At 34.9% G+C, this 72,089-nt stretch overlaps 1 protein-coding gene across 1 annotated transcript; it reads left to right on the forward strand.

The window, feature by feature from the left end:
* Positions 1–22,200: 22,200 nt before the first annotated feature.
* PPP1R3A (protein phosphatase 1 regulatory subunit 3A) lies at positions 22,201–59,413 on the forward strand. Its single transcript, XM_060156820.1, has 4 exons — positions 22,201–23,002; positions 53,912–53,970; positions 54,067–54,191; positions 56,108–59,413. Exons 1-4 carry the CDS (start codon positions 22,215–22,217, stop codon positions 58,484–58,486), a joined length of 3,351 nt encoding a protein of 1,116 aa, XP_060012803.1. The 5' UTR covers positions 22,201–22,214; the 3' UTR covers positions 58,487–59,413.
* The last annotated feature ends 12,676 nt before the right edge of the window (positions 59,414–72,089 follow it).

A 72,089-nucleotide genomic window follows, 5' to 3' on the forward strand; every position in this document is an offset into this window, starting at 1 on the left:
TGACCCTGAACAACTGGATAGATGGGACTCTATCTATCTAAAAGGATTAGTCCTGATTTTACTATGAAATACTTGACTTTCATCATTTGGAAAATTATTTTTTAACCCTACTCAGTGATTACAACTCTTCTTCCCTTCTAAAATGTGTGTGCTGCACTGCAAGCTAAGCATTTTCAATAGTATGCTTGTATGTTGCCTGATAATAGGGAGTGTGTCTTTTCCATTTTGGGTAACACCTGGCACAATTCATAGATGTAATAGGTGCCTTATAGTGCCTGTCAACTAATGGAAGTTTTTTTTTTTTCAGATTTATTGAGTTTGATCCATAATTGTCAAGTGTTCTTGTTGCTGTTGCTGCCTATTCTCTGGTGATATAAAAATGTGCCCAGTTTAGACAAAACACATGGTTGTGCATTTTTAAACTGAGCTGATCCTAAAAATATTTTAACAAATATTCCTTTCTTCCTCCTAGATTCGGCACAAAGGTTATCTCTTCTGGGAAGCGTTTTTAAGTCAGAATCAATCATTCACCTCTAGCTACTCAGCAAGAGCATAATAGGATCTATATGTTGAACATTATTTACGTGGCTTACTCTTTTGCCTTTCTGAACTATATTCCACCAAAGAGATCCTTCTGCTTTGATTTGGTTAAGGTTTCTTCCAAAAGGAATGAAAAGATACAGTTTGAGGTAGTAATAAAGGTTCAAGAATAGAATTTGTAGCAAGGCCATAGTCTGGAGCTCAGTGATTGAGAACTGGACTGTCCAAATTTCATTATTTATTATTAGCATAGACTTAGGAACTTCGTCCATAGATATTTACATAAGCATTCTAGACAGGAAGAGGATGGAAAAGAAGCCTGTCCCTTTCAAATCTTGGAGAAATGTGTCAAGGAAAGAGAGATGTGGGAGAATATGATGAACAGATCTATCCTTTCTATGAATGAATATCACTGGAAGCAGAGTGAGGCCTCGCCCCCATCCCCGTTTGGGACTTTGGGTGGAGGCCCCCCTCATACTTTTCTTTGTACCATCCTGTCGGGGACTCAGCCATAACAGAATTATTTTAAAGGCACAACTTGATATTTTATTTTTCCAATTCACTTTTACTCTTTCCTGTGTAGCACAGGCCCTTGGATGGCTAAGAGAAGTGTACTTCTGTGAGTGGACCACCTAGGCTTGTATTGAATGCGACATTCAGCTTACTGTTTATATCAGCAATATGGGCAAAACTGAGGCTGAACCCACTAAGGGAGCAATCTGTACATTGTAGATGCCAAAAGAATGGTTCACAATTTTCTTGCTCACATTTTAGCACTGGAGGCCCATAGAGCATCCATAAACTGGGCACTCAAGGAACCCCACCAGGAGGCTGGAAGAGCCAGACTACTTCACCAAAAGAACTTCCCACCCCTGCCACCCTTACGCCACACCCAGATGCCCTGTTGGAGATGAACCTGAGAGGCAGAACAAAGAGTAATAAGTCCGAGAGACTGATAACAGTTTCTTGGAGATCCTGAATAGTACCCCACTGTATTACTTCAATTGTTGGATTAAGTTTTAGACTGGATTAGACAATTAGTTAACACTTCTCTCAATAAACCAGAGGGGGGGCCTCTTGAAGAAGACCATATCAGCTATAGACAAAAGTAAAAAACTGCATGCTCTCTAGGGATTAAATTTTGTAACCCATCTTCATATTTTTATTAGAAAAAAATTAAATTTATTCTTTCCAGATATTTGATTTATACATCTATTCTTTTCATATTCTTTTATAGAAAATGATACATGTATCTGTTTTTGCACTAGTCTTCAAAGCTGCCCTAAAGAATACCACAGACTGGGTGCCTTCAACAACAGAAATTTGCTTTTGCACAGTTCTGGAGCCTGGAAATCCAAAATCAAGGTGTTAGCAGAATTGGTTTCTGGTGAGACCTCTCTCCTTGGTTCCTTCTCACTGTATTCTCAGATGACCTTTTCTCCATGCATGGACCCTCCTGGTGTCTCTTCCTTTTCTAATAAGGACACCAGTTGTATTGGATGAGGGCCCCACCCTTATGATCTCATTTAACCTTAATTACCTCCTTAAAGACCCTATCTCCAATACAATCACACTGAAGAATAGGGCTTCAGCATAGGAGTTTGGCAGGGGGTGGGGGGGAACACATTCAGTCCATAGCAGTCTCCATTACTATATTAGTTATCTGAAGACAGGAACCTTATCATTATATCCCTAATCCCTAGCTGACACATTTTAAGTGCTTAATAAATAATGAATAGACACAAAGGAAAGTAATACATGCAAAATGCAGTATAATGTGGTGATTAAGGACACAGACTTTTGAGGCTTTTCTTCAAGTTCCAGCTATACCTCTTATACAAACCCAGTTTTTAAATCTGTAAAATAGGCATATATAATGCCTCTCTTTTTTAATTGTTAGAAGATTAAAGGAGTGTGTCTGGTAAATTACAAATGCTCAATAAATGTTAGTTGTGATTGTTATCATTTAACTGTGCTTCATTTGATCAGCCTATTTTCATTTGCATGTCAGCTAAAACCAACATTGTTCTTGTCTGAAAAGCAGGATCAGAGCACCCTAGGTTGTAATCAAGGGCTGCAGACAGGAGAGTAGAGTGAGCATGTCACAGAGCCATCATCCTGGGCAGTCATTCTCCAGGGATTGTTTCTGTCTGCTTGGGGGCGATACTTCAGCTCTTGTGATGGGTAATATTCTTAGTGTTTTCAGGCAAAGTTAGGCTGCATTAATTTTAGAACTGACCCACTTACATATTTTTAAACTTTGGGCTACGGCAGCTGAACAGCTAAGTTGGACAATTTACAAACTGTATTATGGCTTATATGGGGCAGGCCACTCTCAAAATAGGACCAAGAGGCTCGGGAGTCCAAGTGAGTGTGGTCCTTGACCAATTCAAAATATCAATTAAATACTTAACCCTTAGTTGTCTGCTGGAAATCTAACACTTTGGAGGAGGAAGTAAACATGCTATAGGCTGTTTGAGGAATAAAAAACAAAAAAAAATCAAATCTAGAATGTCACAGAATTGTTATCAAATAAATATAAATTTGGGCAAGTTTCAATTACACTGAACTATATTCACTTGCCAAATTTTGATTTTAAAATTTGAATTAACGTTGTAAACCTGCAGGCTCTTCAAGTGTTCAGGGAATGATATAAGACTGATTGTCAATGTGAAAATAGTACTATTTCTTCAAAGAGCTGAGACTTATATAGAAAGTTTTATCCATTTTTCTTAGAAAATATATTACAAAACACATAACCATACAAACTTTACATGTCTAATATCACAAAGGACTACTATATTTAGAAGGAAATTTAAAGATATTAGAATTTTATCTCATCAATCAAACTAAAGAATAAATTTACCTCATATGCTAGGATTTATTTAATGGCAAATAGTTTCTTCCTGTCAAAATTCTATTAGGATCTGATTTTCTAAGGCTATTAAAAATAATAGGTAAATCAATAATAATTTAGTGAACAACTTCTTTCCACTTCAACATTCTTCACATAAAATGAATAAGAACATTCCATTTGACCACTTATTGAAAGAGGGATAAAATCATAATCTATTGACATAGAATCAATGTCTCCTGTTTGCCTTGGACTTGCTATTTTACCTAAAGCAAGGAGATATTACCTTGTGAAAATATTTTGGTTTAAGTACATGCATTTTTTAATTAATTGGTAAGCCTTTCTAGTCAACTAAAGAAAGTCATAAAAGGGACACTTTAATGATGCCAACATTTTGCTAATAGTGAATACTGTTGTCAAAATTCCTGAAGTTCTCAGTGTTTATCAATGGCATTGGATTAATATCTGATTATGGATCACATTTTGATAGTATGTTACTAGTAACAGCTGTACATAGTTCTTCTAATACAGGGAAAGAACAAATTGCTTCAAAGACATGTTCATAGTTATTGGAATTTATTGATAGGTATTATCTATATCGTGTGAGAAACACTTCCCAAATACTTACCAATATAGACTAAAACCATTAATCACTAATGACTGATGGAGCAGATTGCCTAAAAGCACTTTTCAGTGACAATACAAAAAGTCTATAATTAATAAATGGAAGTATAAATGCCATTCAAATTTAAAATTATTGACAAAGTAACACAAACCCTTCTGCATGTGGAGGCTGTTTTCATTCTTAATGGAGAAATCATGGGATAATAATTCACTTCTTCATTAAAATATCAGTATACCACAACTTTTATCTCCTTTAGAAAAATAACTTTGAAAACTAAAATCACATCCGTTCTCAACTTTGTGTTTTTATTACTGTTAAAAAGGAAAAGTGCTATATTACTTGGAAGCTTGATGAAAATTTTAATCTATACCAGCTGTAAAGTTGTGGATGATATTTTTATATTTTTTTTTAGGTAAATGAATTAAGTGTATAAAAGACAGAAAGATATCAAAGGACTCTAGAACATCAACATTCAACTCTCCTCTGCCTTGAGCCCTGCCTTGTTTTTAGTCCCAAATCTGTTTTCAGTTCTTTCTTTGCTCTTAGGACATATTTTGAACTCCATATGAAGACCTTACAGGGAGTCCAGGCATGGATCATGACTGCCACATGCTGGGCAAATAGAACCCACTGTAATTATCTCTATTTTATAATGGATGAAACTGAGATGCAGAAAGGTTAAGCCATTTGTGAGAAACCACATATAAGTAAGCATTCTTTGAGATGGAGATAGAAACCTTTAATCAAGAAGAGGTTAAATGTCACGATTCCAAATCTGAAATAGATGGTCTGAAATGGCAGATTCTTAAGAGAGAATAATTAAATAAAGGAGTTGATGCCTCATTGTCTTTAACGATATTCCTTGCTGTTCCCTCAAACCATTGAACAGATAAGAGGTGAGCAATAGGTTTCAAGCTGATCTTTTGTGTCGCTAGATAATTTAGACAAAAGCTCATATACACACTAACAAACGCAGTAAGGTAGATAGCTAGTGGGAAGCAGCTGCATGGCACAGGGATATTGGCTCGGTGCTTTGTGACAGCATGGAGGGGTGGGATGGGGAGGGTGGGAGGGAGGGAGACGCAACAGGGAAGACATATGGGAACATATGTTTATGTATGACTGATTCACTTTGTTATAAAGCAGAAACTAACACACCATTGTAAAGCAATTATACCCCAATAAAGATGTAAAAAAAAAAAAATTAAAAAAAAAAAAAAGCTCATAGGGATGGTGTAGAAAGTAAATTCACCTGCCTGGCCTCCAAACTCCTCAACTTTCAGTAGAGGGTGAATGAGTGACACCTGGACACATAGAGGAGACTAAAATGACTCTAGATTTTTATTTCCTTTTTGGTATTTGCAGTGTTAGGCCACAGACCATGTATGCTGATTGTAGTAACTTGAATCCTGGAAACCGAGATTGCTATGCCACTTCTGAATTTTAGACTGGGCAAATGAACTTTATCCATATTCTATTTTCACTTCACCTATGCTCAGAAGACTTAACCTATAATTATATAAGATGGTTAATCCTTATTCTTTGCTGCAGTAATTATAATTTCTGGTGTTTAAGGATGGAAAAAAATATTGCCTTCCAAGTAAGCTAGGACTTTTTTTTTTACCCCTCATGTCTGGGAAAGTTCTGGATCAGAAACCTTGTAAACCTTCCCACCTCCAATTTAAGTTTTGATTAGTCCCCTGGGGAAAGGAAATGGCCAGACCTAAATTTAAAACTTTTACAATCAAGTGGAAGTAGTGACAGTATGTATTTATCACATCTTCTCTAACGATTCTAATTCCCTAATGTCACTTTTTAATGGATCATTTCCCTCACATCTTTATATTTTATTTAAAACTATACTTGAAAATGATCTAATGTTAGTCTGCTTGTCCATGTATTCATAACTCTGTTTTCTACTCTATTCTTTAAAGTTTCTTTTATCTTTTGCGAAGTCTATATACTACATGATGCAAATTTATCCCATAGGGCTTCTTATATAAATGAGTATGGTAAATAGCTTCATATTACATTAACACATGCTTATTGTTCTTTTAAAAGGATTTCTTCAGAAAGATAAAAAGCACTCTCCTTTAGACTCCAGATAGGCAGTGGAGAAATCGCCCCCAAGTGAGGATAAGCAGAAAAATGATGACATATCAGTGTTGTAGGAATCCTTTATCAATTGAGGAATCATCTTTGTACTTTCTCACTGCACTGGAATTTGATAATTATCCCAGTGTGGTTTACTTCGATTAAGAGGATAGATACCACTTCCATTAAGGGGACTTGATTGATTCTCAGAGTTCCATTTTATAGACCATCCCTGTCTCAAGTATGGATACAATAAAAATATCCAGAAAAGAAGGGTTCAGCTGCTACTGATCTGGAGGACTCCTTCAGGAAAGGCACAGGGACACATTTCAAGCAGTCCTCTTAATTATTAAACAAGATCTGCTTAATGAGTTTGAGGGAAAGACCACTGAATTGTGAGCCAGCTGACGAAGTGCTGGCTTTGCCTATGCTGCTAGCGCACTCATAAAAGGAGGGGGGAAATTCCCTTCTCTCCTATAGACCTGCTTCTTTCCACAATAAAATGAAGCAGAGGATCAAAATGCTCTCTAGAATCCCTTCCAGTTTAAACATGTTCTAGTACACAAACATCTTCTAGTAAGGCTGTGTACTTGGAGCTGTGGGAGACATGATATCATACAAATGCTTTTCCAGCCCTTCAAGAGCTAGCTCTCACTTCATCATATGTGAAAATGATGGAGATGAACTGAAATTTTGAGCCAATCCTATAATACTATGCAAGTAATGGAAAAGAGCTCATAATGTTGTCTGATCTGAACCTAGTGACAACTATGATACTATCTTCATAGTCTGTTTCTTGGATATGCAGATCTCCTAATAAGAATAAAACACCATTCACCACAGCAATCCAGTGTACTTCAACCTGATGCATATTTGATGTAGGCAACTTACCTAAATAACGTGTGGAAAGCTATGCACTAACATTTTAAAAATTAAAAGAAAGTCACAGGCTGATAAACTTTTAAGGAAGTAAAAGCATGAACTCTAATGATTGCATACAAAAATATTTGTCTAATTCACAATGGAGAAGTTATTTAAGTTACATTTTCTGTGATAAATTGTGGTGCCCTTGAAGGCAAGGGCATGTTCTTATTCACCCTTTCATGAGGTTAGAGTATCAATAAATATTTACTGAAGTGAATCTTATAAAATGGAAGTCCTGGGGGTCAATCAATAGTGCCTGTCCCAGCACATACATGTACACACACAATCAACAAATTGGCAAAATTCAATATACAGGTTTAAGCACATTGCAATAAATTTCATGGGGCATAGAGTCAGAATCAGAAAATTAAAAAGGACCTTGGAGATCAACTAATTGTTTTATGATAGTGAAATTTTGTTTTAATGAGAGAACATGATGAGGAATCACATTCTCTTTCTGTGGGAGCTGGGGATGAGAAAGAATTTATATTTATCCTTTCTGAGGGAATTATCAAATTGAAATAAGTTTAAATTCCAGAAGCGTAAAAAGGGTAGTATCAGAGCCTTCCTATCCCCACCTCTTTACACTTTAGGCCTGTAGGAAGTTCTTGTGTTCTGTTAGGCTATTTTGGTGTGGTTTGAGAGTATAGGTGGGTATTTTTCAGATGGGCTGATGGGATTTGGGAGTGGAGATAGGAAGATTGGGACTTAACATCTTCAATGAAACAAGATACAATAATTAGGACTCTTCTTCTATGGTTGTTCAAGTACAAACTAAGCACTACAAGTTACTGTCTTTAAACGAAAGCTACACAGACAGAAACAGAATAAACTGTTATAAAAGTGATAATATGTAATGAATATTGTGCTTTCAAAAATGTAATATTTTTACACGAGTTTAAGGCAATGGACTACATTATTTTTATTTTTATTTATTTATTTTTTGCGCGGGCCTCTCACTGTGTGGCCTCTCCCGTTGTGGAGCACAGGCTCCGGACGCACAGGCTCAGCGGCCATGGCTCACAGGCCCAGCCGCTCCGCGGCGTGTGGGATCTTCCCGGACCGGGGCACAAACCCGTGTCCCCTGCATCGGCAGGCGGACTCTCAACCACTGCGCCACCAGGGAAGCCCAAAATTACCTTATTTTTAATTTCCTGTACATTATTGCTAACTGAACACCGGCTATGTGCTAGGCACTGCGCTTGACCTTTAAAAAAAACACCTCATTTAACATTCATAACAGTATAGTTATCATCTTTGTTTTACATATGTAAAGAAAATGAGAATCTTTAGAAAAGTTAAATACTTGCCCAAGTTCACATGACTGGTAATATATGAACCATAGTTTGAACAGAACTTTCCAGACTCTAATGCTCTTTTCATAATATGTTGCTCTCTCCCCAGTGGATTTCAGCTGAATTGAATTTATTGTAAAGCGGTGAGCAGATAAAAAGTACTAGCTCTGGGACTAATGCCATCCTTTTACTAACTAGCTGTGATGGGGTCAAGATATGCCGTGTACCTGCCCTTTAATATCTACATCTCTAAAAAAGAAGGGTTTTAGCTAAAGTTCTTTATTGCTCTAGAAATATGTTCTATTTAATTTTTTTCAAAGACTTTCTTGCTGGAGACCATCTAAAAAACATGGAAATAGCTTTTAAGTTTTTTCTTTTTATCAGAACAATCTCATAGATCATCATTACTAGTTTACTGGAAGTTTGTACTTGTATGGGTGAGGAAGTTTGGAAATATTGCACCTATAAATCTATAGAGAATATAGATGTTAGAAAACTGTATCCTACCTAGGAATGCTTGTTGTAACAAAGCTGAATGCTATAACTAATACGAAAGCTGGATGCTATAGCAGATGAAAGAAGCTGACAAGAATAATATTATCTTACATTTAGGTTCATAAAATCAATTACACTAATACACATTGAGGGAGAATTGGTATATTTAAAAGACAGAAAAATTAATTTCCCTTTCTGTTACAATGCCATATATCTTGTGGCAGACTAATTATCCTGCCAAGACCAATGAGAAAGAAAGAAAAATGGTTATCAGACATGGATTTTAAAATCGCTGTGAACATAGTGTGAGAAAAATAGGGCAAGATGGAGAATTTCACCAGAGAATTGTATCTTTAAAAATTGAGACATAATTCACATATCTTCAAATTCACTCTTTAAAGTATACAGGTTAGCGAGTTTTTAGTATTTTCACAGATATGTGCAACATCAGTATTATATAATATTTTCATCACTGCAAAAAGAAACCCAGTGCCCATGAACGGTTACTTCCCATTCCCCTTACCCTCAGCCTCTGACAACCACTAATCTACTTTCTCTCTCAACGGATTTGCCTATTCTGGACATTTCATGTAAATGGAATTACACAATATGTGGCCTTTTCTGTCTGCCTTCTTTAACTTAGCATAATGTTTTCAAGGTTCATCCATGTTGTAACATGAACTTCATTATTTTCTATTGCCGAATGGCATTTCATTGTGTATACCACAGTTTCATTGTATATACCACATTTCATTAATACACTGCAGTTTGTTTATCCATTCATCTGCTGATGAATATTTGGGTTTTTTTTCCACTTTGGGGCTATCATTTATGAGTTTTTGTGTACATAGATGTTTTCATTTCTCTTGGGCATATACCTAGGAGTGAAATTGCTGATTCATATGGCAACTCATATTTAACCATGTGAGAAACTGCCAAGCTGTTTTCCAAAATGGCTATAGCATTTTACATTCCCACAAGAAAGGCATGAGACTTCGTATTTCTCCAAAGCCTCAACAACATTTGTTATTGTCTGCTTTCTGATTATAGCCATGCTTGTGGGTATGGAGTGGAATCACATCGTGGTTTTGATCCATATTTCCTTAATTACTAAGGAGGTTAAGCATATTTTCATGTGCTTATTGACCATTCATAAATCTTCTTTGGATAAATACCTATTCAAATCCTTTGCCCATTTTTGAATGCGGTTATTTGTCTTTTTATTGTTGAATTCTAAGGGCTCTTTATGTATTTTACATATGAGATCTTTATCATATATTATTTGCAAATATTTTTCTCTCATTCTGTAGGTAGTCTTTGCATTTTCTTGATAGTGTCTTTTGGACACAAAAGTCTTTAATTTTGATGAAGTCCAGTTTATTTTTTTCTTTTATCATTTGTGCTTTTGGTATCATGTCTAAGAAACTATTGTCTAATCCAAGCTCATAAATATTTATGCCTATGCTTTTGTGTAAAAGTTTTCTAGTCTAAGCTCTTAAAATGTAAGTCTTTTTGAATTAATTTTTGTTTATTGGGAGGTGGGGTCCAACTTAATTCTTCTGCATGTGGATATCTACTTTAACCAAGGTTAAATTTCATACTTGATGGTGAAATATTGTAATCTTTACCATATAGATGAGACTTACACAAGGATGCTAGTTACAGCCACTACTATTGAACATTGTACTAGATTTTTCTTTTTTCCTAGTGCAATAAATCAAGAAAGTAAAGCAACAGATAAAAATGTAAGAAACTAAGAAATAAACTTCCAGTATTCACAGATGATGTGACATTGTACACATAAAACACAAAATAAACTAAATAAACTACTACAATGAATAAATGAATTTAGTGAGGTCACTAGCTACAAGGTCAGCTTACCAAAGTCAATTGCATTTCTATATACCAACAAAAGGGAAAATAGAAAATAGAAATGGAAAAATAGAAAATTAAATACTTAGAATGACATTATATACACTAGCACAGCAAATTAAATACCAAGAAATGAATCTAATGATATATGTGAAAGGACTCCTCACTGAAAACTATCAAGTATTATTAAGAGAAATTTTAAAAGAGCTAAAAACATAGGCCACACAATGTTTACAGTTTGGAAAACTCAGTATTGTAAAAGTGTCATTTCTCTTCAAATTCTCTTCAAGTAACCTATAGGCTCAATGCATTCCAAATAAAATCCTAGCAGACAGAATTTTTTGTAGAAATTAACAAACTGATTTTAAGGTTTAAATGGAGTTACAAAGGGTCAAGAAAATTTTGAAAAAGAACAAGTTTGGATTCACTTTAGAGAATATGAAGACATTATGAAGCTACAATAATTAAAATGTGATATCAGCACAAAAATAGTAAGATAGAACAGTTTTCTTTTTTTTAAAGATTTATTTATTTTTGGCTGCATCAGGTCTTAGCTGCGGCACTCAGGATCTTCGTTGAGGTATACAGGCTCTTCTCTGCGGCATGCGGGCTTCTCTCTAGTTGTGGCGTGTGGGTATTCTCTTTCTAGTTGTGGTGCACAGGCTCCAGGGCACATGGGCTCTGTAGCTGTAGCATGCGGGGTCCAGAGGCAGTGAGCTCTGTAGCTTGTGACACACGGGCTCTAGTTGAGGCACGTGAGCTCAGTAGTTGTGGTGCATGGGCTTAGTTGCCCCACAGCATATGGGATCTTAGTTCTCTGACCAGGGATGGAACCCGCGTCCCCTGCATTGGAAGGTGGATTCCTTACCACTGGACCACCAGGGAAGTCCCTAGAACAATTTTCTAGATTAGAGAGTACAGAACCAGACTCTCACACATATGGTCACTAATTTTATTACAAAAGTGACACCATGGTGTAGGGAGAAAGAACAATCTTTTCAATAAGTTATGCTGCACACACTGGATGTTTTTATGCAACAAAAATAAATCTTGATTCTCCTACCTCATATTGTATCCATAAATCAATTCCAGATGGACTGTAGATTTAAATGTGAAAGGTAAATCATAAAGAATTCACCTCAAGGACTGGCAAATGAATTCTACTTAAAATAAATTCCATGTATCAAAAGACACCACTAGGGCTTCCCTGGTGGCGCAGTGGTTGAGAGTCCGCCTGCCGATGCAGGGGACACGGATTCGTGCCCCGGTCCACGAAGATCCCACATGCCGCGGAGCGGCTGGGCCTGTGAGCCATGGCCGCTGAGCCTGCGCATCCGGAGCCTGTGCTCCGCAGTGGGAGAGGCCACAACAGTGAAAGGCCCACATACCGCAAAAAAACAAAAACAAAAAACAACAACAACAACAAAAGACACCGTTAAGAGTGAAAAGATAGGTCACATAACAGGAGAAATAATACACATATAGACATGCACACATGTATTTATGACAAAAAAACAATATCTATCAATCGATCGATCTATTTATCTGACTTGAACAGTCACTTCACAAAAGAAGACATCCAAATGTTCAAAAAATGAAAAGATGCTTTACTTCATTAGACATCAGGGAACAACAGTAAGATACCATTTTATAACTACCAGGGTGACAAAGAAAACTGTTGACAATGCCAAGGGCTTGCAAGCACTTCAAGTAACTCAAACCCTCATACATTGCTGTTGGGAGTGTATATTTGTCCCACCGCTTTGATAAACTGCTTGGTAGTAGCTATTAAAGGTAAATGTACACATACCTTAAGATCCAGCAAATGCACTCCTGGGTATATACCTAACAGGGGTGCATACACCTGTGCACCAAATGACATATACAAGAATGTTTACAGGATAACTGTCTTTAGTGGTTCATCTATTAACAAACCCATGTCTTTCAACGGTAGAATGAATAATAAGTTATGATCTATTCATAAAATAGAAGAGTATACAACAGAGAGAATGGATGAATCTCAAACATATAATATTAAGCAAAAGACAGTAGGCCAAAGAGTTTGGTTCCAGAAAAATTAAGCTTAAAAACAAGAAAAACTCATCAGTGGTGATTGGAAGTCAAGATAGTGGTTACCTTTAGAGGCAGCTATTGGGAGTAAGTATGAGATGGATTTCTTGCTGCAGTTGGTAATCTATTTTTCAAACTAGTTGGTTAAATGGCTAAGATCACTTTAGGAAAAATTCAGTGGGCTGCACACTAATGATTTGTGAAGTTTTAGAATAAATGTAGTACTTTTAAAAGTTTTGCTTCAGTTGACACAAATTTTTATGAAGACTTTGGTTAAGGCAGTAAGTTCTTATGAAGATATCAAATCCTGCTTCTGAGACAAAAATAAAAATAAAACACAAAAACTAATATAAATTAAACTGTAGCACAAAATAATAGAACTTTTATTAATTTTTTAAAGTAGAATGTGATGCCTCATGAAGCAGTGAGTTTGTTATCACTGGATTTATACAAGGTAAAGATAGAAGCATTCCTATTAAATAATCTTAAAAGGGAGTCTTTAAAGGGTGGACTTTGGATAAAATGATTTCCAAGGATCTTTTCAACTCTAAGACAAAATAATGTCAACCTTACAATGAACAAACACAACCTCCCAAGTGGGTCATACCAAACAATTTGCCAAACACTGTTCATCAGTGAGCAAATCATTTAAACTATCAAGCTGATTCCACTTAAAAGAAAATATATTTCTCACTTCCTTATATGTTTGACAACTTTTAGTTACATAATTTAAAATATATATATTAAACTACTGAGTTAAGCAATACATTAAATTATGCCTAGATTTTTTTAATATTCTTAACAAAAACCTAAAATAATCTAGTGACAGTTGACTGCTCTATTGGTCAAAGATGTTTTGCCATGGGAAAATATATAATGTTGCTAACTATATCTATTCACTGTACCAGGACTGCCTTATGAAAAATTAAGCAAGTTCTATTTATCGCTCACCTAAATAGTCAGATTAGATATGCATAATGTGTATATGTGTTGATATAAACACCATCGTGTATTTTTTACACTACATAGCAAAGAGATATTTATAATGGATACTGATTCAGTTTGGGCTGAACTTTAGGTGCATGAAAGGCAGAGACTGGCACATATTCTACTTTTAATTCATAGGACCAACTCCTCCTGGTTGTCAAACAATTATTTGCAGATATCAATAATCCTTAAATTTTTTGGCTCAGGACCTGGAATAAAAATTGCGTATGGTCAGCACAGTAAAATGTAGACATGAATAAATTTAAAATATAATTTTAGAGACTTTTCAGATCCTTTGTTTTCTACCCACGTATCTGGCAGTGTCCTGTACACATATATCACAGGTCCTGGTCTGGTTAACTAAAATAATGTATAGTTGGCACAAACACTGACAATGTTGCTGGCTTTGTTATAATATTAAACACTATTAGGCATCCTACCCTGCATGGTAAATTCAGTTTGAGATTCTTTAAGTTGTTGTGGAAGCATTAAGTATTTATCATCACCCAAAATTGCGCCAAGCATTGAATAAAGCATTTACCTGTCTTTGAAATTTTGAGAGAAATCCACAGTTAATGCTGAATTTTTGCCTATATTAACCAACTCAAATGGCATAAGACATAAAAATGTACGTCACATATATTACAATACTACCTTGTAAGTAGATTGGAAAAAACTGTAGTTACCTACATGCTTACTTCTGTAGGCTCCCATAGTAAAATCCCAGAAACTCTTAATTTCCTTCCATGCCCTATGTTGTTTCATTCTATCTTAAACAATTTATTGAATTCAATGACTACAAGGAAGGACTAGTATGAAGTGGAGAAGAAGGCAAAAGTCTTCTAGTGGTTTGAACCTATGGCGACACAGTGGAAAGAAAATATATACCTCTAAAATAATGTAGCAGAAAATGAATCTGAAACAACTAATGCAATTCTTTCTTCTGCTTTTATCTGGATGTGCACATAATAAAACGTCACCAACCGCATGCATTGGTATTTACATTCTGTTTACTATGGGAAGTATCCAGCCTGAACAAAGAATAGAGTACTCTGCTTAACAAATTATTTTGGCAGATGGAGAACTGCCACATATTCCACATATGAATAATTATTTTTAATAATTTAGGAGTTACTTCAGGACCTTACATTATAAACATTGATTTTTACTACATTGCAGAAGTACAGAAATAGTAATAAAAGGTATACTTGAATTCCAGGAAGATGATGGCTTATGTTGAAGTCATTCATTCTGCCTGCCACTCATCCACCCATCCATCCAGCTACCCATCTGTCTTTCTATCCATCCATGCATACACCCACTCATCCATTTTACATAATATGGGATATATGGAAATAGAGTGGTACATAAAATGGATAATTTTTCTTATGAAACTGTCATGAATAAAAATGTAAGAAAAATACACAATGACTATACTAGATGATTGAATTTTTAAAAATTTAGTGAGATATAATTGACATATAACATTGTTCAAGTTTAAGGTGTACATGTTGATTTGATAAATTTATATTTTGCAATATGATTACCACCATAGCGTTAGCTAACACTTATATCATGTCACATAATTTAGATGATGAGATTTCAAGTGATCTTTTTCCTTGTAAATTTTAACCACCGTAATTGTATATTTTTTATTGCTTCATAAGCTTTCCATTCATTAACTATTTGATCCTTGTAACAACTCTTGGAGGTAGGAACTATTAGTATTACTTATTGCACAGATGCAGAAATAAAAGCACAGATAGGTAAATAATTACCTAAAGTCACTCAGCTAATATATAGAAGCAGGATTTGAACATATGCAGTGCATCTCCATACACTGTGTTCTCAAATCCCACAGTTGTATTATCTCTCAAGAATGGAGGTATGTTAATGTGATCAACAATATTGCAATATTAGCATCAGCAAGAATAACAATAATGATATGCACAATTTTTATTGTTTATATAGACTTGTCACTGTTGACAACTGCTTATACACAAGTTCTAGTTTAATCTTTACAACAACCCAATGACTTAAGCATTATTGTGCTCCATTCACAGAATGAAAAATGAGGCACAGAGTAGTTGAACATCCTGCCCCAAAGCAAAAAGCTTAATAAGAAAAACAGCAGGCATTTGAACCAGGTTTGTTTGACTCCAAAACTTACTCTTAATCACTTTATTAAACTTCCACCATTAAATATGTTCAATGAAATAAACATTTGTGTCTGAAAAATACGACAAATGTGTCAGAGTGAATCTAGATAAACATTATCTAAAATTTAACTACTAGAATTTATAACTTTAAGTATTAGGTTAATTTTTAAAATAATTTTTTGATAATTCATATTAATATAATTAGGGGGGAAAAACCCTTGAATTTGCTTTTCTTAATTGTGTAAAGCAGCAATTCTAGGCTAGGGCTATCTATATCATACCAAGGGATATTGCGCTCTCAGGTGGACTCCTAAGTATTTCTTAGCTGATTCCCTCACCTACAGGAAAAATGTGGGGTGAAAATTGAGCAGAGCAGGTTTGGTTAACATTCTAACACTAGAGTCTCTGAAAAAATAGTCAATAAAATTAACAAAGTAAATAGCAGCCACAAGAATCAGTATTTTGTAGGATGTGGAGTTTGAACTTCTTTTAAAAAAGGGATAGATCAGTCCTGGCTGCAGATGAAAGAATTTAAAAACCTGTCTACGAGACAAGAGTCCAATTCTAACACAATACACTTCTACCACAATAAAGAGAAGAATATTGTGAGCCAAGTTCCCCAAATTTTCCAATCAATGACTAAGGATGTTAGGGCAAGAAAGTGAGCTATATTATGATGAAGGGGACCTATTGTTGCCTATCTCTCCACCAGATGCTAGGCTATTGAGAAAAGATTGCATATTTTATATTTAACTTTGTAGCCTTAGGTTCTAGCACAGTACGTGGCACAGAGAAGGAAGTCAGTGTATGTTTGTTTCACATACAAATGGCAACTTGCAAAATAAAAGGCTCAAGGGTTTGCAGATTCCCAAGTTTTGAGGAGATCTTAAATAAATATCTGGGTATTTATACAAAGCAGGTAAATAATTTCCAATGTTATACAATTTCCTAGTGATAAACGTGACTCCAGAATTCAGGCCTACTTACTCCTAGTGCAGTGTGCCTAGCTGTACTTTTTAATATCAAAACACATACACTATGAGCATGCTTTTTATGGGTCAATCAGCAATTTACTAAGATATTATCAGATGGTATCTGTCTTTCAGAAGTTTACAATATGATTTCCTTCTAAGGTTAATGCTGAAATCACCCACAACCCAAGGTAAGGATCCAGTTGACCACTTAGATTTCAATTTTCTTATATGTAAAATGAAGGGGGTAGCCCTGATGCTTGCTTGCTAACTGTTCTTAAAACTCTAGATTTCTATAACTACTCTATGCTTACATGCCTTTATTTTGATCAAAGGAGATTAAAGCATATTATACAATACATATAAAATAAGCACTTGGTGCTTGAGTATGTTACTAGTTTTTCTTTTATAAATTAAGCTAAAGAATCTAGATGCTGCCTTTGGTGGCAAAGCCTTCTGTTGTAACATGATCAATTACCTATACTGAATTATTCACCTCTCCACGGAATAAATGACACATCCCTTTAAACATTTACCTGCATATGGCAAAGTTTTCATTTTCTGCTGACTTATCTGGGTATGCTTTATTGGTAGATGTGTACATTTTCAAAGGATTTTTTTCCCAGTGACTGGGATCTGATGAACAAACCTGCGTCTCAAGCTATGTTTGAAGTAGGACCCTTTAACAGTCCTTTAAAATAATAAATATCAATATTAGTTCTAAAGAGATCATATAATTCATTTTTATAACTGAGACCAGTAATTACCAAATAGGAGTATAGCAAAGTCTCTGAGGGAGCAAGAGAAAACAGTGTAAGATATTATATTTACCAGAGGAGCATAGGTTAAAAAAGGCTGAGAGACTCTGCCACAAATAAAAACTATCTGGACACCTCTGGAGATATTTCAACAAATGGAAAAAAGAAAGTTCACAAAAGTTAATTGATTAAAAAAATAAACTAGATCTAGAACAAAACAAATTTTAATGACTATTTTTCAAAGAATGATTAATTTGTTAATTATGAATTGGTGTATAGATGGTATAATGTGGAGAATACAGGACTGAAAGCAGGAGAGAGCTGAGTTCAAGACCCAGCTCTGTTATCAAATGATGGGGTCCTTCATTGCTCTGGATTTCAGTTTCCTTATGTGAAAATAAAGGGACTAGACTAGATGATTGCTAAATGCCTTAAAGTTCTGATACTCTGAAACTCAACTAAATTTTTATGTCATTTTTTTGGTAAAAGTATTTTATAGCCTCTGTATAAAAAAAAGCATGTGGTACTTGAGGTGTCATAGCTACATCTCTTTCTAACTAGAACCTAAGTCCTGGACCCTATGGGGATCATGCCTTGTAACCAGTCTGTATACCAGAATCACTTGCGGGGCATCATCAACCTGGAAGCTCACATTCAGTAGACCTGATAGTGCACCTGAGCCTGTGGAGTCTGAACATCTCACTCAGTGATTTTTACTATGTATCTCTTGTTAAGAATCACTGTTCCAGGTTCTCTTTTGACAAAATTTTCTTGAGTTTAGGTTGCAGACAAAGACATGCTAACAAGGGAAACAAATGCAACGTTATAATTAATCTCAAAAAGATCATTTCTTTCTTAGTCATCCATGGATAAGCTCAATATTTCTTATGTGGCTTCCACTGGATCAGAGCTTAAAGATCTTAGATATTTGAACCTTTTTTGCTAGGATAATAAAAGATCAGGTAATAGAAACTCAGTTGGCATTGAGATGGAATATGTATGAAGAAAGAGCAACACATACATATGCTTAAATATAACGCATAAGCAGATAAAGATAAGTAAATACAAAATCTTAATCTCCAATATCTTTTGTTTGCTCTTCCAAACCCACTCACCACTTTTTTCACCCTTTTCCACCCTGCTCTCTGCTCTGGGAGACTGACCTGAATGAACTGTAATAGAACCCATAGCCTCTGGCCAATGGGTAACCCAGGCAGGATAGTGTAGGAAAGAAGAGTGAATTCAGTGTATTTTTGTCCATGGATCACTCCTGGCAAGGTCATCTTCAGCTGGCTGTGTCCCTTGACCAAAGATCACTGATCCCCTTCAGGCCGGTATATAATTTATATACTCTGTGCTTTCAAGTTTTGATGATTGTCCCCTTTCCTCTTCCCTTGAGGAATGTAACAGCTCTGATGTGACTGGCCCCAGTTTACTGCACTAACCCTTGTGGCTTTTCTGCATTTACACGTTATAAATAGACCCTTGTAAATAAGCCCTCCTGGAATTATCTTATTTTGAGCATGACATCTACTTCCTGTTTACAGGGATCCTTATTGAAAGAGCCTTTTATGTTAAAGGTAACGTTGAGAATGTTTGATTAATACAAAGGAAGTGGAATGTGTGGAAACTTGAGCTGCCGTTTGGTAAATGAACAAATAAATACATTTTTTAAAAAGTCATAACTCTGATAAAACCGGTGTACCTAAGGTATTGAGGAAGAGTGTGGTAAAAGTCACGTTAAAACTGAGTTAGTAGTGAGTATGAGAAAATGAGATGTTGGTTTGATCTATGATATGGAAAAAAAGCAAGGAGATGTGAATTTTAACTGATACAAACACCAAGTCACAAGGCTGAAATTGGCAGAGTTTCTTTACATGCCCCAGAGACACACGATCTGTGCTACTGCATTCATCTGGGGGCAGCTCATTAACAGAATAATATAGGCAAGCTGGAAGGAGTTCACAGAGGAGTAACAAAACGATAAGAAGTGCCAAAGGACTGACATGTGAGAAGAGACTGAAAAGATGAAATCACTCTGCTTTAGCTAAGTGGTGACTAAGGGGGAACATGTCAACCATCTACAATTACGCAAAGGTTATACACTCCAAAAGATAGGCAGTGATTATTACAAATCAAGGGAGTATTGCTCTGTGGGAAGAGAAATTAAGAACAGGAAAGTTAAGCTCAAATACAGGACCATTTTCTAATGTAGAGCTATTTTATGTCTTGTAAAGCTAAATGTTATATACTATAGCCTTTAAAAAAAGACAAAAATGATGCAAGTTATAAACCATTACTTAATATTGTATAGGTAGATTCTCTATGTCTGTCCATCTATCTATCTATCTATCTGATCTACCGGTATATCTTAAAATCAACCTTTCACAAACATACATAGAAATAAAAATAATGATTGCTTCTATTACTATAAGTTTTGTGCTAAACATTTTAGCAAGCATCTCATTTAATTGTTAACATTGCATTTTAGCAATCAGGGAAACTTAGGGTAAGAAAATTTGAGCAACATTTGAAGGTCACCCAGCTAGTAAATGTCACAGCCAGTGTACAAACCCAGGGGTCTTTATCTCCATGTCTCTGCTTATAATCCCTGGATGTACTACTTTAGTACATTATTCTATCTGCAAATTTTCATTATTCTATTGTTTATATGACTGTATGGATTATTTACAAATTCTATGGAGTACTTTGTTATGAATTTCCTTGACTAGCTAATGACATATTTTAGGTACCTTGGAATATGGCTACTCATGGCTCATGGGCATTACATTTGCAAGGGACAGTCATTTCCACAGCCATTTTCCATTCTTGAACAATCCATGTGGTCATCACCCATTCTAGCTATGTGGTAAAGCCTAAATAATTTTAGTCCCTTATCCTAGACACTATTTATTTTTAATTTCAAAAATAATTTCTTGATCCACTACTGTATGCAATTCAAACTATTCAGTAAGTTATAATGTATTTATAAAGCAGTAATTTTAAAGAAATTATGCTATTGAGTTCTCTTTTTTAAAAAAAAAATCAACTCACACTTATTAATTTGAGTTGAAGATATATTGAAAGAAAACCTTTCTCATGGCTAATATTTCAAACAGTACGGAGACCATAAACTGAAATGAATGAGTCCTTTTCCCTTAGAACCTTCAACCTCTGTGGTTAGAGATAACCACTGCTAATAGTTTGTTTTGTGTCTTTCCAGAAATTTTCTATGCACATATTTGTTCACACTTTCCTTTCTTCACTTAGCCATTTATTTTGGTTGCCTTTCCATATCAACACATAAAGTGGTACCTTATCCTTTGTAATGACTATAAAACATTCTACTCAATGGGTGTAACATTATTTGTTCATTTCCCTGTTGATGGATAATTTAGATAGTTTCTAGAATTTTAAAAATAATCCAGTCCTATTATGAACATATATCTACATTTATCTTTGCATACTTATCCCTACTGATAGGGCAAATTCATAGCTGGAGCATTTTCTGGGTCAAAGCATATGTATGTTTAAATCTTTTAAGGTTTTTCCCAATTGCCAATTCCGAAGTGGGTTTTACATTAATACAAAAAAATATGAGAGTCTAAACAGGCTGCTCACACTTTAAAACTCACATAGAACCCCAACATGTCATGGTATTAACTTCTGCTCTGTGGGCATAAAATGGCAATTTGCCAAAGAAGAACATTTTATTCTACATAAATATTTTACTCCTGGGCCGGGTTTACCATTGCCCACTTATATTTTCAAGTTAATTAAACATTACTTGTTTGTATTTTTCCATGGCTTAATTGAAAGAAACAATAATGTTTAAAATAACAGATTTGACTAATTATTTGTTCTAGGCCTTGGCTTACACTATTTCTTCCACCTGGAAAATCTACCTCATTCCAACCCTGGATGTATATATTCTACCTACCCTTCACGGTTTATTTCAAATGATACCTTCTCCACCTAAATCATGTTTATTTCCTCAGAACTCGCAGCACCTCTATTTAACCCTTTAGAGTTCACATTATATATAAGTCCATGATAAACGGTAGCTATCATTATTATTAGACACTGGATCTTTCCAGTTCTATAAATGTTCTCATTCTCTCCTGTCTTCCCTTGCCTGCTCCAATGGATGGATTTAGCTCAAACTACATATTTAGTATTGTGATATTAATTTTATTGTCTTTTAAAATAAATGGTTCAAGTTTTCATTTTTAATACCAACTGGTTAAAATAATATTTTTATTCTAAAGTTTCAGATTGTTGAACACAGCAGAAAATGATTTAAGATGTCTCTTTGGAACTCATAAACATATGCAACTTTAAAAACTGAGAGTTAAACCTGAAACATGCTGGTGAGAGTAACATGGATGCTATCATATTAAAGGCCTTTGGAGGCAAGCGAGCATAGTTTACACGCCATCAGACCTATTTATAGAGCTGACTCCTTTCTGCAATGTCAACTGTAACCTTATACTTATTTTAAGCCTCAGTGTCTCAAGTATCAGCCTCTACTAGTCGTACAGTTCTCCCTTATTTGATATCAGAGAGCCCAATGGAGCCTTCTGAAGAACCTAGTCAGATTAGCAAAGATAACTTTTTAGAAGTTCCTAATGTACCTGATTCTCTTTCTGAAGATGAAGAAGTTAAAGCTACCTTCAGACCTGGTTTCTCCCCTCAACCTAGCAGACGAGGTTCTGATTCATCTGAAGACAGTTACCTGGACAATCCACCTTCAGGTGCAAGAAGAGTTTCATTTGCTGACAACTTTGGGTTCAATCTTGTGTCTGTTAAAGAATTTGATTCCTGGGAATTTCCGAGTGGTTCAACTGATTTTGACTTAATGAAGGACATTTTCCACACAGAAGAATATGTTTTATCTCCACTATTTGACTTGCCTTCTTCAAAAGAAGACCTTATGCAACAACTTCAAGTACAGAAAGCAATACTGGAATCAACTGAGTATCTTCATGGATCTACAAGTATGAAGGGCATTATTCGAGTTTTGAATATCTCTTTTGAGAAGTTAGTATATGTGAGAATGTCCTTAGATGACTGGCAGACATATTATGACATATTAGCAGAATATGTCCCAAATTCATGTGATGGTGAAACTGACCAATTCTCCTTTAAAATTTTATTGGTTCCTCCTTATCAAAAAGATGGCAGTAAAGTTGAGTTTTGTATACGTTATGAAACTTCTGTTGGTACATTTTGGTCAAATAATAATGGCACAAATTATATACTGGTTTGTCAAAAGAAAGAACAAGAGCTGGAGCCTGGAAAACTACAGGAAGAAGTTCCTAACAGACAAATAAAAGGCTGCTTAAAGGTAAAATCAAGGTGAGGATATATCTTACATTCCTTACTTTTTTATAATCTTAAGGTTATTTAAGGTCATTCTTTATTTCACTGGTTGTAAGAAATAGCCATTCTGTTTAAAAATATATTTTTGTTATGTATAAAACAATGGTGCTAGGCTTTAATAAGGTCAGTGCTATTCAAATAAAAGCACTGTGTTATCTATCCTCCAAATGTAAGGAAAATATGGGTATAATGTAACAGATGGCAGGGGGACTGCAATGTGTATGTTGCCTACCTAGCAAGTTATAAATTGCTTAAATTCAAACCACAGAATCTAGATTCTTAACATATAAAACTATTTATTTTGTCATTTAATGTATATTTATTTTCAGTGGTTTTTAAATACTTTTGCCGTACTTCAAAACATTTCTGATTAACATAAAACTGTATTTCAGTATGTATCTAGTGCTCAGAAATTCACAGACTTCCCCCCAAAGCTGTAACGAACTTTTTAACGACTGATTGAGTCATACAGGGATGTTTGGAGTGATACATATTAAGTTAAATCGGAAGAGCTATGACTTTAATGATAAGCTAAGAGAAAGACAGAAGTATATGAGTGATGGATGAATTACACATAAAAGTTTATAATTATAACCAAATGTAACATTATAGAACACAAAGTAGTATAATTTAGTAAAAGTAAATGGAGCAGAATAAAAAAAGGACCCAAATAGAAATAAGGATATTAGCTTTATAGATTAGAGATTTGGGATATGACCCCTCATTAGTAACCTTGCTCTCTTGTTAATGTAAAAAATAAAGAAAACTGAGTCTTCAATTCTATCTCTTGTAGAGTTGGCTAATTTCCATGACAGTAGGCGAGTAGATAAAATATCCAAGAGGAGACGGATGTCTCCTGTTCCTCCGAATCCACATGCTCTACCAGCCACAGGCAAATGTTTGATTATCCTCTGGATGGTCCACCATAACTGTCACTGGACCCAAGGATTCTAGTAACTGCACCAGAAATCGTGTAAGATGATGAAAAGGGAACTGTATTAAGAATCAAGACACCCAGATTCTAAGTGGAATTAAATAAAAACATAAAGAATTACATTGGGAAGGTTCTAACCTCTTATGCTTTAATGCCTTGATCTCTTATACAGCAATAAATAATAACTACTAAATGTGTTATTCTAATGCATTAATGAACTAAATATAATTTAGGTGAAGCAATTCAATCATATAAAATATTTCTGTTTTCATTATCCTTTAAAGTCATTTGAAAGATTGGTTTATCTGACTTTGTGAGATATGCTACATTTCTTAGTCCAAACAAAAGTTTCTCAGGTTTTAACTGATGCTATTGAGAGATAATATAATCATAATCTCTATGTGCTAAAGTAATAGTTTATTAGTTTATGAAATTATTCAGCAACATGTTAGCTATATAGATAAAATAAGTTCAACACTATTTAATAAACTATTTATATACATAAACATACACATATTAAATACTTTACAAATAAGATCATCATCTGTGAATATCTAATATACCTGCTGCAAGTTGCCCTATATATTAGAGAAAAGTGAAACTTAAAAAAGGCATAGCCTTATTGTCAAAGACCTCATAAAAGAAGCAGCGTTTAACTCTGGATTTTTCTGCAAGTTAAGAAATGCAGCTTTAAAATTACAAGCATTACATGCTGAACTATGGTAAAGATAGAGGATTCCTTTGATAGAGCAAACTTGACTTGATAGCAAGAACAAAAAAGGATAACTGCTAGGCCTAATCTATCCCAGTCATGATATTATTGAAACTTCTCCTAGTCTAAGATATGTATAACTGGATATATATCAATACCCACATTTGTATTCAGAACAGTAACCATTGGATTCATGGCGGACACCATTCAAGTTTTAATATTGCTTTGGGGAAAAACTTGAGAAGAGCTAAACCACAAAATGGTCTAAAGGCCTGTAAAGTTTCCTAATGAGTTATAAAAATGGAAAAAATCTCTCTCCTTCAAAACCACAAATACATTTTCTGCACTTCTATAACTTAAAAATGACCAACATAATTCAAACCACATTTTGAAAACAAGCATTTGCCTCTGGAGGAGGCCTTTTGTGCTGAATTTCAGTCCAACGTGAATTTTTACATCTGATTTATATACCACTCAAAATGGAGTGTATAAAGGAAATCCTGACAGATCCTTAGAACAGCATGTGCCTTAATAGAATATTTATACAGCTTTTCCATGATATAATTTATATGCAATGGGGTTTCAAATATTCCTAAAACTCACACAAGAGAGCATTATCAAATTTCTAAATGAATATTGCAGTTGGATTTCATTGTGAAGAAGTTGGTTAGGGAAAAACAGCACACCTTATTAGTGTTCTTTTACAAAATGTGTACTTGGCTAAAGCAAAAATGGACTAATACTTATTTGATCAAAAAAGTTATAGCTTCTAAAATATCTTCCTCCCATCAAAAGTTACAGAATCTAAATGGGTCTGTTTTGAGCATTTCCACACTTCCTATGTAACTTAATTTGGAGGTCACTTCTTTGAGAAGGTAAATGCAGAAGAGAAATGTATGTGAATTTTTACTTCACACGTGCAAGTAGATTAATAGTAGTGTGTAACAAAAGTCAGAGTTAAACCGAAAATAAGTCTGTCTTAATGTAGAGAGTAACAACTAACTTGAATTCCTCTTGATACCAAAGTTAATTTGCTATCAGGGTCTCAGAGATTGTATCTTCTAGAAGTGTCAATAATCCCTTCTAATAAGTACAGAATGAACTGTGGGAACACACTGAGTGAGGTAGGATTTCTGTTATGTTTTCTCTACGGAGATTTTTTTCAGGTCAGAGTTTGCAAACCTCCACATCGATGTGGTTGTCTCTTTTGATTCTTATTAATCTATCCACTTTGGACAGAAAGAAATATCTAGAGGGAGAGGGAAACAGTTTGTAACGCATAGGCATATGACTGAGAGTGACCCAAAGGTATTTAATTGCACTGAAAGGCATGCATCATGAAATACTTGGTAAGTGTCACCACATATGTGGCACTGGTGTATGTGTTAGCAAACAAACTAAGCAGATTTCTGATCTACATCTCAGGGCCATTATTTCAAAATAAACGACCAGGGGCTTCCCTGGTGGCGCGGTGGTTGGGAGTCCGCCTGCCGATGCAGGGGACACGGGTTCGTGCCCCGGTCCGGGGGGAATCCCACATGCCGCGGAGCGGCTGGGCCCGTGAGCCATGGCCGCTGAGCCTGCGCGTCTGGAGCCTGTGCTCCGCGAGGGGAGAGGCCACAGCAGTGAGAGGCCTGCGTACCGGAAAAAAAAAAAAAAAAGACCAAAAGAATTAAATGACATTGATATAAATAATATTAAATGTACATAGATAAATAAACTAAAAATAGCATGCATAAGTAGTATAACTTCAAAGTTAAAATTTGGGGCTTCAGAATTAAACATGTCTGGGTTTGAGTCCAAGATGCACCACATGCTAGCTGTGTGACTTTATGCAAGTTAAACTTGGTACCCCTTCTGTTAATTGTGAATAACAATAGTACTATCTCATAGACATTGTTAGAGATTTCCATAAAATAATACATATAAAGTTTTGGCATAGTGTCTGGAACATAGTAAGTTATCAGTAAATAATAAATCCTGCAAAAAGACAAGGCTAACTCTAGCTTTAGGTGGATCTGAAAAACCCTAGAAAAGCCCAAACTGCCCAAAAGTTCCTTTTCTCTTTCCTCTCATGGGTTCTAAATTTTTACCTTTAGAGAGCCATTTCTTTGTCTTTTGCAGGCTTTTAATCAACAAGGGAAACTCACTGAATTCTAAATTTTCTTGAGATGTAGTCACCTGATATCTAGAACATCTTAAAGTTGGAAGAGATCTTAATGACTATTAAAATTTCCATGTTTAATAGATGAAAAAATGGAGGACCAGATCAAAAGGGTTAAAAAAGGCATTGATTATGGCATTGAACAGACACACATATTAATCCCAGGTAATATACATTTAACTATGTGGCCATGGACATATTACTTTACGTCTCACAGCCTCAGTTTATTCATCTGTAAATAGGGGTAATAGTGCCTGCCTAATGTTGTGATGATTAAGCTAAAATAAAATGAGATTATATTTTAAAAACTTCTAGTAAAGTGTTGGGCACATATAAAGTAGTCATTAAAACCCAAATATAATTGCCATCATTATTACCAAATTGTGTTCACCTAACTAATTTCTTGGTTCTTGGACTTGTGTTTTTTCTCCTGACATCATAGTCTTCCTTGTTCAGGTTTCAAAATTCATTCCACAGGTGTTTATTAAGGGCCTGTGTGTCAGGTACTGTGTTGTTAGGCATATGGCTGGAAACATGACCCCGTGAAGACCAGAGGCCCCAAGGGAACAGGCCTCACAGGGGCAGAGAGCAGTTGGGGTGAGGGGGGAAGAACACCAAAACAAAGCTCAGATTCTCTGGGTATACCAGGGAAGCCATGGATGAAAAAGAACTATTTACATTACATTTCAGGTGTTCTTGGATCTGTGATCTATAACTGATCTTGTGTTCTGGACAGCGGACTGACCTTTTCAGCATCTCTTTTTTCCTCCCAACAGCTGCTAAATGTTCCTAACCATTGGGTACACAGACTGACTTCATATGGTTTTGTATTTTGTTAAGTGAAACCAATTTATTATTTTAAGTAATGAAATGGCATGATATAGGTGTTGGATGGTATTTATAACTTGGCCAAGTGAATGCAAATAAATGCCCGAAAGATTTCAATGCCAAAGGAAAAAAACTGACCAGTCTTCAATTTTTGTCCTTGAGGAACAGAACCAGGTACATTCAAGAATGGGAAAGAGAGAGATACTTTCTAAAGCATGACTTTAAGATTAGAGAGAGTTTATCTTTCAGGGTGGGAAAATCATTAAAATGAAGCCAAGAAAAGCACTGGAAAATGGTGCCTAAGAGATGGTCCTGTTGCATGTTCCAGTCAGAGCTTTAGGATTGTGAGACTTCCTTAATTTTCACTTACAGTATAACCTGGGGTCCTGGAAGTAGTGCAAAGTGTCAATAGCCCCATGAGGCCTTTAGGACTTAATGTATTCCATAACTAACCTGTTCTGAGCGCACGCTAATTGTGGAAGCCGGGTCTGTTTAAGGGAGGGACCTCTGGCAGAGCCATATGGAAACCCAGAACACAGCTGCACAGGACCCATCAGGAGGACTGTTTGGAAGCTGCCAGATGGTTGACAGCAAGGAACCAGCTAGTTTAGAGTTTCCTTGGAGATCTACCAGGGCTTTGTGGCTTCCTGGTCTTGTGGGAAATCCATACCCCTATAAGCCTAGACTTTCCCTAGAGTAGTTCTGAATCTTTTCTGAGAGAAGAGGAAGAAGAGGGTCTCACCACTCAGGGTTTCTCTCAAGCCCTAGCGGAAGGGAATCACTACGGATGCCAGGCCTCACATGGATCCTCTGGGATCTCTACGAGCCTAACTTCCCACCTGAAGCCCATCTGCAGCCTGTAAAAATGGAGCAGGGACCAAGAACTCTGAGCCAATAACGCTCCAGGCAAAAGATGACTGTGAAGTGGGACACTTCAGTTTTTCACCTTCTTCCAATTCTGCTCACTGTGACTCTTGTCCTTGTTCCAAGGTTTTACCCCAGCACCCCAACAGGAATAGTATAAGAGAAGTTACCTCAGGGGCAGTCACCTGAAGTAGGCCTGATTGTCTACTGCATTGTCAGACTTAAAAGATCATACATATATAAGTGTGTGTGTGTGTGTGTGTGTTTATATATGTAAGCACATATTTATATAATACACACACACACATAGAAATTCCTTTCCTTAAATGCAGACCTCTAGGCTGGCAGGGACTATCACTATCTTACACCCAATTAAAGTCAGCTGCACAAATGGGCTTTGAGTTTGGATTGAGACAGTGGAAATGGATAATTTTAGAGCAGGGAGCACTATGGTGTACAAGGCAGATTTGAATACAGAGTTTTGGTAGGAGATCCACAGAAGCAGGAGGACCCTGGGGGTCTGGAGTGTGTGTGTGTATTTGGGAGGGAAGGAGGATTCCAAAAACAAGGCATATTGGAAACAGCATGGGCTTTAAAGTAGGGCAGATTTGGGCTTTCATTCTAACTAATTAGTAGCTGTATGAACTTGGATAAATTACGCTTTGTATCGATTTTATTCAGGTATAAAATAGGGATAATAATCTCCACTTGGAAGAGTTGCTATGACAAATACATTAGCTAACATATATAAACATCTATCCCAGTTGCTGACACTTAGTAGATACTCAAAATGGCATTGGTGATAAATTCCATATTTTAAAATCTTGTACATGGCTAGTCTTATGCCCAAGATTAATGGAGAGATGATTTTTCCCCTCAGTATCATTCCTGCTGCCTGGATCCAGGTTAGTACAAGTACATAGTTTCAAAATTATGGGTTCAATAAGCTTTTGGGCACTAACCAGGGAAGCTAATATTTTATGGCATTGCTACTATGGGGAAAAATGATTCCTAAATTCCAGCAACTTCTGGGTTACAAAAAAATTTTGGAACATCGACTGGATTTTTTAGGTATTTTTTTAATGAAGTACAACATGTTTTTTCTTCAGGTAGTTTTTCTTAAGATGGTTCTTTTGGAGTAAAAAACTGAGTTAGCTATACACAGTTTCACCTTATCATCCCTGTATACATATGAATAGAAATTGAATTTTTTTATTATATCTCTATTGGAGTATAATTGCTGTACAATGTTGTGTTAGTTGCTGCTGTATAACAAAGTAAATCAGCTATAAGTATACATATATCCCCATATCCCCTCCGTCTGGAGCCTCCCTCCCACCCTCCATACCCCACCCCTCTAGGTCGTCACAAAGCATTGAGCTGATCTCCCTGTGCTATGCAGCAACTTCCCACTAGCCATCCATTTTACATTTGGTAGTGCATATATGTCAATGCTACACTCTTACTTCGTCTCAGCTTCCCCTTCCCCTTCTGTGTCCTCAAGTCCGTTCTCTACGTTTGTGTCTTTATTCCTGCCCTGCCCCTAGGTTCATCAGTACTGATTTTTTAGATTCCATATATGTGTGTTAGCATATGGTATTTGTTTTTCTCTTTCTGACTTACTTCACTCTGTATGACAGACTCTAGGTCCATCTACCTCATTACAAATAACTCAGTTAATGAAACTGGATTTGATATAATTATTTCCTCTAAGAAGATCTATTATACACCATTGAATTTTGGTCATTTCTCTGCTTTTGAAGCATTTTCTGTACCCCACCACCACTATATAAAAAGAAAAAGCTCCTCAGGGCATAACTCTCAAATCTCTTCTGGTTTTTATTCTGCTTCCCTAATAGCTTTACTTGGGTAACTGGCATGGTAGTGTTATTATCTATTATATAAATAATAACTGGTTTTTAACCTCAGTTTATAACCTCAGTCATACTATCCTGCTGTTCAGAGATTTTATGACAAATAGAAATAGATTGCTAAATTGGACAGTTATACAGCATTGTTTAGTGACAGAGACCAATTGTACATTAAACAAACCTGCTTTAGGAAATTTTACTGTTCCCTCCCCCTCTAGTTATTCTGAAAATGGTCTGTCTGTGCTGTACATCAGTGTTATTCAAGTCACAACTACAAATGGGATTCTAATATCATAAGACAATGATTGTCCTGGGTGTGGTTGTAGATTTGAATTTCATTCACCCCTTTTGAAGTTTGCAGTAGTAAAAAAGATCAAAATATCCCCCAAATTTAAATCTGTAAAGCATGCCAAATTGTAGATGCTTTTCCTAATTATGTGAAACAGATTTTACACCCATTTAACACTGATGGTACTCTGCTTGTTTTACAGAATTAAACCATGATACAAAGCTAACCTATTGACTCTAAAGCTGTGATAAAAACCCTAAGCTGATTTTCATTCTTAAAAATTACTGTGGATGTATTCACACAATTACAAATTACATAGAACTGCTCAGGTAACTTTCAGCTTCATAAGCCACATATGATATAAAGCTGAGTATTTTCACATTTTACTAATATCTCCTTCTGAGGATTAATGTTTATAAATAATTTTATAATAATATATTGTTACAACTTAAATCTCTTGAGTATTTGCCAATGGAAAAATCTCACCGAATTTTAAAATCACATTCAGGCACAAGCAGAAGAAAATATGATCTTCACATATAATCTTGAGTAAGTGTATAAGACTACTGTGCTTAGTGTAAATAAAGTTATAATCATTTTTTTCCAATGCTAATACAGCACTTGATTTCTGAAGAGTCTTCCTTGAATTGTATTGTAGAAGAGACCATCTAATTCTATCCTTTGCTTTCAGGCAGAATTATTCTGAAAACTACCAAGCCAAATGCTTATAATATTCTCTTTTTAAACATCTCCTGGGAAGACTGTGTTCTTTAGTAAAGTATTCGATCAGGAAATTCTATGTTTTTCATGTAGCCATTCATGTTGTTATATACCTTTAATCTTGTCATTTGTTTACTTCGATTCTCAACTGAATTAAATGTTGGAGTTCCTATACTTATACTTTAAAATTAAAGTATTTAATTTCTATTTTCCATGTCAAATAAGCTCAACAACATTAGATTTCCCCCCTGAGTTCCTAATGATCAAACTAATAAACTAGTTTGTAGTATTTCAATGCAAAAGTCAGAGAAGAAAAAAATCATCACCAACCAGTGAATGATAGCACTGTTACAAGGACTGTTCACTGCCGCAACCAAGGTATCAGGGCAGCTGGATAGGTTAATAGGCTAGCTAAGAAGCTTTCCCAGTCCTGCCCTCTTTAGCTCTGAATCCTGAGTATTGGACTCCTGTGAGAGTCAGAGAAGGGAAAGAGGCTTTATTTCACTAAATCACAAAATTAAAAGTACTTCAGAAGATCATGTCATTTATTTCTCAATCCTACCTAAAAAGATAGCTGCATTAGAATTGTTGAAACTCTCTTAGACAAATAATGAATAATTTTGAATAATGGCTACACCCTTTTTTAGAAAGCTCATTTTTAATACAATTTCATTCAATAATATAATTTTGTAAGTACATTGAAAAGAAATTTTGAATAGATTTGTAAAAACCAAATGTAACACTGACCAGCTGAAATTTAAACTGTTGTAAGTGTACCTTAAGATTAATACTGTGCTCACAAGCAGAAGTCATTTGAATATATGTTAAAATTATTGATTCTGTGTGTATGTGTCTATGTGTGTGTACAATTTTAACTAAAAGGCATTGTTTGAAGCAATGAATATGTACAGAGGACTGGTACAGTCAATCGAGCTGATAATTTATTTAGTAAATTGAACATAGGGAGCAGTATAAGTAATATTGCCCACCTCCATTCAAGTTATCCTTGATGCACTGCTTTTTTGTGTGGAAAGCACACATGCATATGTATATATGAGCTTTTCACTTTTCACAAAGATAGTTCATAATTTTCTAGTATTTTATATTGTTTGTATTAGTAATACCTCATTCAAAGTTACCTTTGGCAAACCAAGTTAAGCTTTAGACAATGGCAGTTATGTGAACATTCAAGGCACTTGTTTACAAATCTCATAAAACTCGTGTAGTTCACCAGGGCTACTCCTACTGTCGATTTATCCATGTTATGGAACTTGCTTTTGCCCTTTCATAGCTTCACTATACTGCCTTAAAATTACCAGCGTTTCTGGCAATATTTTCCCATGGAGTAGCTACTCCTATGATGCAAAATAAAACAACTTTCCTTAAATGAAAGGGTTGCTGTTTGCCATGTTTGCATCTGATGCAATTTATAAGCAAATAAATTAACATTCAGTGAAACTTACTGTTTATCAGATATTTTTATTTGGAAGAAGAGAACTTTTGTCATATGTCCCTCTATATCTGTTTAGCCAGAATTCTTCCAATGGTGGCCTTTCAAATGGTGGCCTTTTCCTGCACTTTTAAAAACTTTTATGTGTGTGCCATCCTCTCAAATGGATTGCAAGATCCTTGAGGTCAGCAGTGGTATATTAGTTTAAGCATTATTCCCCACTGTGACTAACAAAGGGTTTTGTGTGGAAAAGCTCTGAAAAAATATTGATTAAACCTGATAACCATAGAGCCTGGTAAAATCCTAAGGTATTCATTCTGAATACTTAAAGAATGAATTATGCTTTTTATAATTTTAATGATGAGTGCTTTTATTGTTTTCACAATCTTTAAAAATCAGGGTCCTATGGGTCATCTCCATCTGGATATCCACGTGGCAAATTAATTCCCTTACGTCCCAAACCAAAGTTACATTTCCCTTTCAATCCTAATCCTTCTTCCTCTATCCTGTACTTTGTTTAAAGTCATAATCATCATTCCAGTCATGCAAATAAGAAACGTCAACATAAGAACTGATTTCTCTTTTGCCAACTCCTATTAATTCTACACTCATATTCGATTCCATTGCCACATAAGTAATGATTGTTCATTTGAATAAAAATAAACATTGTTTCTGGGGCTTCCCTGCTGGCGCAGTGGTTAAGAATCCACCTGCCAATGCAGGGGACATGGGTTCGAGCCCTGGTCCAGGAAGATCCCACATGCCACAGAGCAACTGAGCCCTTGTGCCACAACTACTGAGCCTGCGTTCCAGAGCCCTCGAGCCACAACTACTGAGCCCGCATGCCACAACTACTGAAGCCCGCGTGCCTAGAGCCCATGTCCTGCAACAAGAGAAGCCACCACAATAAGAAGTCCATGCACCTCAACGAAGAGTAGCCCCCGCTCGCTGCAACTAGAGAAAGCCCGCACGTAGCAAGAAAGATCCAATGCAGCCAAAAATAAATAAATTAATTTAAAAAACACATTATTTTAAAAATAAAGAAAAGAGTATACAAAAAACATACACATTATAAAAACAACAGCTAAGAGGGAAATTTATTTCTTCAGTAACCACATATTTGTTGTCTAAATTGACTAAAAATTAAATATAGAATTGAACATATTAACCATATTAACATCTTGTAGTAGTCTAAATTTACTTGCAGTTACCAGGGTATCAAAGAAAGATCAAATTGAGAAATAAGTTAATATAGTTGACACTTTATTTAGTCTTTCCTTCTTTCCTGTCTTCTAATGAGCTGATTCATTGAGTCAGTACAATGTTACTATTCTGTAATATCAAGTAATGTTAACATCCCAAATAAAAGAAATACTCATTGGTCAGCTTTTGGCTTCCTTCATATCACAATCCAGACTAGTGGGACAAGAGAAAAATCCAACAGGCTGAATAATAAAAGACCGAAGGCAGATATTGAATGTCCACTGATCAGAACTGAGTCATTCATTCTTTCTCTTTGCCAGGGCCAGGACCAGGGCCAGTACTCATGTTAGTTCTGCTGCCGCTGCTTGTGGCACTCACTGATTCTGACACCTGTGGATTCTGGGTCTGGCTGTTGTTCTGTCTGCTTTTCTTTACCTTAATGACTTCCTTTGACTGGGCCTTTTGCCTCTACCAGATTCCTCCCCTGTACCTAAACCTAAACACCTAAACCACGTCCTCTCTGTCTTGAGATTGCAGATTCTTGGCCTTCGCTTATATGAAACCATAAAAACAAAAACAATTAAAGAGAAAAAATGCAGTGCATGTAAATGTTTAACCTTAAAACCTACAAAAAGGTAGTATGATGAATCTGCTACATTCTGTTGAGTACTTTTTTAAAAAAATATTTCTTTATTTAGCTGTGCTGGGTCTTAGTTGTGGCATGTGGGATCTAGCTCCCTGACCAGGGATTGAACCTGGGTCTCCTGCATTGGGAGCACAGAGTCCTAGCCACTGCAGGGAACTCCCTATTGAGTACTTTTTCAAAAAATTACTTTAATATAATTTTAGATTTAAAGAAATTTATAGAAATAATATGAAGACTTCCCATATGCTTGTATATAAATGTTTTAAAACTATATAAGAGGAGTCCAGTTACATTGATTCTTATAGGCAAAAGCTTTTACCTTTGAAAACCATAAGCAATGGTGACTTTCTAGTTTGTAGCTAACTGCTGATTTTTGCAGAATATAAACTACAATTAAAATGTTTTGTGAAAATATTAACAAACTCAGATGGAAATAGTACTGTTATTATATTATAATGCTTTAAATTTTAAAATTATATTTTTCTTTTTATGATATAAGAATTGGGAAACAAATATATGTTTTTAGGAAATTAGCATAAATAATTACATATTTTATATGGCAAAATAATAATATACCCTGTCTATAATGACACATCAATTAACTCTTACATCACTACCCTCAACTATCATCTCATAGTTTTCATTAAGAGTTTTACTATAATTTTCCTAATATCCTAAAGAGCTTTATTGTATAAAACCTGAAGTTTCCACCCAAAGTATAAATGTATTATTGAGGTAGGTAATGCATAGCATTTGTAAATAGTTATGTTTCACTTTCTCAGAAGAAGTGTTTTAATGAAACTTGCTGAAAATTAAAGTTTTATCATTTACGTTTGTTGTTGTCCAATTAACTTTTAGTATACAAATATGGATGGGATCCTACTGAAAATGGCATTTTTGAGACTGATTTAAACAATTTCTGGGGAAAGCTTAGCTATTGACTGAGCATCCTGGAGGGGTATTCTTATTAGTACAACAGAATACTCCTGTCTGTGACTAATTGAGGCAATTAATTTTTTTGAAAACCCTCAAAATTATGTTGGTGTGATTATAAGAGTCTTTTTTTTTCTGTGTTATTCTTCAATTCCTGGGGAATTCCTTGACCACTTATGGTAATTTTGGACCAGTTTGCTTTCATTCTTTTAATTTTTATCTGAGCATCTGTAACATTTATTAGAACTTGTCTACAAAACCAGGTGGGACTCTCATCTTGTGCATGGATTGTAGCCCATTGACAACTTTAAATTTATGATATTTTACTACTTTAACAAGTTAGCTCGTTCTTTGGTTTAGAAATTTCTAATTATATAAACTTAAGGAATACATACTTTAAATGTCTCTATCATTATTTCTTAAGTGATATAAAATTACCTCCTACTAGATCACTTTTATACATTGTAGTCAAGAGGCCAGTCCTATTTACATAAGAAGAAATTTAGGCAAAAGGGATTTATTTGATCAAGACCAGGAAATATATAAGAGGAAAAGCTCTTTTTGTGATTTAAGGTCTCTAATTCCCTGTGGCTTTGAACCATAGTGCCCCAATCAGCCAATTAACCATAAAGAAATTACAGAGTCCTTAATTTATGTAGGATTCTTCTAGTTAGCTTCTATTTTCAAGCATTAATTTGATAAATGGATAAATTTATGCACATGAGAAGTTACTTATCAACATAAATGGAATGACACAGACTTAGAGGACAGCATAGGAGATGCAGGGCAACAGGCTTTAGAGAAATGATTTACTGCAGGCGGACCTGATCAGAAACAGCATCACAGAGGAACTGAACTTGATCTGGAAATGGTAAAACTTGGGTAGGTGGAGAAGAGTTAGGAGACTGTTTACATAGAATAAAAAATACTTGTGGACACGGCAGCAAAAAAGATAAGTCGGAGATTTTGTTGTCAATTTGACTGCCTGGAATGGAAAGAATTGTGAGAGCCAAACTTGAAGAAAAAGGTTGAAAAAGAATTGCACAATCTTGCTAGACCAAGGATTTTGAACTTTAGTTCCTATGCTCAAGGATAAAGTATTATTTTAGTTATATCAATCCAGTAAGCATATGCAGAATAGAGTGAAAAGTATGAAATAGGTCACTGTCCATAAGAAGGGATATTGATTTTCTATGTTCATAACTGTTTTTTACTTACTGTTTCTGTATGTTAGAATGTTTAAAACATAGGTTTTATCCTTTTCTCATTATCAATATTAACTGAATTCTGCTATAGGTCATCTTTAACATAAATAAACACACATATATATTATGGCACTAATTTTTAGGTATTTCTATACTATTTCATGGGTGATTTATTTTACTACTCTGGTGACACTTGGGGGAAATTTATTTCTATAATTCTTTCTCACCCAAATTCTTCCTTCAAAATCTAAGGTTTACGTTTTAATTTAGTGAAAAAGATTAGTCCAGGCATCTCAGTCTTTATCTTCTTGGATGGATACATGGAAATTACACTAGTATATTTTTTTCTATAGTACCAATGACCTCAAGATTAAGAGGGTATGAATCTTGGTTCACATGAAAAAAAGGAATCAAAATATTAGTATCAAAGTTCTAACTATGCTTTTCAGCTTGTGTATTAAAAGAGAGTAAAAAAAAAAGATCGATGACTAGAAGAAATGAATACAGGATCTTCATACATTCAACAAATCTTTGTTGAACACATACTATGTGTCAGGTACTGTTCTCAGTACTAGAGATACATCATGAAAGAAATGACAATCCCTGTCCTCATGTAGCTTACATTCTAATGGAAGGAAAACTAATAAGTAATAAACATAAAGAATAAGTAAGTTATTTTAGAAGATGACATATGCAATTGAGAATATACAAAACAGAGCAGCATAAAAAGAATAAGGAATAAAGACTACTTCATTGAGAAGATGACAATTGATCAGAGACTTGAAGAAAGTCAGTCATGAAGAAATCTGGGGGAAGCGAGTTCCATGCAGAGCAAAGCAACCAGTGCAAATATTCTAAGTAAGTTCAAGTGATGGATCTCCCCTTCTGTTTACATTAGGTTCTCATGCTCTTTAGGTCGCCTGTACATTCTTGGGCTTATTTCCCACAGGACCCATCACTACCCACAGGGTCTCTGAGAGAAAGGGGCAGGGTAGCAAAGGTACAGATGAAAATATGTCATCAGCAGTTTGTCTTTGACTCTAAAGTCTTTTAGGGTCCCTTTCTGCTTTCTCTGGCTGCCCAAATCCCTATATCCAATCTTTTAGATTCATCTTTGCAACTGAAGGACTGAGTTGCAATTTTGTCTTGGTGAAGGTGCAGTTGTGTTACAGGTAATCTAATCAAAGAAGAAATTCCACATTTGAGTTATCTTAAAAAGCACTGAAAAATTCTATCTATTATTATTTTATTTCAAATTTTTTTGATTATCCTGACAATAGACTATAAGTACTGTAGACACTGGATAAGTTTATGTAAATTGATACCTGTAAGAAGAAAACATTTTTCATAAATTAACACTGTATATGTATAATAAATCAAGCAAACCATTGTAATGATGATTTGGAAAGAAAGCAAGTGTAATCTTGCAAGTGCCTTTACTTATGTAGCAAATGAGGAAAAAAGAAGACCGGAATATAAGCAGTTTTGATCTTTTTATATGAAACATTATTTTACATATTATAAACTCCAAACACATTAAACTATCAGCATTATCCACAACTTACATTTAAGCCACTACATTGCGTGTTCTGCTTTTTTAATAACTGTCACCTCATCGCTACCATTTTCATCTCAAGACTAATTGTCTCTTTTATGGGATCTAGCCAACTAGTGTCCTTGGCAATACACTTTACGGTGCTTGCATTTACAATAATCGTTTGGGCAATTTGCCATAGTACAACTGGAAAACATTTTACCATCCCAGGTCTAAATCTTAACAAACATGATCAGTGTTAGGGTAGAAAAGATTAATGTCTCTTACCCTAAACAGCATCTAGATTTCATTTCAGTTAAAAAAAATCAGTAAATTTAAATTCACTGATGTATGGATTGGTAATTCCCATGATGAATAAAAATTAATTGTGGGCTTCCCTGGTGGCGCAGTGGTTGAGAGTCCGCCTGCCGATGCAGGGGACACGGGTTCATGTCCCGGTCCGGGAAGATCCCACATGCCGCGGAGCGGCTAGGCCCCTGAGCCATGGCCACTGAGCCTGCGCGTCCGGAGCCTGTGCTCCGCAACGGGAGACGCCACAACAGTGAGAGGCCCGCGTATCACACACACAAAAAAAAAATTAATTGTTTAATAGACCTAACAGTAGCAGAAGTAAAATCCCTAAAGAATTTACATTATTGCTAACCTGCTTGATTATGTATACCCTCTCCTCCCACCCCATAGAAAATCTTAAGAGCAGAGTATTTTCACTGAAGGATTTATTTTCCCACTAACCATACTTTGATATAGTAAAAGCCAGGGTAGAATAGTAGTGTAAACCAGTGTTTCTTAAACTTGGGTGTGCATAGGAAGGGGAAAAATAAGGCAGCCACACCTAGATCCTCCTATAAGACCCCAATTTCATTGGTTGGGGTCAGGTTGCAGGCACTGGTATTTTTTAAAAGCTCCCCAGCTGATTCTGATATGCACCAGGGTTGAGAATGATATAAACAAAAGACTAAACACATGTGTTTTGAGTTGTAACTTTTTTTTAAATTTGAAAATCAATTAGTCTCAGTATCCACCAAAAGAATAATGCTATTAAACAAAGAAAAATTAGCAAATAAAATAATGCTTTTGCAAATATGGCCTGAGGGATTTTTAAGCATTAATAGCAACATTAAGTACTGTGGGAATTACGATACAAAAGATAAGCTTTTTAAATAGGGCATCTATTAAAGAAATTTTGCCCCATCATTTGTGATGACTTGGGGAAGGCGAAAAAGACACTTTAAATAGCATGGTAAAGTTAATTTCCATTTAGAATGAAGTAAACTTTCAGAAAGTATTTACTTTTCTTTTTGAAAAGTATATATTTTACAGTTCAGAAAAGTCAAACTTTTAAATATGATTTGTAATCATATTAAAGGATATGATCTTCCTTCAGTCTGCTCTCTTTACAAGCCCATGTATATACACAGTTGCTACTGCCTTCCCTGAGTTTGACTTATGGATTTTATTACAGTTGACCCTGTATGGATCCTGTATGGACCCTGTTATGGATCTTATTACAACAGGGATATCAGGGGTGCTGACCCTCTTTGTAGTTGAAAATCCGAGTATAACTTATAGTTGGTCCTCCATATACTCAGTTCCTCTGTATCCATGGTTCTGCATCATCAGATTTAACCAACTGCAGGCCACGTAGTACTGTAGCATTTACTATTGAAAAAAAAATCTTCATATAAGGGGACCCACGCAGTTCAAACCTGTGTTTTTCAAGAGTCGACTGTATTTTCTTCTATAGCACTCCATGCTTCCCCAATCATGAAATGTACAGCTGTGATTTTATACTGCCAGTTTTCATTTGTCATTCTTTAGACTGTAAGCTCTATGAAGTCAGAGTTGGTTCAATCTCAGGTTGTGCTAGTAGTTTAACGTCTAGCATGATGCCTAGCACAGATTAACTACTTGCTGAATGAATACATACTGAATTTTGTCCAACATTATTCTGACTTAGCATGATGTCCAGTAGAAGGACTGAATCCTTTTAAAGCCACTTGATAGCTGTATTCTTCAGAATGTTGACTGTAAAGTCTTGTGCTGCCTTGTTAAAAGTGTGGCAGAGATCCCCATCTTTGGCAACATAACTGCATCCCTTCAGGATTCAGCCCTTGCATTTGACTCCTTCAGCAATCCCAGCCTGTGGCCCAACTTCTTCAGTCGCCTGTTCCTTGCCTTTTAGTTCATACTGGTTCTCAACTTGTCCTTCCCAAGCATCGTATTGCTCTTCTATTAATCTCTAACCATAGTCTGTCTTAGTGAGACCTTCACACTTCATCTTCTTATGTTTGCTGGCAATGAATTTTGCTTTACTTAATCAGGGATCCAAAAGCCTTCAACTGGGAGAGCCATCTTGGCAGTGATGAGCTCCTCCTACCTATTCCATCTCTTCCAGTGAAAGGCACCAACCAGAGGAGTAAGGTGGTGTTTGTACTGTAAGCTTCTTAAATCAGTTGGACTTCTTTTCTTGACTCTATAGGTTCATTTGCATCATCCCTGAATCTGCTTACATCTTCTCCAGTCTAGAACTTGGCTAGGACCAATAACTGGTGGACATTTTCTAGCATTTTAGTATTGAAATTAACATGAGCAAGAATATGAAATGTAGTTGGTTACATGTGATAACTACACTAATAAAGATTATTTATGTTAAAAACAATATTGCCTCTTATTTAAAGAGTTTCAATCAAATAGAGTCTATGAAGGATCTCTGCAAGTTAGCAAAGACCTTAAAGCTAATTTAAAAATTCTATTACTTGGACATTGTCCAGATTAAGAACTCTTGCACCCAAAGACACAGTCAAGACAGTGAAAATGGGAGAAAACATTTACAAATATATCTAATAAATGACTTATCCAGAAGAACTCTTACAACTCAATAATAAAAAGACAGCCTAATTTTAAAATGAGCAAAGGACTTAAATAGATATTTCTCCAGAGAAGATATATTAATGACCAATAAGCACATGAAAAAGTATTCAATATCATTAGTTACTATGAAAATGCTAATCAAAACCACAATGTGATGTCACTTCACGCCCACTATAATGACAACAATCAATAAGACAGATAATAAGTGTCGGTGAGGATGTGGAGAAACAAATTATAGGATTATCATAAACCCAGCAATTTCACTTCTAGGTATCTACCCAGGGGAAATGAAAACATGTCCATGCAAACACTGGTATGTAAATGTTCATAGAAGCACTGTCCACAAGAGCCAAACGGTGGAAACAACTCAAATACCCAACAACTGGTTAATGCGTAAAGTGAGTGTATCTATACAATGGAATACTATTCATCAATAAAAATGAAATATTGATACATCCTACAACACTGATGAACCTCAGAAACATTTTCCTCCATGAAAGAGGCCAGACACAAAGAATGCATATTGTATGATTCTCCTAATATGAAATATCTAGAATAGGCAAATATCTCAAAACAGAAAGAAGATTAGTGGTTGCCTAGGACTGGGGATGGGAGTAAAGAGTGACTCTAACGGGCTTATTCTTTTGGGGGTGCTGGAAATGTTCTAAAATTAGATTTGGTGATAACTGAACAACTCTGTAAATATATTAAATATACTAAATGTCACTGAATTGAACACTTAAAATGGGTGGATTTTGTGGTATGCAAATGATACCTCAGTAAAGCTGTTAACTTAAAAAATTATTTTACGGGGCTCCCCTGGTGGCGCAGTGGTTGAGACTCCACCTGCCGATGCAGGGGACGCGGGTTCGTGCCCCGGTCCGGGAGGATCCCGCATGCCGCGGAGCGGCTGGGCCCGTGAGCCATGGCCGCTGAGCCTGCGCATCTGGAGCCTGTGCTCCGCAGCGGGAGAGGCCACAGCAGTGAGAGGCCCGCGTACCGCAGGAAAAAAAAAAAAAATTATTTTACTAATTTTGTATGGGGATACTAATATTTTATGATAAACAGATATAGATTTCTATAGACGGACTGTAGAATTTAGGGTTTATAAGTTTAGGGTCTGAAATTTCCCCTGAAATTTAGTAGATAAATAGTAGTAAAAGATTGTTTTGTATTTTAGATGAGGCTAGAATAAAATGGCAAGAAAATGAATACAGGTTGCATACATAGTCCCAGATGAAAAATTATATTTCCCATACATGGTATGCGTATAAGCTTTGAAAGATACTTGAGTACCTTTCCATGAATTCTGTAGATAATTCTGCTGCAGGAATAAGGACTATAAGTTTGATCCCCTTCTTCAGAGTATGTTAATTCAAGGACTGAACAACTTTCACTCCGTAACATTTTTCTTATTGTTTCAACAGGGAATGTGGATATTAATTTTATCTTTTTGCAAAGTGTTGATGTAATAATAATAGGTAATGTTTATTGATTGCTTGCTGTATGCCAGACACTGAGCAGTTTAAATCCATTTCCTCATTTAATGTGTTACATTGGTACGAACACCTACTCTTCTTAGTTTAATTAAACTTTTCTTTCTTGTGTCCTCTTTCATGGCCTTTCTCTGCTCTCATTTTCTTTTTTCTATTCTACTACTCTTTCCCTACCCACCTTCAGAGCAAAATTATTCAACTGCTGGTTACACTATTCATGTTTCAGAATCTCATTTTTTAAAAACAAGTGATTCGTTCACATTGTTCTGCCTTTAGCCAAAAAGCAATTTGACATTGCAGAAAAATAGCAAATCAGATTTTGTGCTGAATTTTGACTGATTTAGTCAAAATGTTCAAGTGGTTTGTATATATAAACCTGCCTTAAATCAAAGAAATGTGGGCTGAAGGGGAGGAGGTCTTTGAATATGAAGTGGTAGATTCCACAGGAGTGCAGAATCTTTTGTGAAGAAATCCACAAGAGGACAGAAAGAAAATACTAATTCACAAAAGGTGTGGGTGAAGGGCTGGCAAAGAAAACCTGTAACACAAGACGTGGACATTTGTGAGTATGCCTCAGTGCATTGCATTAATAATTTGCATATTAAGAAGTCACGAGTCTTCACGTTAATGAATCCCTAACTAGTCTCTGACACAATAGAATGAGTGTCCCTGGAGGAGTCATTATGGCCTATCATGTCAATGATCCGCATATTAATGACTCTCTTACAGGCTCATCAACAGGTAGCCTAATAGGCTTCCATTGAGTTCTTTTTCATTTGCTTTTTAAATGTATCCTCTCCTCCCTTCCTTTTGTAATCCTATTGTGAAGATTCGACAAAAAGGTGCATTAAGATGATTTTAATGTGTGACGTAAGTTCACAAAAGCATTAAATTTAGAAATAATGCTTTCAGACTTCCTGAGTCTGCCTAGAAAACTTTTCAAATGCAGTTAAATACAAATCCAGTTCGATAATAGGGTTCTTATTTGGAATTTAACACAAACCATCCAACCCAATTTACCATATTTCTCTTTTCCCTGATATATCAATTTATGCTGTGATTAGCATAAGTAGAGTAGGTAGTTTAAAAATGTTTGTGAAACTGAATTTCTTGAAAATGGAAATGAATTCCAATGGATTTCACATGATAGAGGTTACTAAACACTTATTAAAACTAAAAAGCAGTAGCTGATAATATTAAAAAATTTTAAATATAAAAGAATTTTAAATTTAGAGAAAATACGTTTATTAATTGCATAGCCATAAATAAAAGGTCCTAGGATTTTGAAAAAATGATTTCATAACTTTAAAATTTAACATTTAATTAAAAGCAATAACAGGAAGGCAGTACTTTAACATTTCTAACTTGATTTGGCATGCCCTGACTTTTGTTGGCCCTAATTATTATATTTAAGATACTTGGTGATTTTTCTTATGAACATAAAACCTACCATCTCCTATACGGAATACTGAAGAACTGCTTTACCAATATTTTACTGAATTATACATCATTTCACCTGATTTACTCTCCAGATAAGGGGAAGAGTATTGATACATGCTTGAAATTCTCTGTCAAGAGCCAGGAAGAGGAGAAAAGCTGGGGAAAGAGTTGGAGAAGTTTGGCACTTTGTTCCCCATTAAAGAAAAAACAAAACGAACAACCCCATGTAAACTTTACTATCTTGGGGAACAATAGAGGGCACAGGTGCTCAGGGGAGTGGCTGCCACCCTCAGCTGGGCAACAGATCCTTTTGAGAAGTGTCACTTCGGAATGATTTGATTTCAGTTTGTAAGTCTCATGCTCCTTTGTTTTCCTTCCCGCTCCTAGCCTTCCAAATACAACCTTTCCACACATACACTGGGAATATCAATTTACATTTTAAATTACCTTTTCTTAAAACAGTTTTCAAAACAATATTTAATACAAATTCTGTAGAGCTTGGATGTCAAATCTCAGTATTTAACAGACCAAATATCTTAGGTGATACTTACACGTAGATTTCACAGAGAAAACATGTTTAATCAGGATTTCCTTAATTGCAGTTAGTTAGCTCATAGTCATGATTTTGTGATAATGACTTTTTACACGAACACAGACAAATCAATATCTTTATGAAGGAAATAATGCCTGAAAATTAGTATCCTTAGGAAAAAATAGATATTAACAATTCTCTGATAATTTTCAAAAGATGGATGCTGTATAAAGTTCTTAGAAATCACTTTGTAGGGGAATTGTGGAGAATCAGAATGTCAGAATTCTGAAGTAGTAAGAGTCTCAGCTGGACAATGACTAATTTTTCTGTCACCCACATGCTCCACGGATAACAATTACTTCCATTAAGAACTCAGGTAAAATAAGGACTTTAGACCAATAAAGTTAAGAATTCTTTTCTGATATCTGTCTGATGTATATTCTTTAGTTTTTCCAGTATCCATCACTTAAAAACATTTACATTTCTCTCTTGGTAGAATATAATTGGCAGATTGTGGCAGAGAAGTCCTTTGGGCCAGGTTTACCTATAACTCTTCTTTCACTGAAAATTCATGGATTCTGCTTGTAATTACATCTCTCCCAAAGCAACCTACAATTTTTGTTGTTGTTCATACGTGAACCTCCAAGGTTTGACTTAATTAAGCACTAGATTCTCGCAATTTAGTACTCCTTTAGAAGGCACTCTAAGGAGATCCCATCTCTACAAAATTGCACATGATGCCCAGATTCAATCACAGAATTAAATCCAAATAATGTTTTCTCCCTGATTTCTGTGGGGTGGGTGAGCAAGAAAAAATAGCACCCACTGCTTTGACATGACAAAGCAGATTTGAAAACAGCAATCCTTGGCAGAAGACAAAGAGTTAGGAAATGAAGCAACTTTGGAAAAGAAACTTACCAAAGAATTCTTCAACAAGGTTATGCGCTTTTTTTTGCGGTACGCGGGCCTCTCACTGCTGTGGCCTCTCCCATTGCGGAGCACAGGCTCCGGATGCGCAGGCTCAGCGGCCATGGCTCCCGGGCCCAGCCGCTCTGCGGCATGTGGGATCTTCCCGGACCGGGGCACGAACCCGTGCCCCCTGCATCGGCAGGCGGACTCTCAACCACTGCGCCACCAGGAAGTCCAGGTTATGCTTTTTAGTTGCTTCTTTCTCTGCTATTGAAATTTCCTGCATCAAGAAGGCATCATACCATCGTTTTCAATATATTTTCAAGATCAAGCACTGAGGCAATAGGGAATGTTCTAATTTAGTAAAAGAAATAGAGAAGATTTTTAGGAACATAGCAATTCAGGTTTGTGGAAAACAGGAAAGTGACTCAATAAAACCATCTGGTCACTAATGTGGTGATATGTTCTTAGTTACCTGAATACTTGAGCAGTTCACTAGACTTTACTCAAGGGGCTTGTGGTTTGCCGTGGTTTATGCTTACATTTTAAAAGTAATAAATAAACTTATATCATATGTATTATCCAATATATTCATTTATCCCAATCATTTGTAGATATTGATAATGTTCCACTATTTGAAAAGTTTTATCTGGACATAGTAAAATAATTTGGGAATAAATCATTGTATAATCTGCATTATAAATAAGGTAAGTCTAGCTCACAAACTGTGTGGGTAGGATTTCTGTAGGTATTAAATTTGAAATGCTGACCATAAGATTTAACTGAGAATTTATCTTTGTATTACAAAGTTAATGGTTATTTCTATTGATCCTACTAGCATTTATATCTTTTGAAAACAAATTTAAGAAACTTCCAAATTACATTTCAAAATTATATTTATGGAATATTATTAGTTACATAAATATGGAACTCCTAAAACTGGAAAGCATGTTATTTAATGTCAAAATTGAGAAAGGCAAATTGTTTCCATTTTGAGCAATAAAGGGGTTGAGAAATAAAGGGGTAGTGGCTGCCTGATTGTATAGAGAAGGATCACAGTGCTCAATCTGGTCTCAGCTAGGAAGTCCCTTGATCTGTTATCAGTGCTTGCCATGGGTGCGAGAGAAAGAGGCCAGCATGAGAGTATTGTATTTGATATCCCTAATCTAATCCAGAGCTTTCACTTTGAAGATGAGGAATCCCACAAAAACCATGTTCTTTACCATATTAGTTATTAGTCTCCAGATTCAGCATCTAAAGGAAATAGAAGCCATTTAAAATATTTGATGTTTTTTTCTTTGAGATTATTTCTTGCTTCTTTCAATCCCCGTTATTAATGCAGAACTGTCTTCATTTTGTTTTCGTCTGTGGAATTATTATCAAGGAACTGAATTTTAATTCACCTTTTCATCCTAGATTCCTTCTTGCATTATGCCTTTAAACTTTTTCCTTAGACACTTCTGTTCACAATTAGACATTTATTGCTCTAATTGTCTCTCTTTTGATCAAATATTTCTCTTCTGTTCTGGTTTTATTCCTGATCAAAAGACTATTGGTACTGTAACACCAAAGGAATAGATACTAAGCCCTAGTAGTTGGTTAATGTATTATGAACTTTACTTCTCATTAAGTACAAGTTTCTGCTTTCCTCCCTCCTCCAATTCATGGCTATAAAATGTCAGAATACTAGAAAGTCCATTTTTAGAGAAATATCACCATAAAATTATGAAAATAAACAGTACACAATATGTAATTATTTATTCCAGGAAAACCTTTTCGGTATTTCTGTAAGTATCCACTTAGCAATGCCAATCCTGATATATTCTTCTTAAGTGTCTTTAAAAAATTTTCAAGTGAGGTACATAATATTTTTAACTTAAAATCTCTCCATTCATTTAGGGAGAGTGGGTAGAGGAAATCAAATGAGAGCACAAGCTTCGAAGTAAGAAGGCACACTTAACGTCTTCTTGAAGAGTTCAATATTGACTTTTTAGCTGTTTATCAGAGTGAGAGGTGATGCCTAAGAATTCCAAGTTGGTTTTCTTTAGGCAATGCTGAGTACTTTCAAGCAGAGTGTTAAAGAGACACAAACGCAATATTCATGACTCATTTTGGAAATGATCCTTTTTTTATGCCAACTTTTTGATTCCTCTTGGAACAGAGTTACATTTCTGCCACCTACAACCTAATCCTCACATTTACCCTGACTAGTTGGGTAATTCCACCACTTCAGACTTAGACTGGGTGGAACAGGTTTTACTCATATTTTAAGAGACATATGGGATTTTAGCACAATAGCATTACAGAAACCCAGGAAAAATGATATTATTACTTATACTAAAACTACTATATTTTGACAGTGTTAAAATTAACCATAACTCCAAAAGCATAAGTGCCACATACCCAGAAACTGCAAGAATATTAACAGGGTGCCTAAATTCTGACAGTGAATAAATCAATTGGGTAATAGCAGAAAGTGTGAATTTGCATTCACATGCACACTGTATTTGTATTTTAAATAAAAAGTTACTTTCACTGATGATCTAGTGATCTTTCTTTGGAGGGTGGTCCTGATAATAAGAGTATACTTTAGAAAGACTAATAAGCTAGTATGTCATCATGGGCTGCAAATTTTACTCCTGAAAGTAACTTGTGGAAAAATAAGTAATTTGTGAATTAAAGATATGAGAGAATGGAGTAAACTTTAAAAAAATATACATAATTCTAAGTAAAAGGAGAAGCACGGGAATCGGGTACTGTGGCAGTATAGAACTAATGATCAGTGCGGTATTTACTACATGTCACTAATAATAATGGTAATAACAGTAGTGATAATACATTTATTAAACACTTCCACATATTGAGAATTATGATAAATAATTGCCCTGTGTAAGGACTAGGCAATATTTTGGAGAAAAATGAGATACAGAGAGGTTAAGTATCTTGTTGGAGGTTACATGGCTAGTAAGTGACTTAGTAAGGTAAATAACAGGAAAGACTGTGATTTGAATCCAGGTCTTTCTGCTCTTTTTCGCTATGAATTGACTAGAATAAAAGCCAGGAAACTAGGTATAACTTGCTGATACACTGTCCAGGCACACGTACCAGAGATTAGAGAAAAAGGCTGAAAGGTGTCTACATGGGCACCGGAGAAGCAGATTACCCAGTGTGCAAGACATCAGAAACCAGCCAGCAGACTAATTCAAGACCTTACCGACTTAACAGTGAAGGAGCCGCGGTTAACCACCAGACTTAACTCTCTCTTGCTTAGGTCTCGGAAAGGGCAATACTTGATTTCTAAATCTCATGAACACAGCCAAGGTCAGGCAGAAAGAAGGCATTTTTAAAATCTACATTCAGGGAATTGATCAACAAATCGCATTGATGCTACATCAAAAGTTTAACTCAAATTTGATTCCTTTTCTCTTTCCTCATTGCCATCACCTTTAACAGTCATTATTTGTGCCTGAAATATTGAAGGAGCCTCCTGACTTGTCTTCCTGCTTCACTATGGCTCATCCCATCCAGGCTCTCCTAAAATAGATCCTTAAATGTACTTGCAGAGATTGGTCCCTAAATGTAAATCTGATGGTGTCTCTCTCCCATTTAACTCCTCCACTCGCCTCCCCCGCAACGGGAGCACTGCTTTTAAAGTACAGAAAGAATTCAGTCCCACACTTCCTGGCATGCTAAGCCGTTTAAACCTGGCTCAAACCAACCCCAGTTCTATTCTTTGGCATTCTTTCCTCAAAACACAGTCCAAGCCCTCTGAACATCTCATTGTTCCTGGATGGTTCTCTTCTTTTTGTGCTTTCTTACCTGTACTTCTTTGAGCACTTCTTATTCTCTCTGCCTGAAATGACCTTACCATTCTCTATTTGAGGAACTCCTATTTCCCTTAAAACCTAATTAGAACGTTACTTCCTTTGTGAAAAATTCCCTGATTCTTCCAACTGAGTGCTCTCCTCATTTCTGTTATTTTTTCTCTAGAGAATATCATATCCCATTATTATAATATTTATCACATTATAATAATTGCCTGTTGATGTGTCTATTTCCATCGTTACATTATAGCTTCCTTGAGGTAAGAGGCTACATATATATTATTCACCTTTGATTTCCCAGTGTTTATTAGAACTTATGGCATATAGTGGATATTCAAAATATCTATTAGAAGAATGAATGACCCCTCTTATGATTAAATAATACTAGTGACTATATTATATGATTTAAGGTGCACTAGAAATGAACTCTCCCTCCACAAACTACATACCTTTTTGACTTTTTAATTTCTAACTTTATATTAGAAGATTTTAAAATTTTTGTTTAGCTATTTAAACCCATAATTAAAAGCACTGTTTTTAGCTTTAGAGTGGGAGGTAAACATTATAAGACACACAAAAACATGCACGTTTTAATTTATTAGAATCTTTTATGAAAATAAATTTTAATGAGGAAAGAAAAGAAGAATAATGTTATGATAATTTTTTTTTTTTTTTGCGGTACGCGGGCCTCTCACTGTTGTGGCCTCTCCCATTGTGGAGCACAGGCTCCGGACGCGCAGGCTCAGCGGCCATGGCTCACGGGCCCAGCCGCTCCGCGGCACTTGGGATCTTCCTGGACCGGGGCACGAACCCGCGTCCCCTGCATCGGCAGGCGGACTCTCAACCACTGCGCCACCAGGGAAGCCCTGTCATGATAATTTTGACAAGAGGTGGACAGAAGGGAAGAGTAGAAAGGACACTGTGCATTTATTCAGCAGCATTTATTATGCCACTATTATGTGTCAGGTAATGTATTAGCCACTGGGAATACAGATCAATAAGAAATTCCCCTACTCCAAAAGGACTCAGGGAATATAAAGGGGAGACTAGAAATCTTCACTAGCATATTTCACTTATACCACAATTGTATATAGTTGTGGGTCCTATCTTCATCAACCATCAAGTTCTTTGCCTTTTTCCTCAAATTTTCTGAAGTGGTTTTAATTAAACCCTTTAAATGTAATTGGTCATATAACAGACACTTTGGATTTTGGAGTGGGATTTTATCTATAAACATTCTGTAATTTTGGCCAGACAGCAACCCATTTGTCTTAATAAATGATCTAAAACTAGAATTTAGCCATTTAGATATTTTAAATAATAAACACCTGCAAAACTACCACTCAAAACAATCGATTTCTCACCATTTCCTTTGCTCATTCCTTTCCTCTGACTCACCCCACTTGATGTAAGCATAATCTTGAAAATCAACCTTTCTTGTTATATTCTATATATTATATTATACATATTCCTTGATAAATATATTTAAATTATTTTAGTAGGTTTTAGCTCAATAAAAAAGAACCTCCTCTGATGTAATGTTTTAGCACTGTTCATTCAATATTATGTTGCTAAGATTTATCCATATTGTTGTATGTTTCTGTAGTTTATTAATTTTTAGTGCTTTATAATATTTCTTTTGTGGTATTCCAAGTTTTGTATCTACTCTTCTGTTGATAGGCATTTGGATTGGTTCAATTTATGCAGTTGACAGCAATTTTTACCAATTAAATAAGTATAAGATAGCATCTCCTTGTGATCTTGATTTGCATTTCTCTGTTTTCTAATAATGCTGACCATCCTTTACGTGCTTATGGGCCATATGTATTTTCTCTTCTGTGAAATGTCTGCTCCTCTCCCCTGATTCTATTGAAATGTTTGTGCTTTCTTACTGATTTGTGGAAGTTCTTTATATATTCTTGATATTTATTTTGTGTTGATTTTGTATAACATAAGCATCTTCTTCCAGTTTATTTATATTTTTCTATTATAAAGATGTCTTTCAATGAACAAAAATTTTTAATTTTAATAGAGCTAAACTGACAATCTTTTTTATAGTCACTTTTTTTTTTCTTATTTAAGAAAACATTTTCTACTCTGAGGGCTGAAAGATATTTACATATTTTACTAAGAATTTCAAGGTTTTTGACATTTAAGATCTTAATCCATGTGGAATTGATTACCAAATATATGTTTTACCTATTTCATATTTTTTCCATGAGGGTAGCCACTTTCCCCATCTCCATTTACTGAAAAGTCCCTTATTTCCCTGCTTGGTGACATGCTATATTTGTCATATACCAAAGTTCTATATAAGTAGGGATCTGTTACTAAGCTCTCAATACTTGCCTGTCTCTGTACCAATATAACTGTCCTAATAACTATATCCTCATAAGAACTATTGAAACTAGGTAGAGCAGTTTCCTCTACCCTTCTATTTCTCTGTAGTCTAGCTATTTTCAGTCCTTTATTCTTCTCTTTAGAATCATATTTTCAAATTTTGTGAAAACATGTTTTGAAATTTTGATTAGAATTGAATTGAATCTGTAGATCAAATTGGGAGATAATATCTTCACAATCTTCTTCCTATCTATGAACATGGTATATCTCTCAATAATTTCTAGGTCTTTAATATTTATTGATACAATTTTATTCTTTTCCCTGTAGAAGTCTTACACATTTTCTATTCATTTTTTAACATATATTTGATATAACATTTAAATATCATCTATTTCAGGTTCTCTTTCTTGTATTTACCCCTGAATCTAAGATTTCCTTCCTATATTTCTGTATTTATATGTTTTTGTAAGAAGTCAATATAATAATACATGGTTTGATACCTAATTATTTGTCCCCAAAGTGAGCTAAAAGCAGGTTTCTTTCCTTTTGATGCAATCACTTTAAAAATTAAAGCATTTTAGAGAATTTAATAAGAAAAATGATTAATAGCATTTTGCTTAGGCAAAAACAAAAAGCTTTAAATGGTTATGATCTTTCCCTCTACAAATGAGATTTTCAGCATTGCTATGGGACTAAAGATAAAGAAGGGATAATTAAATGCTGTTTAATGGTTTACATATTTTTAAGAGTACACAGATTTTCTATGTACTCTATGAAAGAAAAATGTGTCAGCCTGCAGTTCGATTCCACAAAAATTGAATCTTTGCATAATTATAGGCCTCATAAACAATATAGATTTATAGATTAAAGCAGTATCACTTATTGGAAGTACAATATTTTTCTAATAAAATTATACTTAGGTAAAAACATTATTTTCATTTCTGGGCCCACTTCAAGGTATCAAATAGTACCTTAGTAAAGCTAAAATTAAGCATCATAAAATGTACACAAAGCTGAATTACTTCTTACATGGTCAAGATGGAAGAATTTGCAATTTTCTTGTGATTTGCTGAAACAAGATTAGCCTTCCGGGGATTTGAATCAACATTGTCCATGCAACGAAAACTAGGCTCTATTACACAAATTTATCATCCATTGTGAACTCTCTGTATTTCTTTTATTGCAGAAAAAAGTCATTGAGAAAAGTCACTAGGAGAAAATTCAGCTGAGACAGTACAAGAAAATGGGGAGACTGGGCCAATCATTTCTGATAGACTGACTTGTGACATAACTATACACAAAGTGAGCTGTTCACTAACTCTTTTCTTGCTGAGTGTCATGGACAAATCTAAATTCTTATAATTCCACAAATACACCTACAAACATTACATTTGGAGGAAAAAGTATTTATCTTTCTCAATAAGCATGCAGAATATGAGAGAAAAGCTAGTATAATCTGAATTATTTTAAAGAAAGAAAATGTATGCTTCCATATGAATGATCTAAAGCCTTGGTTGTAAAATTGGCCTTTGGCGATACATGAAGTCTTTAAACTGGATATAAATTTAGCTGCCTTTCAGTTTCTAGTAAGTTTGTTTTTTTTCTCCTTTTCTAGAGAGAGAGAGTTAATAATATGTCAGTTCAACTGGAAGAATTTTGAGTAAAATGGAACACAAAAAAATAACTGGAACGTTAGAAAGTAATTTCAATGACCACAAATGGACTGTCAGTTCATAAAACTTCATAATTTAAAAGAAGAGAAAAATGTTTTCACTTGCAAAGATTAAATTCATGAATGATGGAATAATCTACACTCACATATATATTTTCCTTTGGTTATGTGTTTTAATATGAGTAAAATAATTTTATTTAGAATTATGGAATTGTGTAAATAATTTTTACATTTTTCTACTAATATATATTATTGCATCATTCTAAGAGATCAATTTAATTTAAAAATATACAAAGTAATGCAAGAAAATGTGAAAGGTTATATAATATTTGTTTGGCTTGTAATTGGTTTGAATTTCCTCCTCTATAAAAATACTTAGAAATATAGTCCCAGAAAAAAGTATAACATTTTGTTTTAAACTTAACAGTAAAGAAGAATCATTGGTAACATCAGATGAGAATAACTCTGAGAATTCAAAGATTACAGGTAATATTTCTTTAATTTTTAAACAGAATATATTTATTTTGTTAAAGCCTACAATTATAACAATCTTACATAGGTGCAATTATCTTAACTTTTCAGACACCTATGTCCCAACAATTGTTTTTTCTCATGAGGACAAGCAAGACTTGGAAACCAGTAATCAGAATGTAAAAGATGTAAACACGGAACATGATGAACATAATGAAAAAGAATTAGATTTGATGGTAAGTGTTCTGTTTGCCTCGGTATTAGAGAAGATGAATCCATTTATGCTTCAAAGATGCTGCAATGCCTGCCTTTCAATAGCTTCAATTAATAAGTAATTTGCAAATGTGAAAGTGCAGCCTATTCTGTCCTTGCATCTCTAGCTTGATCAACAAGGCACTTTGATTTCAGTATGTTGCTTCCGGTCTCTGCAATGGTAAATTAATGACATTCATTTCTTACCTATTTACCAGTGGCTCTGAGTAATAGTTTGTAGGAATTACAGAAGAGGTAGTACTATCCTGATGTGCATTTCTAATCTTTGTGACAAGTGTACACTTATCATAAACTCGTCTATAAAATGAGAGGGCTGGGCTAGATGATTGTTAGGGTTCTGTACAGCTCTACAAGTCTGATTCTTGCATTTAGCAGCATTTTTTTTTTTTTTTACTTACTTACATCTGTGAGAATCTCTAAGCTCTATATCATTGGAAAGTATTAAATTACCAAATGAGGATAACATAGCCTGTGCCATATTTTTCAAACAGGAAACAAATTCAGAACTGTACAATTTAGTATTAAATTTGTTATCATAAATTTCACACTTGGTGAACATTCAATCTATTTGGGATTTTTAGGGGGATGGTTTAGATAGCATTTTTATCACAAAGGAAGAAATAGGAGTAAATGAGTCACATAATGCAATTTATCCTTTACTGTATTTGGTTGGAGCTCATATCATTAGGATACATGGATTCATAATCATCTAAGATTAAAATGACATTTGCCTCTTCAAGTGTCAGTGCTGAAACAGAAAAGAAATGGAGCTCACCTCTTTCCCCACACATTCCACCCTTTCTATAGTGATATGGAAGCTGCATCACTAAAGTATGCAATTTACTTTGCTCCAACTTTAAGAAACTACAAAGTTGTCATCCATTGTGAGAATTCTCACCAGCTGAAAGTTAACATCGCCATCTTTTTCAAACCACAGAATATAATGAAAGGGCCCTGAAAAATCACATACTTCACCAATATACCTCATTACAATCAGCAGGCTCAAATATAAAAGTTTGTTTGGAAGTTACTGAGATTGTACATCCAATAAATGAATAGGGAGCTGTAATTTAGATGCTAATTTGCTCCATGCTGATGTTAATGCATAAAACAATGAAGCTCTATAATAGATGGAAATACAACCAAATCTGTGGAACCCACAGGCATTGGCTTACAAGACAGCTGTGCAGTTGACAAGTAACATGAGCCTTATATGAGAAGAAGGGGAAAACGTAAGATTTGCATATAATTATTGAGATCATGCAAATGTCAGTTATGAGGGAAAAAAAAAAACACAGGCATCTCACTGTTAAATCCTGACAGTTGGCATCACTGAAGAGCTCAAATACATTTGAGCACCAGTTGGCAGAGGGTCATTAAAACAGAATTTGCAGAGACATTAACTCCCTCACTTTTCTTTGAGTGACGTTTTGCTATTAATAGTTTGCAGAGGCTTTGCAGAAAACATATTAATAAGAGAAACTGTAATAGGGGCACCTACAGCAAGTGTAAATGCAGAAAGGGGCATCTAGGAAGCTGCTCTCTAATTGATTAGCATGGAGCTATCAATGTGTATATCCTAAGTGAGGAGAAAGTGCAATGACAAGCAAGAATAGTTGAATAATACAATGTGATATTTGGAAGCTAGGAAAGAGAGTGATTAATTTTGGCCCCTTTTCTGATTAATCTCATTCCCAAGTCATAGCCTACATGGATCCCCCCAAAACATCCAGCTTCCACAATCTGTGCAAAACCCACAAATGAAATGAATCAAGGATATATACCAGATAATTACTAGCCAAGTTAATGAAACCTATCTAATTTGCTTTGTATATTTAAAATCATTTGATCATTATTTTTTGTGTTTTTATCCCTTAAGATAAATCAACATTTAATAAGAAGTACTGCTTCCAGAGATGAAAAGAATACAGTCAATTTTCCAAATAAAGCTGAGGGGTTACAGAAGAAGCAAATCCATGATGAAGTATACACTGACTTGTTTAACAGGCCTTTGTCTTCAAGTTCATCAGCAGAAAGATCCTTAAAGGGAGAGTTTTACCACAATGAAAAATATTCCTCAGGAAATAAGTGTAGTTATCAACCTTCAGAGGAAATTACTTCAGATATGGGAGAAATCAAGCCATCATTGGGAAATACTAGTAGTGATGAATTAGTGCAAGTACCTATTGGTAGCAAAGAAGTACTGGATAATAATGCTAATCCAGCCCAAGGGAGAGGCAGAGTGCAAATATCTTGTCCCTCTGCAGATCAACTAATGGCAGACAACCTTAATCAAAAACTTGAAGGAGAAGCTAAACAAACTGAAGTAAAAGATTGGGAATGTTTAAGAAGTGATTTCCGTTTGGATTTCCATTCAAAAGAGTCTAGAGAAAAAGGATCTTCCAAGAAAGCTTATGGCAATGGTAAGAATGAGGAGGGGCAAAGAATATGTTTAGGTGTTAATGAAAAACACAGCAAAGATTTACAGTCAATCTTACATGACCAAGAAAGGAAGATGAGCCACTCTGAAATAAGTGTGGAAGGGATGGGAGCCAGTAACAGAGACCTAACTGCTCTGCCGAGTAAGGATACCCCAATTCATGACCAGTCAATCAGAGCAGATATATTTCATTCACCGAGGACAAATCTAAGCTGGGAGGAAGCTGTGTTAACAACCTCAGACCTTGATCTCTCGACTAGTGAAGGCACTATTTTAGGAGGGATGCCTGGTCAAGCTTGTTTACCAAGAAATAGAAATGTTTTGAGGAATGAGTATCTTTTCCAAGTTGAAGAAGAAAAATCAGCTTGGATTAATCCCGAAGATCAAAATAAGAACACCCAGCATAAACAAAGTTGGAATGTTCTGGAAAGTCAGGGAAGAGCAAGAGAGAGTAAGACAAATATAACAGAGCAGACCAAAGAACAAGCAGATTGTGGAGACATGTGGGAAAAAAGAGATAATACAAGGAATTTGGAAGCTAATCCTACAGAAGAATTGTTTACCTGCCAAGAAACAGCGAGCTGTGAACTGTCTTCTCTAGCTGATCATGGTATTACTGAGAAAGCAGAAGCAGGTACAGCTTATATAATTAAGACAACATCAGAAAGTACTCTAGAAAGCATGTCTGCTAGAGAAAAAGCAATAATTGCTAAGCTACCTCAAGAGACAGCACGAAGTGACAGGCCCATCGAGGTAAAGGAAACAGCATTTGATCCACATGAAGGGAGAAATGATGATTCACATGATACCCTTTGTCAACGAGATACAGTAGGTATAATCTATGACAATGATTTTGAAAAGGAATCATGTTTAGGTATTTGTAATGTACATGTAGATGAAATGGAGAAGGAAGAAACCATATCTATTTACAATCCTGGGGAGACACATGACAGGAAGAAATGTGTCATTGGAAATACAACATCTGTAGAAGAATCCTCACAAGTCATTACAGACTATCAAAAAGCAGCCTCAAAACTAGATTTACATTTGGGAATGTTACCAACAGACAAAAAAATATTTCCAGAAAATAGAGATCACGGGCAGATCCAAGAATTATCAAAGAAAACGAATATAGATGCCATTATTCATTCTGCTTTAAACTCAGACACTAATAGAGCTTCTCAGAATGGCTCTCACATTTCTAATCACCATGTTAAAACTTCACTGTCATCTCATGAACAGGCCACTGCTATAGAGAATGCAATTACTACCATGACTCTCCAATCTATTTCTTCTAAATCAAAATATAATTGTAATCCAACAAGTGAAATCCAGGGTTCTGAGAATCACCATCATCCTGCGTCTACACCTGAAGAAGTTTCCAAAAGTTCAAGAATAGTGACATCAGGTAGTAGGAGGGAAAGGTGTATAGGCCAGATTGTCCAACAAGGAGAATGCAGTGTGGAGAAATCTCTAGGGCCAACAATTTTACTCAGTGAAGCTTTTGAGAACATGGAAGAGGCAAGGAATGAAAAAGAAGGATTAATAAACTCTGGACAATCACTGTGCTCTTCAGGAGACAAGGAATCTGAGAGCCCTGATTCTGACAATCTCCCTGCCCAGGAAAGTCAAGCTCAAAGGGAATCTCTGCTTTCGAAATACACCAACTCTAAAATACCTTATTTCCTTTTGTTTCTGATATTTCTTGTAACCATCTATCAGTATGACTTAATGACCGGCTTGGCATTCTACGTTTTTTCATTGTACTGGCTGTGCTGGGAAGGGGGAAGACAGAAAGAGTCTGTCAAAAAGAAGTAACCTCAGCACTATTATTATTCTCTCTTAAAAGATAAGCTATTTAGCCCCAAACATTTGGATTGGTTAAAGAGACTATTCGTTGTTCAAAGAGCCAGCGCAGTTTTTCTCTTGAAGGATCATTTAGAAAGGAATGCGTATGAAGTTTGCTCCTTCATATAAGTAATTATTCTATATAGGACCATTATGTTTGGATCATTAAATACCTATATGAATATGAGATCTGAAGCACGTCAAGTTGAAATTAGGTACAGCTGTTGCTCCTTAGCAGGCTATGAAGTTTCAATGCTTCATGTCTCTTCACTACTTAAAGTGCCATTTCTTGCATTCATTTCTTTTGCAGTAAAGCTTCATTTTTTTTTTCCTGAGTGTATTTTTCCCTCTACTGTTTCTAAAAATAGATAAAACATGGACAATGGCAGAGGACTTTTTTTTTGTCTTTTAATACTGACCATGAAATTTGCATTTACCACTGTATCATTTATCAGCACATTTTGATAAATCGAATCTTTCAACTTTGATTACATATTTTTAAGAACAACACCCATGCATATTGAAATGTGTAGATTTAACCTGAAGAAACACATTATGCACTTGAATAACACTTAATACACATACACATGTTTTATATCCTGCATACCTACAAAGTCAGGGCATTTGTAACCCAAATTTGACAAAGACTGAAACAATCAAGAGATGATCTTTCAGTTCTACAAAATTTGGGAGATGGCCTGTCTTTAAGCAATATTTTTCTCCTTTACAGGGAGACTGTATAACACAGCTGAACAATTTTGATGCCAACTATTATTCAGTTGGAAATTTGAATTAAAAGTTCCAGAAGCATTGCTTCAGAATGAATTTGTACCTATAAAGCATAAAGCATTAAATGATAACAATAATTAAAAAAAGATTTCCTAATGAACTATTTTACTTGGTAGTATTTTTTGTCTTCAAACAAATTTTTAACTTTTCTCATTATAAAACAATAAATTATTCCCCAAGGTGCATTTAGAGAACAAATAACTAATCATTGGTGATATTTATTATATAGTTATCAGGTTGTTAAATGACAACTCAAATTTTTAAGGAGACAAATAGGTAGATATGGAGATCTACTGAGAGAGAAATGAATATCCAGTACAGCAGTGACTTCAGTTACTGTTATTATCTATGGCTAAGGCTAAGTATGTGAAATAATGGAACTAATCATTTTAGCCACATAGTGGTAATGCAAATAATCTTACACAATTGATTTCAACAACTATTTATTGAATGACTAATATATGCAAAACCTTGTGCTCTGTTCTATGGCAGAGCACTTCCTTTGATACCCTGAATGGCTAGTCCTCAGGGAGGAGGCATCGATATGTATTTTCATGCTTTTGACTTGGCCAGAAATATGGGAGAAAGTCACATTGAGGGAGCCCACTTGGGTGATTTCTTTTTAACAGGAACTTCTTTTATGGAGAATATAACATTGATCTTCAGAGAGAAAAAGTAATCTATTTATTAACCTGTAAAGGTAAATTCAATGACTAACACTTGTATATATTATCCTACACTCCTAAGAAACATGCATGCATGGGAAGACAACATGAGAATGAAGCATTTAAACTGACTTTCATGTGGTAGTAAATGATTTCCTTAATTTTCATTAGGTACACAACTATTTCCAAATCCCCTAATTGCATGCTTGTCTTAAGTCCCATTGAAATTGAATGCTTGACTTTAACATTTTAGTTGAACAAATACAAACATCCTGAAGTAGAACTTAGGGCAAATATTTGATTGTTTGAGAGAGCATATTTTCATTAAATACAAGTGGGATACTGTAGGCTGTACCTAGAATATTATCTCTAAAATTGCTATCTTGATAATTTTGTTGACAGGTCTAGATTACTACGAAGTTAGGGTTAGCATTTCTTCAGTTCCTAATGGCTTGGTTTTTGCATTCTACCTTTAAGAGTTTTAGTCAATATGCCATATCTTATTAATGCAAAGAACACTATATTACTTTATGAACACAGGTGCACAAACTGTAATTGTTCCCTTATACATAAAAGAATGTACCTTTTTTTATCTCTTTTATTTGACTTTTGGTAACATTAACTTACTATACCTTCTCATGCATATTTGTAATGTGACAATAGAAGTTTCAAAGGATTTAAAATACTCCATTGCGTACTTTTCTGCAGGCAAAGAAGAAATAATTGGTGATTTAACTGACTTTCCAAACATTACTTATGAAGAATTAGAAATAAAGTCATAAGAGCTATGAAACTATTGCCAGGTGGAGAGGTAGATTTTTGCAACCTGTTTTGGTCACATCACTATGTTGAACAAGAAAAGTGGATCTCAGGAAGAACTGGCAGCCCCTGGTTAATAAAGATTTGACTGTGAATCATCATGACAAGGGTCAACTTTATAAGCAAAGCTGCCTTCATCGTGTCCCCTCAAGTATTGGTTAAGGGCCAAAAGGGTGTGGCATAAGAATAAACAAAAAAATATATTGTACATCTGCTTCTATAGTGGGTAAGAAATGTGATGTAATAACTATCACCTTTTTATCTTGCTGGGCTTCTGACTATTAGAAACAAAGTTCTAAAAATTAATTGATGAGTCAAGCAAGTGTAGGTAGTAAAATCAACTATCTCAAAAAATCACATCTGTATAAGCCACCAATATCTCAACAGATTTTTCAATGTAAGAGTAATAGGTCAATGAGATGACATTCACCTCTCAATATTCAAGAACATTGGCTTAATGCAATTGTGTTTCCCTGCTGAGTTCCAATATTTTGATAGTGAATTTTTTCAAAGAATATATATATATTCTGCACCATTTTGTGAGAGAAACAGGATCATCTTTTGTCATCTTAAATCAGTCTTCTGGTTAAATGGAAAACTTAAAAATATCCAGACCAAATTTGGGGAAATAAGTATTTTTCCCAAATAGCATTCATGATACTTTCTTAATAATTTTTTTCAGTCATGAACATTATTTTATCTCACTAGGCCTGTTGTCTTCTTTATTAGTCTCAATTTTTACATATAAATTTTTGCAAAAAAGCAAACAAAGCAAAACAAAAAACTAGCAGGAAAACTAGTAAAGATGCAGGCAGGAAAGCTGTCATCCCCAGAGCCAGTACATCTACTGATTTCTGATGTCATGATCTCTGACTTTTTAAAATTTCACTGAGTGAATACAGAAATTGAACGATGCAATAAAGATCGTGGTTTGTTAATTTAAGTCCTGTCTTAGCCAGTTCCATGGAACTGAGGAATAGGACTGACTCTGATTCTGAAACAAGGTATGAAAGGACTATGACAGGCCACGCTCCTCCAGCATCTCCACAGTTGTACTCCTACATAAAGAGAACAACTAAAAAAGTTACTTTTATTTATTGGATTAAATTAATTTGCTTAATTTTTTTCTACTTAATTTTTTTCTACTTTCAGAAATAATTCATAATAAAACTCATGGCAACATAAGTTACTTTTCATCTTTTAAAAATAGATTCAGTCATTAATACATTTCCATAATTTTACCCAAACCTCTTTAAATAGCTAATCAAATTTTCACTAGAATTTCAGCTTAGTTTGAACATGTTTTATAAGAAATATTATTAGTGTGTTAAAACCTTATTAAACAAACAACTCTTTAAAAAGTTCAGCATTTTTATTTTGTGTCATTTCTGTATTTGTTAGATACATACATACTACCTTCATTCATCAAATATGAAGCAATGTAGTATGTGAAAATTTAAGGAAAAATTCCCTAAGTCTTTTCTTAATATATTCAGCTCTTTGTATTCATAATAGTAAAGTAAAGAGTATCATGGGTAAATCAATAGTGGATCACCAAGAAATCACTTTTATTTGTCTGAGACGATGCAAAGATCTGATTTTGCAGCATATTTCAATGCCTAATTAAGTTACTGGTCTTGGTTGGAATCAGTGCATCGTCCTTCTTATCACCCCATCTGAACCACGCAGCCCTAATTCCCACTGCTCTTTGCTTCAAGTCCTCTGTCAGTCAAGCAAGTCACGCTGTCCCTAGAACATGCCATGCTCATCCATTCCTCTGTGACTGCTCGTGTACGCCCCTCTGTCTAGAAATCACTTTCAGTTATCTTTCCTCCTCTCTTCCTACCCAACTCTGTACATTTTTCTATGTACTGTTTTAGTCCCCATCCTTTTGAAGTCTCCTAATATTTCTGTTGGTGGGATCTCTTCGTTTTCAGGTCTCTTATGACACTAACCATCTTGCATGTGCTAGGTATTTGACTGATTATACTAACTGGACCATCTGCTTGTTCAAGACAGGAATGTGGCTTCTTCCCTCCAATCACCTCACAAGGTCTAGTTTATAGGAATCCTCAGTCAATACTTGTGGATAGAATTGAATTGCAGTGATGTCTCCTTCCTATGCTGTCCCTGAAACGTGGACAGGATACTTTGAGGTCTGATTTTAAAATGAATAAACTTAATCAAAGCAAAGCTGGAATGTTTTCATAAACTACCAAAGACAATGTAGAAAAAGGCAAAGAGAATGTAGCTACAAGACAGAGTGGTGCAGTGGATCTGGGATGTGGGAAAGAAAGAAAAAAATCCTTCCTCTCCATTCTTCTTAACAATTAAATTAGCTTTCTATATATATTAATTCCTCCTAGCACAGGCAACATTCCCTTCATTCTATTTCATGGGAAATACTATACAGATTATATATTAAAAGAATAATAATGCATAACTTAATTTGCTGGCTAATGTGAAAATTAAGAGAACAAGGCATGTCTTCAGATAAAGAAGCTTAGTAGATTAAAAACCAACAAAACATCACAAGATATAAAGTGTAAGAAACTCAATCTTCCCAACTGCTGCCATGCCCTTTGAAAATGGCTGATCTCTGAATTTCACACCTGTTCTGCATGTCAACTTTTAGGATAAGCAAACAGAACAACTAGCAAAAATAGTAAGTGGATTTTTAAAAAGGAAACATTTGCCTGATTAGCCTATATATACTGAAACACACACACATATACATGCACACATACACACAAAGGCACACACATACATACATGTATTCCAAGATCTGATAAATGACAATATGGCAGTAAACAGTCTACTAATACTATGCATAGTGAATATATATAATGTAATATATAAACGGTTTATCCTTTCTTTGAAGAGATTCATTCTATCATATTTAGATATGAAATTAAAATGATAACACAAAGATAGCCTGTTTGGGGGGCAGAGTCTAAACGAAAGCAGTATATGGCCTAGAGGTGTAGTAGCATGCCATATAACAGCTTAAGACCATTAGCAATTAGTCTCTTAAGACTTAAAGAAAAGCCAGATACATGTCTATTCTATTGTAGAATTCATCAGTATCATGCATCGGTTGAGTTGGTTCTGAGTGGAAACATTTAAAATTTCCTAAAGACACACTCTATAAAACATAATAGCAGAGAGAAAGTTTAAAAATCACTATACGAGGTTAGAAATTCTCTTTGTAAACACTTAAATAACCCATAACCTATTTTTAATAATTAATTCTATGTAGGTTTTAATGTACAGTTTATAAAATTTTTTAGTGTGGGGTATTTATGAATATATCACACATGTAAATCATTTTTACACATACATTCTACAAATGATATTGATATTTTGTTACTACACATTAAGTGTCTCTTCCCAGTTAACCCATAAATCTTTGGGAAAATTCAATTGTCATTTTTTATTATGCACATAAACTTTCCCTGTGTTTCTCACTTCTCAGTCCTGCCTAAGAAAGAGAATAAAGGTTAAAGAAAGGATAATTTATTTCCTACCTTCACAGATATGAGTGGGTATATTTTAAATACATTTCTACACTTTGAAAGTTGGAAAGGAAAATGAGATAAGAGATTATAAATGTCCTTCATATTTATTTCATAGTCTTTAATATTTGGGATCAGGCATATAGACTTCAATTTAAGTCAGTTGTCTTCTCCCATATAAATTCTTTGGCCTACATGATCTTACTCCCATGCTTAAATTAATATTTAAGTGCAACATGTTGATTTTTCATTATGTGAATAAGTAAGGAAACCAGCTGCAGCCTGAATCTTTGAGTATAACAGCTACATCTGTATCTTCATTGATCTATGCATGTGAGGTTCAACCTTTCATAATAATAATAGTAGTTGTAATAATTATTATTGTTATAAAAACATAATTGCCAACTTTTGAGTGTTTACAATAATTGGGCACTGTTTTAAACTCTTTATGTGAAAAACTCATTTATGTTTTATGACTTCATGAGAGAAGTGTTATTACTTTCCCATTTTACAGATAGATGCACAAAGGCTGGTTTTCCCAAGGTCACATGCTAGTCTAGATTCAGACACCACCAGTCTTTCCCCAGAGCTGAGCCTCTTAAACTCTGTACCATGTTGTTCCTTCAGTTCAGATATACTAAGTTATCTTACAAATTGCAGTTATATGTTAGCATGCTGCATGGTGCTATACTAATATATAAGTACATTACATACTATGAGATATGAGTATACCACTATGTCTTGCACAGATAATCCTATCTTTATTAATGCTCCTAAAAAAAAAAAGCTCCTAAAAGTATTCTGTTCTTTTCAATTTATTCAAATGACCTCAAAAACTACACTTTGACTTCCTTCCAGGACACAAACATTGCACTAGTCCCAAATCTTGCCTAGCTTGAGTATAGCGAAGGAGTTAGAGACCAGTAATTGCAATATCTTGTGACCAGTTCAACAATAGAGGTAAGATCTAAGCACAGAAGTGGCACAAAGAAAGGAATGTTTGCTCCTGTAAGCACTTTGCTTCTTATATTTCATAAATGTGCCATCTTTTTAGCATAATAATTTTAGGTATCAAGGAAATCAGAATAAAACCCTCCAAATGCCTCATTACAACTGGCGTTTTACAGACATAATAACTACAATGAGAATACATCTTGATGTGACTGGTATAGTATTTATTTATGCCTGATGTCCCAGTGTAATTATTAATAGTACTCCTTTCACTTTCAAAAGTAAAATGATTTGGATGAAAAATGCTAAGGTCAGCCTAAAAGTCCAAGAAAATATTTTAGCCAGCAGGTGTATATCACTCTGTGTCACAAGAATAAAAGGGGAAACTTCCAATATGAATGCCATCTATAACCTACCGGCAGAATTCTTGTCCTTAGGGTTGTAGAATATAGCTCAGATGTACCAGTCCCTGGTCAGCCTAAGTAAAGAAGAGCAACATTTTTGCAGATTCAGTATTGCAGAGGGCAATGATTTTTTTAAAAAGTAGGGACATTTTGTAAAGAATGTGCTGGTCAAAATCCATTAGAAAGAAGTCATTTACATTACTGACACCTGATAACCGTAACTTTGTGGAACCTGATACTATAGCCTATAGTCTATTCAGAGGGCACAGGACATGATACTTCCATCATCCAGGATAGTCAAAGTGGAACAACATGGAAGAAACTTTAGCAAAAGTTGTGGAAGCCACTGTGTGTTACTCAAAATTATAATGGCGTTATGTTTCTGGAAGCTGTATTATGAGTGTACATGCTGCTCATCATTTGTAAGAGAAACAAATATTTTTGGAAATTAAGCTACATATTACTGGCATTGAACAATCATGAGACAAGCTAATAGTATTTCAGTAGCAAAAATAAATTAAAATATAAACAAATGACCCAAGATTTCAATAAGAGACAAGGACATTTTAAGGCAGAACCAGTGTCACTCCATCTAGTTTTGGCCTTTGCAATAACCATTACCTTTGGCCTCACTTCACACAGGTGTGCTGTGCTGACACTGTGAATGACGATGGATCAGCATTCCCTTCACTTCTGCTTAAGGGATATGTGCACTGGAACCTTATCCAAAGAACTACTACCATAATTTAAGACCACAAAATATGTTCATACTGAATGAATGGCAAAAGGCTAGCATAATTGCCCTAAAAGTGTTGTGCCTCTGGTGACTTCAACCCAGCCTTACACTTACAGAGTGTAGAAGAACAGTTTTTAAATAGTGGTCTTTCTCTATGTACTCTTTGTTCATTTAAAAAATGTCACTGGGGTCACTTTTATGTACCTATAAAGCTGTTCTATCACTGAAGGTGTAGAGCTCATGATATTTTATAAAGTTGCATATTATTATTTTTAATTGTTAGGGACAAGGGAATTTTGATAATAGTCAATGTGCATTACTCAAAGCCCTTTGGTTGGAAATAACCAAAACCTTTCAAAGTAGTTTAAGCAAAACAAAACAAAACACACAGAAAAAAACATATCTTAAGGAAACAAGACCACTACCCCAGGGCTAGATGTGAAAACAGGCATCAGTAGGGACAGAAGCCGGGTCATGAAAAGCCATCAGAAATGGAATCTCTCCCGACTTTCCTGTTTTCCCATCTTTTTTTCCCTTTTCTTAGTCTACTTTATTTTTCTGTTTTTTGCCAGTGGATTTTCTCTTTCAACTTACTCTTCAAGATGCATGGTCCCTGAAGTAGAATTTTCCAATGGCAATCTTGCATCCTGATTATATATGTCCAAAGGTTAACTGCTTAGAGATACCTGGATCTCAGTTCTAAACTCTTAGAAGACAGAAATTTATACAGTTGTTCGTTCTACATGCAATCCATTGTTTCCCCGTAACTGGAGGCACAGGGTGATAGAGGGACTCACTGTAACGGAAATGTTTGTAGGTTCTCGAAGGGTAGGTGGGAATATGGAATTTGTAATGTGTATCTCTAACGTGCCAATTGTCATATATTTATGGATATATTTCTGCTTCTCTTTTTCCTTTTGTAGATCTACATGGCCCAAATTTCTGTAGATTTATAGTAGATCTTGATATTAGGTGAGGCAAGTTCCTATACATTTTTCTTTAAAACTCTGTAACTCTTGGCCCCTTGCTGTTCCATATTAATTGTAGGATCAGCTTACCAAGTTTCATGAAAAAACTTGATTTTTAATGGAATTTTACTGAATGTGTACATTAATTTGAGGAGAACTGACATTTAAAATATTGAGTCTTTCCACCCATGAGAATAGTATATTTCTTATTCATTTTTTGTTCCTTCAATTATGATTTATAATATTCTCCATGAATACCTTGCATATTTACTATCAGATATACTCCTAAGTACCTCATGGATTTTGTTACTATTTTGAATGAATCATTTTTTCCTATTATATTTTCTTTAGGGAAATTATTGATATTTCGTAACACTTGATTTTTATTTGTCACTTATTCAACTATTTTGCCAAAGTTTCTCATTAGTCCTACTAGTTATTAGTTTGATATTTTGGTCATTATGCCAATAATGTATAAGAACAGTATTGATTTTTGTATGTTCTTTTATGCATCTTGCCAAATTCTATCATTAATATAACTAGTTGGTATTATTTTTAATTCACTTGCTTCTATTTTCTTTTTCTTGTCTTCTTGAGGTAAATGTATGTCTTATTTATTTTTAATCCTTTCCCTTAAAAAAGTTCATATAATACTATAAAATAAACCAAATATTTTAACTACATTGAATTGATTTTGAGATAATTACCTGTAACTCAAAAATATATGTGTGAATACATATATATAACATTTTAAACATTTTTATTCCCCTTTATTTCCTGTTTCCCTCTATAATTCCCACTGTAATTTAACACATGAGTTATTTAACAGGACATTTAATTTTTTATGATCTTTAATAATTGGTACAAATTACATTAGACTATTGTCATAGAATGTGGTTGACTGCCAATTATTTGAAATGTGATAATACTTCCTTTGTGATCCACTGCACTGTCAATGTAATTATTATTCTATGTATTCATTCTTTTGGGGGGTACAGATTTCTTTATGTATTTATCAGGTCATGCTTCATAAGTCTGTTGTTCAAAACTATATTTTAAGTCCAGAGGTAATCCCACGCACCTGTGGTCACCTACTCTATGGCAAAGGAGGCAAGAATATACAATGGAGGAAAGACAGTCTCTTCAATAAGTGGTGCTGGGAAAACTAGACAGCTCCATGTAAAAGAATGAAATTAGAACACTCCCTAACACCATACACAAAAATAAACTCAAAATGGATTAAAGACCTAAATGTAAGACTGGACACTATAAAACTCTTAGAGGAAAACGAAGGAAGAACACTCTTTGACATAAATCACAGCAAGATCCTTTTTGACCCACCTCCTAGAGAAATGGAAATAAAAACAAAAATAAACAAATGGGACCTAACAAAAAGTAAAAGCTTTTGCACAGCAAAGGAAACCATAAACAGAATGAAAAGACAACCCACAGAATGGGAGAAAATATTTGCAAATCAAGCAACTGACAAGGGATTAATCTCCAAAATATACAAACAGCTCATGCAGCTCAATATCAAAAAAACAAACAACCCAATCCAAAAATGGGCGGAAGACCTAAATAGACATTTCTCCGAAAAGGACATATAGATGGACAACAGGCACATGAAAAGCTACTCAACATCACTAATTATTAAAGAAATGTAAATCAAAACTACAATGAGGTATCACCTCACATCAGTCAGAATGGCCATCATCAAAATATCTACAAACAATAAATGCCGGAGAGGGTGTGGAGAAAGGGAACCCTCCTGCACTGTTAGTGGGAATGTAAATTGGTACAGCCACTATGGAGAACAGTATGGAGTTTCCACAAAAACCTAAAAATAGAGCTACCATATGATCCAACAATCCCACTCCTGGGCATATATCCAGAGAAAACCATAATTTGAAAAGATACATGTACCCCAATGTTCATTGTAGCATTATTTACAATAGCCAGGACATGGAAGCAAACTAAATGTCCATCGACAGGAATGGATAAAGAAGATGTGGTACATATATATGATGGAATATTACTCAGCCATAAAAAGAACGAAATAATTCCATTTGCAGTGACATGGATGAACCTAGAAATTGTCATACTGAGTGAAGTAAGTTAGACAGAGAGAGACAAATATCATATGATACTGCTTACCTGTGGAATCTATAAAAATACATTCATTTAACCTATTTACAAAACAGAAATAGAGTCACAGATGTAGAAAACAAACTTATGGTTACCAAGGGGGAAAAGGCGGGGAGGGATAAATTGGGAGATTGGAATTGACATATACACACTACTATATATATAAAATAGATAACTAATAAGAACCTACTTTATAGCACAGGGAATTCTACTCAATACTCTGTAACGATCTAAATGGGAATAGAATCTAAAAAAGAGTGGATAAATGTATATGTATAACAGATTCACTTTGCTGTTCAGCAGAAACTAACACAACACTGTAAATCAACTATACTCCAATAAAAATTAATTAATTAAAAAACCTGTATTCTAACTAATATTTAGTGTGCTTTGACTACCATTACTTGAAATCTCCTAATATTATGAAACTATCCATTTCTTCTTGTAATTGTGTCAGTTTTGCTTTAAATATTTAAGACTCTTAATTCTTAGTTGCAAATAAGCTCATTGTTACCACTTCTTAGTGAATTTGTCCTTTATTATTATACATGATATTCTTATTAATATTCATCTTAAATTATATGCCATCAGATATTAATATTGCTGCACTAGTTTTCTCATGATTAATATTGACATAACATAGCTTTCCTCATAACTTTATCATATCTCTTGCCAGAAACTTATAGCTATATTTAAAAAAATTCAACCTATAGTCTGTCCTTTAATAGAGGAGTTTGAGCCATTCATGGTATTTCGATCAGCTAATACATTTGGACTTATTTTTACCATGTCATTTTGAGTTTCTATTTTATATTTTTCTCTCCTTGTTCTCTATCCTTCATTCTTAATTTCTTGAATTATCTTTCCAATTTACTAGTTCTCTCTTCTACTTTGTTTAATATAGAATTATTTTTCATTTCAATAACGATGACTTTTATTTAAATATACAGAATTTGTTCTTTTTCATACGTAGCCATTTTTTTCTTCTTTAAAAAAATAATTCCATACACCTGAAACTAACACAATATTGTAAATCAAGTATACTTCAATAAAAAAATAATTCCTTCCCATTTAAAAAATAAAAGTTATTCCTCCATTTATCACTTTGAGTATCTTAAATGTAGATATTTAAAATCTTTAGTGGAATATCCCATTAGTTTGAAGTGAGTGTGCCAATTCTTGGTTTGGTTTTAGCTGTATTTGGTATTTGATTCCTTCATGTGTTTTAGAATTTTTGTTTATAAATTCATTGTCTCTCTCCTTCTCTGAGTTTATTTCTCTGTCTCAACTCTGTTCATCATTGTCTTCACCTGGCTTCTTGATCCTCACACGTGGAGCCTAATAATATTACCAGAAGTGGGGGCTTCTGTACTATGGGGAAAATAGAAATACTGCAAATTCTGTCAATTGCAAAGTCAGCTGGTTGTTTTGTGCTATTTTTAGTAGGGAGGATATGATATGTCTGTATTCTCCTTAGGTCTGGAGCTTGTTAAAGTTACATTTTAGGTTTTAGTTTATTCATGAAAAGGAGAGACCACTTTAATCCATGGTTTCAAATGGAACATGCCTTCTGTACAGCAGAAACTAACACAACACTGTAAAGCAAATATACTCCAATAAAAATTAATTAAAAAAAATTAACATGCCTTGAGTCACATTGTCAAATGTTTTTAGTTATTGTAATTTTGTATGTGTCATATCCTAGGAAATGGCAGGAGTGAGAATTAGGAAGGAGAGAAATTCAGCCCTGTGTATAAGCTAAAAAGGATGTTAAAGGGATATGAAGACATTAGGTGCACTGGCTGTCTCTGTTTCAATACTGTATATTTAGGATTACCTTATAGCCCAGTTTACTCCAAAGAAAGAATCTGTTTAGAAGGCTTAATTGATTAATGCCAATTTTAACAGTAGTAAGAGACAGTGGTTGAGTGTGTTGTCTCTTATTCTCTTTGACAGGTGCTAAGAGTATCCTAAAATTAATAAGAATTTAGAATTAGATCAAAGATGACATGTGAAATTAACTTCTCAAATATTTATGATGTATCCATAAATCATACCACTACATGTCCTTTTATGGATTGCAAAACATGTAGAGCTTATATTTGAAAATCATTGTGTTTGAAAGAGAAGGAAATGACCTATTATTAGGGGATCTTAGACACTTGATAAAACGCTTGTTTCATTGTGATCCACGGATTCTCTAGGGCTTGAAAGGTATATGTCTGAATTACTGGTGGAATCAAACACCCTTTTGTCATGAAATCCAGGTACATGAATTTGAAGTAATTGACATTATTTTTCTCATATTCCTCACACTTGTAGCAGGGAAACTGAAAGTGGCCTGTGCAAGAGAAAACAATTTCATTGAGAAACCTGAGAGAAAACTCAGCTTTTGGATTTTTAGGCTTTATCTTTTCCACTTTCATTTTACATCCAACTCTCCTCTTTTTTCTTTCTGTCTTTGCCACTATGAGTATTTTACAAGTCAAGTGATCTCAGACATTAAATATATATATGTGTATATGTATACACACAAATATATATATATACACACACACAATCTCACAAGATTTAGGACTGA

Source organism: Lagenorhynchus albirostris, chromosome 8 (assembly GCF_949774975.1).
Source record: "Lagenorhynchus albirostris chromosome 8, mLagAlb1.1, whole genome shotgun sequence".
NCBI classification, from domain to species: Eukaryota; Metazoa; Chordata; class Mammalia; order Artiodactyla; family Delphinidae; genus Lagenorhynchus; species Lagenorhynchus albirostris.

Bases quoted from the DNA above. Each gene is read 5' to 3' on its own strand.
- PPP1R3A (XM_060156820.1), top strand. From the start codon at position 22,215: ATGGAGCCTTCTGAAGAACCTAGTCAGATTAGCAAAGATAACTTTTTA. The intron at 53,971-54,066 runs GTAATATTTCTT...TTAACTTTTCAG, and splicing joins TGAGAATTCAAAGATTACAG to ACACCTATGTCCCAACAATT. The intron at 54,192-56,107 runs GTAAGTGTTCTG...TTATCCCTTAAG, and splicing joins AAAAAGAATTAGATTTGATG to ATAAATCAACATTTAATAAG.